General features: G+C 38.5%; 1 protein-coding gene across 1 annotated transcript; it reads right to left on the bottom strand.

Moving 5' to 3' along the window:
* Positions 1–39094: 39094 nt before the first annotated feature.
* Positions 39095–48173, bottom strand: LOC107781961 (uncharacterized). The gene is made up of 8 exons (XM_016602779.2): positions 47870–48173; positions 47656–47748; positions 46626–46704; positions 46041–46119; positions 44698–44737; positions 44478–44612; positions 44192–44329; positions 39095–43865 (listed from the first exon to the last, which is right to left on the bottom strand). Exons 1-8 carry the CDS (start codon positions 48091–48093, stop codon positions 43586–43588), a joined length of 1068 nt encoding a protein of 355 aa, XP_016458265.1. The 5' UTR covers positions 48094–48173; the 3' UTR covers positions 39095–43585.
* Positions 48174–72089: the final 23916 nt, after the last annotated feature.

Below are 72089 nucleotides of genomic sequence, written 5' to 3'. Positions count from 1 at the left end.
ACCGGGGTGGACCAACTTAATTACTGCTCCTTTTGTCTTTAGGGGAAAAACAAGCCTAACCAACTAAGTTTTACATGAGTCCGAAACTGAAATGATGGATTTTTGGACATAAAATACGTTCATACAATTAAAAAAAAGTTATTTTTCTACATAAAATGCAGTATAATACTACATTTTATTTTAACGAAAAATTAGCCGTTAAAGTAAAACGCAGTATTATACTACGTTTTACTAAAAAATTAATTTTTTTATAGGAAAACGCAGTATAGTACTACGTTTAAGGAAAACGTAGTATTATACTGCGTTTTCCTATAAAAAAAATATAACTCCTCCTTCTTCCCCACGACATAACCAGTCGACATTTAAAAAAAAATAACCCCACCATTTCTGTTGGTCCCCCCTTTCGATTAAAAAAATTTCTTGGGCCCCACCCGTCACACAAAAAGTGAAGAGCGTAGGTCCCGCATACAACCCAAGCCTTGGATTCCTTCTTTCGGAGTCAAAATTTCAAATTTTCGATATTTCAAAAAACATAAATCTAGGTATTCCGATTTAGATTATGTCGAAGCTCGTAGAGCATATGCATATTTGTTTTCTTGAATGTGTTTTCACGTTGATCTGTGTTATGTTTGCGATTAAATTTGTATGTAATTTTTATCCGGATTAAATTATTAGTGTTTTAATAAAATAGTTAAAACTTGAGAAATTATTTTTATTGTTAATGAATTGTTCACAAATATCTTTTACTGTTTTATATGTAATTTCGTGAATGTTATGTTCATATGTTTGTTGTTTTTATTTAGTTTAGATTATTTATTTGCTTAAAGAATAGTGGCCTTTTAGCGGAGCTTTTTAGCGTAGTAAAATATAGAGCCTTACAGCGTAGTAAAATATAGAGCCTTTTAGCGTAGTAAAATATAGAGCCTTTTAGCGTAAATAGAGCCTTTTAGCGTAGAGTCTCTGTAGTTTAAGTATGTATTAACTACAAACTCTATCCAATTACACTTTACAAAATTAATTATTTAATTTATAAAATAAACTTACAAAACTAACAAATTAATATATGTTGTCAAATTAAATATCGAGCATGGAACTCATAGTTGTATATCCTGTCCAATTAAAAATTAATTATTTAATTTATAAAACTAACAAAATTCTAAAAATATTGAAATTGACACACAAAAAATTAAGGAAGGCTTGGTGCTACTGAGCCTCAAATATCGAGTCTGGAACCCATAGATAATTACTCTATCCAATTAAAAATTAATTATTTAATTTATTAAACTAACAAAATTTTAAAAATATTAAAATTGACACACATAATAATTAAGGATATCTTGGTGCTACTGGGCCTCAAATATCGAGCCTAGAACCCATAGATAATTACTCTATCCAATTAAATAATTAATTATTTAATTTATTAAACTAACAAAATTTTAAAAATATTGAAATTGACACACATAATAATTAAGGATAGCTTGGTACTATTGGGCCTCAAATATCGAGACTGAAACCCATAGATAATTATTCTATCTAATTAAATAATTAATTTTATTTATTATAACACAAATACATAATTAATATTGTTTAAATTACAGTAGACGACATGGACTTGCCGCATGTGCATCCTGGACTAGCCACAGATCAGATATTAGTATTACAGGGTGACCATAGGTCTGCCTATGTATGTGAGGGACATCTATTGGATCAGACTCTCCGCCCCAGGAGACCGGACGACTTATGGGACTTTTTGAGGGAGAGAGATTTACATCCCTGCGTAGTCCATCGCCTGCGTGCTACGGGCTTCCTTAGGATTTTTGAGATTGGGTGGATGCAGCTCGACTGGTCTCTCATCACGGCGTTGATAGAGCGGTGGCGACCAGAGACGTACATTTTTCACCTACCCACTGGAGAGACCACCATCACGCTTCAGGATGTTCAGATTTTATATGGGCTGCATGTTGATGGACTGGCCGATGTACTGCCCCAATATATGAGAGCTATGATGCATCCCCAGTATTTGGATTTGCTGGGGCAGTATACTGGTTTCAGACCACAGGGTGAGGCTGCAGTTAGAGGGGGCAGTCGCATTTCTGTGACAGCTATCAGACAACATATGGAGGTATTGCACCCCGACATTACCTGCGAGACAGAGGATCTCCATATCCACTGGTATATGAGGTTGGCGTTGTTCCTTCTTTTTGGGGGTGTCTTATTCCCGAACACTTTAGGAAATCTAGTGAGTCTGCGCTTTCTGCATCATCTGCAGCAACTAGATGAGTTACTCCAGTACAGCTGGGGTGCTGCTGTTCTAGCATACCTATACATGAGTATGTGTCGGGCTAGCATGGGCACCCAGGTGTACATATGTGATTTTCTGCCGCTTATATAGGTGACAACATTTTCGAATACTCTATTCATTACTTCGAATTCTATATAGTCAAAATGACTCTTAAATTTTACATCAATGTTTTATCTTAGGTTTGGGCCTGGGAGCGGATCCTGCCGTTACAGCCACCTCTACCACCACTAGAGCCGGGTGTAGCACCTCCATTTCTCCCTCTAGCTACGAGGTGGGTTCTCTGGCGTGGGAACTACCGAGGCAGTGATGCTCATCATAATCTCCCCATTGTCAAGGATGTGTTAGATATATTGGAGGCCGGACAGGTAAATATGTGCCTAAACTTACTTGTTATAAATTCACTTGTGTTGCGCATACTCACTTTTATGTTATTATTTGATAGTTCATCTGGACGACATACAGCAACGAGTTGCTAACTGATCTGCCCGATTATTGCTCGGTCGACTGACTACTTTGGAGCACTTCCGTCTCGATGATGTGCCTCGATGTAGTGGAGCATCATGCCATAGAGCGTGTACTTTGCCAGTTGACCGTCCCTAGACTATACCGAGGGAGCCTGCATGGGTGGCTACACACTATCAGTGGGATGGTCGTTCTAGGGTGGACGCCGAATTTGTAGGATGGCTAGAGGCGCAGGTCCATATTTGGGACCAGCGAGAGGACTTGATTCTGCCACCACCTTCACAGATCTAGGGGCGACTATTGAGCTCTATACGTCATGGTACCGCCATCACACTCGACTAATGATCGGGAGCCCCGTTCATGTACCTAGCGATCGGTTCAGACCATACGCTGGGAGGCACGAGGCACTGGTATGTTTTTTGTGGGATAAGTCTTATAATTGTGATATAGCAATATTTAATTAATATTTTAAATGTTGTGTAGGATATTGGGCATCACATGTTCTACCAGTTGGGATAGAAGATGCAGCAGCATGGCGACAATGCTGTAGTCATTGAGTATGGCCGGCGGGTGGAAGAGTTGGCTCTCCGGACCATGCAGCGAGCCAGAGAGGGCGCGAGGTTGGATCATGAGGCTGAGTATGTGGCGCCGAAGGAGCACCATCGGGGTAGGCCTGTCCTATAAGGCAGGGGTCGGGCACAAGCCAGGGCTTCCCCACGAGGTAAGGGTACCCCACGGGGTCGTGAGGGACGGCGAGGAGGTGGTCCCCAGCAAGGGGGCGTTGAGGCACCTATCGACCCACCTGTTGAGGAACCTAATGAGGATCTTGGAGATGAGGATCTTAGAGATGATTAGCTGGGTTATTTCCCTCAGCTAGACGAGCCTTCCAGCAGCATGCCGTCGCACAACCTTCAACTGTCTCTGCCAACATCGCATGTCACCCCATATCCATTGTTGATCACGGGTACATTCGATGGAGATGTAGACCAGTTCTTTTCAGGCCCATCTACCGCAGTTGAGGATCGGCTGACCCGAGATATGGATGGCGGGCTCATGTTGATTTATGCCACATTCCCGGCAGTTGATGCGGATCTACCACAGGCGCATGTATGTTTGTATTACTGTAAAATTTCAATTTGTTTTCTTTTCCTTAATGATTTGCCATAAATTAATTTTTTATTTTCTTATTAAGGCTTCGTCTCAGCCCATCACGGAGGCCACTGTATGCGATGATTAGGACACCACAGATGCTTATACTCAGGAGGCCGACGAGACCATGGTGAGAAAATATTTTTGACTTAACACGTACATTACTAATAGACATTTTCATATGCTTAGCTTAGTAATCGTTTTGTAGTTTGCTGATGGATCGACGACCCCTTCAACCGATCCTGCTAGTTGTACTGTCGATGCTGCTGCGCATCCTCACATAAAGAGGCGACTTGATGATGATCCTGATAGTATACCCGGGCGATAGGGGATGCGACTCAGGCCAGCGGCTGCATTGAATCACACAGGCTGCGGGGCTCATTGATTTATTTTTGTTTGTATTTTGTGTAAATACTATATTATGTAAATAATGGCAACAATTGTATTTTAACAACAATTTTATTTTAACAGAATTTGAACAATAATTTTATTTTAACAATACAACACAAACACAAACATAGCAAACCTAAAGATACACATAAAAAACACAAACAGTACACTAATGAAAACACATGACAAGGGAAACATAAAGATACACTACTACGCTCAATACGTACATGTCATTGTTTAGTCACGACCGCTGTAACGACCCGACCTGTCGTTTTGAGCTTTTGCGCTTTGATCGCCAGTTCTCGGGCATGACTTGCCCTGTGTTATGTATTATGACTGATGTAGATCGTTGGTTTTAGTTTTCAGGAAAAATCGGAATGAATTTGAAAGAATAGTCTCAGTTGAAAGCTTTGAATTTGAAAGGTTTGACCAAGAGTTGACTTATGTGTAAATGATCTTGGATCGGAATTTTTATGATTTATCTAGCTCCATTAGGTGATTTATGACTTAGGAGCGCGATCAAAATTGGTTTTGGAGGTCCGATGTAGAATTTGGCTTGAATTGGCGAAAGTAGTATTTTAGCGATTTCTGGTTGATAGGTGAGATTTTGATTCAAGGGTCGGAATGGAATTCCGAAAGTTTCTATAGCTTCATTATGTGATTTTGGATGTGTGTACAAAATTTCATTTCATTCGAAGGTGATTTGGCCGGGTTTTTGATCAAATGCGTGTTTCGGAAGTTTTTGGAAAACTTAGGCTTGAATTCGATGTGAATTGATGGTTTTGATGTTGTTTGAGGTGTTGTGTTGATTGAAAAAAGTTTTAATGATGTTATTGGGTGTGTTGGCATGTTTGGTCGGGGTCACATGAGGCTCGGATAAGTTTTGGAAGAGTTTTTGAAAGATTTTTGTCGTTTTGAGCATAAACACGTAATGATCCAAAGGTCCATTTTAGTTCTATAGATTGAAATTTGATTTCGAGACTTCAGGAATTTTGATAATGAATTATAGGACTGATCTGGAAAGTTTGGTCTAATTTCATCAAGGCGCGATTGAGTTTTTGACTCGAAACATATGTTAAATGTTTAACGAGCGAAATGGATATCGCACTGAGCAAACAAGCTCCGAATTGAGTTTCGATTGAAGTACTATGTTTGTATCATTATTTATGACTCATAGGAACAAGAATCATCGAATTCAGAGTTCGTATGGTGGAGTTAGAGCCTTTTTAGTGAAAATAAATATTGCTGGTGCAGAAGGTTCTGGTGTGCACCTTTAGCGACCAGATTTGGCACTTTTAGCGACCGGAAAGGTCTTTTAGCGACCAGAATGGGCTTTATTAGTGTTGTTCTGTTTTTAGCTCATTTTCACGTTTTTCTTGTGAAAGAACACGGCTTGGGGCGATTTTTGAGCAAGAAATCATGGGAAATCTTGAGGTAAGTCACTTGTTATCATTTCTACTCCATAATATTGAATTATCATCGAATAATCCGACTAGATTACATGTTTTTGAGGAGTAAATTGGGGATTTAGGCCCAGGGATTTGAAAATAAAATTTGAAGATTTGAGGGTCGAGTTGATGTCCGATTTTGGTAAATTTTATATTTATAGACTCGTGGCGAGATAAGGAATCCGTTGATGTTAATTTTTTTGAATTTTGAGAAGTGGGCCCGAGGCTCGGGTTTTGCCAAATTTCGGGATTTTGATGTTTTTCAGTTATTTTCGATTGGGTATTGTTCCTACAGCATAATGTGACATATTCGTTCCGATTTTGGATAGATTCGACGCACGAAGAGGCCAATTCGAGAGGCAAGGGCATAGCGAGCTAGACTTTTGGCCGTCTTGAGGTGAGTAATTGATGTAAATGATATCCTGAGGGTTTGAAACCCCGGAATTTCACATCGTAACGCTATATTGAGGTGATTTGAACGCCGGATAACGGGCGTGGGGTAGAGCACCATTGGGGATTGTGACTTGGTTCGTCCCGAGAGATGTTTTTACCGTATTTTCTACTTGAACTAAATTGAGAATCATCCTTACTTAGATTTGATTGTTACATTTGGGCTTCTTGCCAATTATTTGAATCCTTCAGGGATTGATATCACTGTTTTCACATATTTTGCATATCATTTGATCTCAATCCAAGGTTTTAAATACTGTTTTGCAAACTCAGCCATCTTTCTAAGATTTGAAAACTTAAATGATATTTTTAAATGATATTTCGGGCTGAGAACTATTGTTTTACGAATGCCCAAGGGCCTTATGATGATTTTTGGACTGAGCATGGATCGGGCTGCGCGCCGCAGCAGTGTTACATTGATATTGAGGCCGAGAGCCTGGTTGATTACATTGATATTGAGGCCGAGAGCCTGGTTGATTACATTGATATTGAGGCCGAGAGCCTGATACTGATATTGATATGAGGCCGAGGGCCTAGATTTGATGTCACGAGATGACTTGATATTGCACTTGGGCTGTAGGAGCCCCTCCGGAGTCTGTATACACCCCTAGTGAGCGCCGTCGACGATAAATAAATATGGATGGCTCGGGCTGCACGCCGTAGTGGGTACCAGAGGGTACTGTCATATGCATTGCATTGCACTCATGCATTTATTCCTTATCTGCATTATCTGCCATAATAATTATGTGCTCTTATTTCATTGACTGGTTGCTTCGTACTGTTCTGAGCCTGAGGGGCTGATACTGTTCTGAGATACTGAGCCCGAGGGGCAGATTTCTACTTATTATTTTGATATTGAGCCCGAAGGGCAGATTTCTAATTATTATTTTGATACTGAGCCCGAGGGGCAGATTTCTACTTGTTATTTTGATACTGAGCACGAGGGGCAGATTTCTACTTGTTGTTTTGATATTGAGCCCGAGGGGCAGATTTCTACTTGTCATTTTACTGCCAAATTACGTGTTTTACTGGTTTAAAAGAAATTTCACATGAAATTTCACTGAGTTGTTATTTTAAATGATTTCACTGCTTCTGTATAGAATGTTGTGTGCCTTAACGTGTTTTCTTACCTTCAGTCATTATTTATATTTATTACTCACTGGATCGGAGTACTCACATTACTCCTTGCACCATGTGTGCAGGTACAGGTATTCCTGAGGCATAGAGCGAGTTTTCTGCTATTCAGTTTTCATCGGAGTTATCGAGGTAGCTGTATGGCGTTCGCAGACCCGTTTTCTCCCTTATCTTCTGTTATTTATGATATCTTCAGACTTTGTTCCTAATTCCATACTTTGTAGAATTTTAGTAAAATCTGTAGTAGCTCATGACTTGTGACACCCCGGTTAGGGCTGAGTTGGGTTGGATTTCCGTATTTTATCTATACTTTCCGCTATTGGATATTATTAAACCATCTTTATACTATAATGGTGTTAATTAATTGTCTTAAAAGGATGAATTGGGTTGAATGACTGGCCTAGTCTTCATGAAAGGCACCATCACGACCAGGTTCGGGAATTGGGTCATGACAACCGCCTAGTATTCTCTGCTTCAACCACTTGAGTTGGTTTTCCAGTTTTTTTTTCTTCTTCCACCTCCTTGAGTTTCGCCTTTAACTCTGAAACTTCTTTTTTGGATTTTCGCTCTCTTTCCCACTACTTCAAACACAAATTATGAAGATCTTGGAGCTTGTCTTTGTAGTATTCCTGCTGACAGGGTTCGTCAACCCATACCTCAAAATTGCATGTAAGTTCGTCGGGTTGCATATAAAACTTGTTCATACACGTCCAGTAGCGGCATCCAGCTTCTTCCCAACAATCGTGCATCATGCATTTTTTGTCGTACTCGCACCTTGGGACATAAAAGAGTTGTTGAGACATTTGTTAAAGAGAAGCCTTGGTTTTATGAAAATATTTGCTATTGGTTATTGTTAAGCGCAGAAAATAACTAGAATACGCCTGTTATTTATAGACAAGATTTCACACAAAACGTAGTATTATACCACGCTTTACATAAATTTTTCTGAAATAAAACAACTTTATCCCAGTCAGTTCAGCTTTTTTCAAAACGATAAGACAACACACAAAACGTAGTATTATACCACGCTTTACATATTAAATTTTTCTGAAATAAAACAACTTTTTCGCAGTAGGTTCAATTTATTTTCAGAACGACAAGACAACACACAAAACGTAGTATTATACCACGCTTTACTTATTAAATTTTTCTGAAACAAAACAGCTTTTTCGCAGTCAGTTCAACTTTTTTCAGAACGACAAGACAACACACAAAACGTAATATTATACCACGCTTTACATATTAAATATTTCTGAAACAAAACAGCTTTTCCGCAGTCGGTTCAACTTTTTTCAGCACACAAAGCGTAGTATTATATCACGCTTTACATATTAAATTTTAAGAAGGATAATAAAGGATGTCTTAATTTTATAGTTTTTTTTTAATTTTTAGATTCGTCTTCTTTACTGACACAAATAAGTTGAATATTTGAACAACTATATCAGCATCCCAATTCAAAAGGTCATGTTAAAAAATAAGATGTAATAAAATTGTGGAACATAATTTTATTTGATAGATATTGCAACATACACAAGTACAGACACGTATTACAAAAAAAAATATAAAAGCAAAAGACTAGGTGTATCCTTGATAGTTGGATACATTGGACGAACTTGCACCAGGAGCTGGATTACCACCGCCACGCACACAACCTGAAGGACATTTACGATGGTCGTGTCCTGTTTGCGAGCATATGCTACATTTACGCGCATAAACAATGTCACCAACATCCATTTGGTTCCGTATACACGTTCTCTTTTGCACTTGCAGCTTGCGCAAATAGTCCTTGTTACACATCATTTTAAAAGGTTCCGGCGGCCAATAATGCTCAGCACGCAACGGCTGCAACTGCCCACTATACGTGTCTACGTATGCAGCAACACTCTATTGCCTATCAATATAGTTGGTTGCCCCTAAACCAACTTGTTGAAGGCATGTGCGCAAGGCATGTGGTAGATGGTCCATTTCCCACATGAACACAACCTGCTAGCTTCATTCACCGTCTATAGATTATTCCTTCGGTGTCCGCGTATAGCGGTCTTAACTTCAAAAATACCCCGGTCGTGATCGTACTGTAAAAATGAACGCCAATGTGCTCGCTTCCTGTACCTTTCAAATCTTCTCATCGGTATTGGCATAAATTGAACACCCCTGTCCATCATTTCCGATGCTACTCTATGCCTTTCAACAAACCTCTCCTCAATTTGTTTGAATGTCATGCGGACCATGGCAGTGACAGGCAATCCACGGGCAGACTTCAACAAGCCGTTGAATGACTCCGACACATTTGTAGTTAGGGCTTCCCATCGTCTACTGCCATTAGCATGCAATGTCTACATGTGAAGCTCATGTCCCATCAGTCAAGTATAGGCTCGTAGATCTAACTGCCGGATTTCTTCTATGCGCCTCGTGAATTTGCACTGCTAATGCTCAGTTACAGCCATCCACATTAAATCATGCAAGGCCTTGTCGTGATATTTCTTCTGGAAATTGGCCTTCAGGTGCCTCACACAGTAACGGTGGTATGCATAGGGTTCGTGTCATTCAGGCAAGTGTCGTACAGAACTTAAAATACCACCATGTCGATCAGATATTAGACAAATACCTGAACGCTGTTTGATAACGTGCTGCTTCAAGTGGTTCAAAAAAAAGCATCCACGTCTCTTCGCTTTCGTTGGCACAAATGGCAAAAGCTAGTGAAAATATTTGTCTGTTGGCATCTACTGCAACTGCAATCAAAAGCTTAATATCATACTTTCCATAGACATGAGTACCGTCTATGAAAATTATAGGACGACAATGCACAAAACCATCAATTGCTGGTTTAAATGACCAGAACACATAGTTGAAAATATATTCGGGTCTGTCGGACTCCGCTCACGCCTCCATTCAACAACAGTCCCGGGATTAAAGTGTTGGAGTGCGGCCATGTACCTGGGAAAAGATGAAAAAGACTTATCCCAGTTAGGGGTGTTCATGGTTCGGTTTGAATCAATTTTTCCCTAAAAAGAAACCAAACCAAGTAAGTCGGTTTTTCAAATATTAGAACCAATCCAAACCAATTAAGTCGGTTTTTTCTTGATTCGATTTATGTCAATTTTTCTATTTTTTCTATTATTTGTCGGGTTTTTCTTAAATATAAGACATACACTACCAAACACATATTTCGCCGACCACATTTTCAACGTAACACTATCAAATCAATTGCCCTTTGAGAAATCTATTATTTACCAAGATATATTGATGATAATTGAATCAAATAATGATGAATAATTTAAGGACTCAATTAAAAATATATTATTTTTAACATGAAATAGATTCTTACACTTAACAAAAGAAAACTACCAATCAAACTAGAATGTAAAGGTAAAGACCTATACTAAAAGTGCAAACGATTAACATTTACTATAAAATTATTGAAACTTTGTATAAAAGTATACATATATATAGATGTAATAATAAATTTAAAATAGCTACTCCTATATTCGGTTTGGTTCGTTTTTTTTATTAAAACCAAAACCAAGTTTTTTAATTAAAACCAAAACCAAACCAAATTTGATCGATTTTTAAATTTCAAAACCAAAACTAAACCAAACCAAACCTAAAAGTATCAATTTTTTTGGTCGGGTTGGTTTGGTTTTCGATTTGGTTCGAATTTTCGGATTTTTATGAACACCCCTAATCCCAGTCGTCATAAATAAGTTCAAAGGCACGTTTGCGACCGAGATATGCCTTTCTTTTGGTTATAGTACAACCATACTCCTGGTGCGACTGTAATACACTCTTTAATATTGAATCTAATGGACACTTCCAAAAATGGAATCAAGACAAGAGAAATCAAGTCTATATCCAAGTTGAAGTGATTCTCATTGAATGTGTCCATTTCACATCTGTGGGTGCTAATAGATTTACCCACTTTTCACAACCCTGATTTCTTCTTGCTGGCACGCAACATCTAGTGACAACCCATAAAGTCTCTACGGCATACAACCTTGTATACCTCCGTAGTTGACTCCCTTACCGTCATCTCACAGCACTCTCTTACACTGTAGATTTTTACAGCCCTGATTAGGCAAGCTTTATCGGGAAAATACATGCCCGTTGCCAACACCGCTAGTCTAGACTCATCCCACATTGTTGACCGAATTTCATCATCATCCCTTGTGAGGGCATCCACGTCCGGCATACTTGGCAGATTATCAAGGTACGAAATATTCTGCTCATGAAACGGCACGTGAGACTCGTACACTCTTGGTCTAACGGGAGGTGGAGGAGCATGCTCCCCCGTCAGCTCAGGTTCGACATCCATTTCCTCCTCGTCATCACCCTCATCATGAAATGGTGTGTCATCTACAGACTCATCGGCATTGTTGTCATAATCACTATCATCTTCCTGACTCTACACATCTGCCAAATCACGAGTCAATACATCGTCTATGTGCAACTGTGTGAGGTCAGGAACATCAAGTTGCTCGTTTTCACTGCACAAAAAGAAAAAAAAAATGATAAGCTACTCAACTAGATAAATACTTTACATATAGCTATATCACTTTACTTACAAGTCGTACTGTGTTGACGTTCCACGAAGGATATTTTCTTGTTGGTGATGACTCCCGGATGGACCACCGTGGTCCAACACGCCAGAACTACGCATATTCCAACTAGGAGCAGGGTGATAACTTGTAAACTTCATATCCGGATAGTACCCCCTATGAAAAATATGAGTGTTAATACAAATCCAATTCAAACATAAAATAAACATCGCTAAAGTGTAGAAAAATTGAAGTTTACCAATCATCTTGTGGATTATATAAAGTCGAAAAATTATTTTGTGGCTGCTCATTCGCTGGTGGTGACAAGTTTAAATCAAGGCAAGCTCTTTCATCAGGAATTTGTCCGGCAAAAACTGCTCCAGAATAACCACCCGATGACTAGGGGTTATCCCTACTATGCACACCCTCATTATTGGGAACGTCTTCAACCTTGACGTACATTTCCAATAATTTTGTTACAATAAATTTTCTGCATTCATTCGGAATCCGCAAAAAATCTCTAAGAGTTTCTGTTAAACTCAGAATAATAAGCAAACCCCGGCGGAGTCACAGAATACGAAAATCTACCGGTTACTTTAAGGTTCACCGAACGTTTCCTCATACTCATTTTTCTTTACATAACAACGATACCAATTTATCGTACTTCATTGTAAGCGGCAATTTAACATGACACAGTGGAGATGAACTATACCTCACAGAGTTATTTTTCATTTCAACCTCACCCCCCCCCAATATAATAAAACCCTTATTTTTGGCTCTTCAGACATTATAAAAAGAAGAAGAGAAGTATGAACGGAAGTTTGAAGGAAAGTTTTGAATGGATTTTCATAAAATTCTAAAGCCTTTAAATAAGGCAAGTCCTAGCTTGGGGTGCAATTTTTTTTTATGTAAACACAATATAATATTATGTTTTATGTATTTGAATTATTGTTATGTCAGTTATCCGCAGAACACTTATTGGTGAGCCCAAAAATAGTGTAAAACGCAGTATAATACTACGTTTCAGTAAAATGTAGTATTATAATACGTTTTACCCTAAAAAATAAATTATTTATGTTAGTCCTGCAGAACACTTATTTGGTGGGCCCAAATTGAAGTAAAACACGGTATTATAATGCGTTCTACATAAAACGCAGTATAATACTATGTTTTACTTTAACGGCTAACTTTCCGCTAAAGTAAAACACAATATTATACTGTATTTTATGTAAAATTATAACTTTTTTCTTTTTAACTGTATAAACGTATTTTTTGTCCAAAAAAGCCATCATTTTAGTTTCAGACTCGTTTTACATCACGTACCATGCGACACTGTACTCTTTTGGAGTTCCTTTCCATGAGATATTTCTGAAGAATAATCATAAACGCTCTTTAATTTAAGAAAAGACAGGACAGAATTTTAAATGCCTATTTTGATTCAATAAAATGTAACTTGCTCAACTGGTCAAATCTGAAATGAGAGATTAGATTATGACCTATTACGTCTTAATTCATTATGATCTAATTAACAAACTTTGAGAGCGATGAACCATGAATAGTGGTTGTCCAATACTCAAAGCATTATAATTAGTTTATATTTGATTCAATCTGGCTATTTGAACCTTAGGAGTGACAGATATGACGTAGTATTAAACAGTAACTTGCTTATTTGAGTTAACTGGTTGAGTTATAAACAAACTTTCAAACGACTAGGGTCAGACGATTTATTATTGGCAAAATACCTTAAATCATCCCTAAATTTGACTCAGATTATAAATATCCTCCCCGAACTATGTTCGGTTTTAATTACCCCATCAAATTGGCCTTTTGAGAGCCATTACCCCACAGACGCTGATGTGGCAAAAAGTGTGGGTGCACTCACCTGCCACGTGAATTTTTCTGTCTATGTGGCATTTTTTTGAAAAATAACTTTTTTTTTAAAAAAGAATATTACTTTTTAGATAATTTTTTCCGAATACAATTTATAATAAAACTTGGATAGAACTACATTATTTAGGCTAAATATTTTTATTTGTCCAAAAATAATAAAGTTTTAGTTAATCTTTTTTTTGAATTTGACCTGAAATAAAGATTTATACAATTGAAATAAATAGTCCGGGCATCTAAAAGTTATAAAAAATACATAGTTTGAAATTAATTATTTTGGCTGTAATTTTTTATATAGCTCTAAATTACGGTACTCTAATTTTTTTTTATAGATTTTACCTAAAAAGTAAAAATACATAGTTGAAATAAATAGTCATTGCATCAATAGAAGAAATAAAAAAAAGTGTACAATTGCAAGAAATTACAAGTGCAATTGTATACTCTTTTTATTCTTCTTTTGATGCAATGACAATTTATTTTAACTATATATTTTTTATAACTTTTTAGATGTCTTGACTATTTATTTCAATTGTATAAACCTTTATTTTCAGGTCAAATTCAAAAAAAAAGAAAAAGATTAACAAAAACTTTATTAGTTTTGGCCAAATAAAAATATTTAACCTAAATAATGTAGTTATATCCATGTTTTATTGTAAATTTTATTCGAAAAAAATTAATATTCTTAAAAAGGTAAAACAATATTTTATTTAAAAAAAAAATGTCACATAGATAGAAAAATTCACATGACAACTCATATTTTTTGTCACATCAGCGTCTAGGGGGTAATGACCCTCAAAAGGTCAAGTTAAGAGGCTAATAAGACCGAACATAATTCGAAGATAATGTGAGCCAAATTTGAGGGTGGTTTAAGGTATTTTGCCTTTATTATTCAACTGGACGTTGGATGAAGCGATGGAGGAATGGGAACAGTAGCGACAGCACGCAAGACAGAAGAGAAGAGTCGAATGGGGCAATTCATCATTATCCTTTAAACAACTTGACCTGCAAAACAGACTCAGGATAGTATAGCGACAAAGGAGCTTTCATATATGCGGCGAACAGGCGCTGCAGCTGCGGGATCAGATGACTTTGACACGTATCCTTAGTCACTTACACTTGTTCCATATCTACATGGAGTACTATTATCACATTTGACAAACAACAATGATGGTTATCCTCCATTCTTCCCAGAAAGCTGTGATACTTTCCTTTAATTTTTGAGATATCCAAGACTCACAACCTTAACCACTACTATATCGATATGGAATATTAATAGAATTGATTTTAGATTTAATTAATTTTAAAAGCTAGCTCATAAAATAGAATTATGTAAAACGTTAGAAGTAAACGGTTGTTCCATTTTTTCAATTAACGTGGCACTTCACGAGACAGGAAAGTATAGGGATGGGCGTCGATAGATTCGGTCGATTATTATAAAAGTACGATTCGATTTATCGATTTTTGATTTTGTAATATTAATAATCAAATCAAATCAAAGTATTTATGGTGTGGTGCAATTTTTTCAAAGTTCCATTTCGATTATTTTCGATTTGAAACGGTTTAGGGGCATCAATAAACAAGGCTGGAATTTATTTGATGTTCGTCCCAGCAAAGTGTCATTTTGACTTTTGAGATACAGTTCTCATAGAGGAGGCAACAGAGAAAGACATCGGCATTCTAACACAATTTCGGTATTGAGTAATTAACCCCAGAATTTATGAATTTGGTTTTATTTCCTTGTGCATGCACATAATTCATTGGCTTGTCTAGTTAAGTCACAACCAGCAGACATGATAGGGAAAGCAGTGAGCTGTTAGTGACAATTACAGGCGATGTTATTAGTGATAATGAGCTGCTAATTTTTCTTGTTCCGAGTACTTCATCAGACAACCAAGAAAATTTAGGGAAGCAGTCATTTACCATCACCAGCACCTATGCCAGCTGATGAACAGGGTCAGATAATTGTTACTTCCTCTAATTGTTAAGATGGAAGTAACTATAGTGGACGAGAGGAACAAAAACTAACACCTCCCTCACTTCCATAAAATCTAGTTATGGAAGAGTAATAACTAATACCCAAAATTTCGGTCTTTCGGTTAAATAAAAAATCGAAACACCAAAATCGTAAACCGCACCGAAAAACCAAAAATTAATAATTTAAAAATTGTGCATCGACCGAAAAACTAATTAAACCGAAATCGAAAAATCAAAATTTACGGTTCGACCGATTTTTTCGTTCGGTCTGTATTATGCCCAACCCTAGAAAAGTATATGTCATCAAAAGGTTATATCCCAAAATGAATCTAGAAATTCTCTTGTGCTCTTGTTTGATGTTTACACGTAGCTGTATTCTTTTTCAACATACAATACAATTTCATCTTAAATTTCCAACTCCAAAACCTTGATTGTTCAAATTTCAGAAAGAAAAGACTCCACTGTGTAAAATGAAGAAGTTATGGGTAGTAACTTCGGCTTGGACCCTCTATATGTGTTAAAATCCAACTAAATAATGTTGAGATTAGTAATGATTGTGGTGGTTAAGCTTTATTAGTTAGTTAGATTAGTTGTAACTAACTTACCTTAGAATAGAGTTAATGTAACTCAAGTTAGCTTTAGTTTTAACTCTAGTTAAGGATTAGAGTTGATTTTATATATTTGCATGTATAGATACTAAAAACAGTTGAATCAATACAACTTCTTCTTCTTCTTCCTCTGAAATATCGAATCACATTTCTTTTCCCTAACCTAGATCTACAACTTCTCATCCATGGAAGATCTCCATGGTTAGTTGATTTCTTCATGGTATCAGGGCCACACGACCATTACTGTGGTCTTAATTTCATCCTCAATTCAGATTTCACGAAGCTCATTTGAAGTATCAACAATGGCAAATCTAGATAACACTGAACCAGAGAAATTAGGTCATAATCATCTACTTTTCCGGAATTCAAATGATAATTCAGGAGTTGTTTTGATTTCATTACAATTGAGAGGCCAGAAAATTACTCTGTGTGGAGTCGGAAAATGCGAATTGCAATTCTAGGTCAAAACAAGCTAGGTTTCATCGACGGGACATGCAAAAAGGAGAATTACGGTACGAATCTCATTAATCTCTGGGAACGATGTAATGCGATTATTTTATCCTGGTTGATGAACTATGTTTCGCCGGAGTTGTTGAGTGGATTGATATATTCCTCGAATGCTAGTGAAGTTTGGGATGATTTGAAGGAGCGTTTTGACAAAGTTGATTATTCTAGGATTTTTTAGATCCATACAGAAATTGCTACAGCTAGGAAAGTCACTAGCTCAATTTTCACTTATTTCTCAAAATTGAGAGTACTTTGGGAAGAGTTTGATAGTTTGGCACCCATTCCTGGTCGTGATGCTACAAATTCTCGTGATTTTGTTCAGTTTATGGAGCTTCAAAAGCTTCTACAATTCCTGATGGGACTTAATGAGTCTTATGAACAAGCTTGCAGTCAACTCTTGATGATGGTGCCAATGCCATCAGTGAACAAGGCATATTCTATGCTAATGGAACGTGAAAGCCAAAGGACTATGGCAAGTGTTTTTGCTAACATGGATAATGCTGAAATGACAGCATTGATAACTAATAGGGCTGGAAATCAGCAGAAAATGAGGAAGAATTACAACCTCTTCTGTGATTTTTGCAAGATGAAGAGCCATACTAAGGAAGTTTGTTATAAAATAGTAGGGTATCCAAATGATAACAAGTTCGGGAAGAAGTACAACACATAGTCAGCAACTAACATAGCAGTTGAACAGACTGCACCTGCAGGATGCATTCCAACTCCTACTGCACAAACTTTCACTCTAGAGCAGTACCAACAGATTTTGCAACTTCTAAATAGCAAGCCTACAAAGGTCACAGCTACTGCAACAGATCTTGAGTTAGGTAATATCACATGTCTAATGATTTTTTGAACTAGGGAAACTGAATTGTAGACAGGTGGAGCCTCCAATCACATGACCTCAAAGATTGACTTATTGAATAATACAGTTCCATTAGATAATAGTAGCTCAGTTCACTTACCAAATGAAAATCTAGCTAAAATCACTCACAGAGGATCAACTAATATTTTCAAGGATTGCAAGATTAGTGATGTACTTCATGTTCCACATTTCAAGTATAACCTACTATCAGTTTCAAAGCTTACTAAGGAGTTGCAATGCTTGGTTGCATTCTTTCCTGATCTATGTGTGTTTAAGGACCTCTACACTGGCAAGGTGTTGGGGATTGGTAGTGAAGCTAATGGGATATACATTCTTAGAAGCTGTCTTCATGAGAAACAACCATCTATACCAACTGTAAATACCACAGCTATGCAGATTTCAACACAGAATAAGCAGAGCTTAATAAACCTGGAAGTCTGGCATCAAAGACTTGGATTGTTCTGTTTGTCCATTAGCCAGGCAAACTAGGTTGCCATTTCGTGCCAGTATTAATAGAGCAAAGAGTCCATTTGTTCTTTTACATGCAGATGCATGGGGGCCTTACAGGGTGCCTATATATGACAATAAAAGATTTTTTTTCTTACAGTTATTGGTGACTTCTCTAGAACCACTTGATTGTTTCTGATGAATGCCAAAGATGAAACCTATTTGTTGATGAAAGGACTGATTTGCATGATTCACACACAGTTTAATTATTCTGTTAGAGCTATAAGAATAGACAATTGACCAGAATTTGTCAATTCAGATGATAAACACTTCTTAGTGTCACAGGGAATTTTTCATCAAACAACATGTGTGTATACTCCACAACAGAATGGTTTTATGGAGAGGAGACATAGATATATTCTAGAAGTGGCAAGAGCATTAAGGTTCCAGGCTGCTATTCCTCTAAGATTTTGGGGTGAGTGTGTTCTTATAGCAGTACCTATCATAAATAGGTTACCCTCTATAGTTTTAAAAGGTAAATCTCCATATGAAAAGTTGTTTAATACTGAACCTTCTTTAGACCATATGAGAGTGTTTGACTGTTTATGTTACGCTGTGAATGTTAGGAGGTAGGATAAGTTCTCAGTTAGAGCTTTACCTGCAGTGTTTATCGGGTATTCTCCAACTAAAAAGGTGTCACGACCCAAAATCTACTAAGGGTCATGATGGCGCCGGATACCATTGTCAGTCAAGCCATCACTAAATAACTAGTAATTTATCGTTTTAGATATTTCTGAATTCACTTCTTTTATACATTTAAACAATAAAGAATAAATTCCACTGAATAAATAATTATATCTTTGACAATTTTAAAATACTGACTACTCTCATAGACATCCTAGAACCCGGTATCACAATTGCATGAGCAATTACTAAGGAATCGAATAAAGTACAATAACTGTCCGGAATACAAATTGGACAGAAAGTATTCACGCTGAAAGAGACTATACTGGTTGCGGGTTGCCTCGAGAAATGCAGCTCACCTAATCCCCGTATCATCCATGCTGCTACGCCCAGTAGGCCACTAGGAATACATGTGCATGTGCAATAAAAATGCATAACAAGTGTAGCATGAGTATGAAAACAACGTGTACCCAGTAAGTATCCCGTCTAATCTCGAAGAAGTAGAGATTGGAGGTCGACTTCGACACTTACTAGTGGTCCAATAATGATACGTCCATAATACAATAAATCGAGGACTTTTATAACATGATTGTAATTCAATAGAATGAAGCAAGTAAACAATTCTTTCTTTTATAGGAAATTCCCAAATTCCTTTTCATCATTTATAAATTTATTCTCAAGTTAGGGAGAGCAAATATCAACATATATAAATCCCAAGGCAAGCAATACAAGCATGCATAAATCATGCTGAGGACGTACGATCCGATCCAACAATATTTAAACTGTGCACTACCAGAGGGCCGAATGGCGCGAATCATAGATGCATCTATTACCTCGGTCGCGAATCATACATGCGACACGGTCAAATATAAATAAACACAACAATCAATTAATCAAAAATTCATTAGGGAACAATTATCCAAAGAAAAATCAATTCTCTTTTAACAATTCAAGAAAATAAAGTTTAATCTTTTTAGAAATTCATTTACTAATTAGATGTGATTTAAGCAATTCAAACTGTCAATTAGATTACAAATATTCCAAGTATAGCATGTTTTTGGGTCCTAGACTACCCGGTCTTAAACATAATAGTAGAAATGCACGGACTCTCATCACCTCGTGCGCTTGTATCCCCCACAAATAGGAGCACAAATCCAATTAGTTTACCTATAAGGACAATTCCCTTTTACAAGGTTAGAAAGGAGACTCACCTTGCTCCGAAGTCCAATGACCGGCTTCCAAGCCCTTCCAACGACTCAAACCGATGCCCCAACGCTCCAAAACTAGCTAAATAACGGGCAAACAAATGAAAATACACCCTAATATTCATAAAAATTCAGTTTATATAAAATCCCAACTCCGCTCGAAAAAGTTGACAAAATCGCCCTCGAATCCATGTGCCCGAATTCTGAAATTTTTCGAAGATAAAGTTTACCCATAACCTCACGAACTCAAATATGCAATTTACTCTCAATTTCATGTCTAAAATCGTGGTCAAAATTCAAGAATACTAATTTTCTAGGTTTTCCATCAAACCCCAAGTTTCTACCAATTTTCATGCTAAAAACCATACATAATCAATGTATTTAACTCAAGATAGGTATGGATAGCTTACCTTACTGTTGATGATGAAAAATCCCACTTGAAACTCTCCAAAAATCGTCCAAACAAGAGAAAAATGGAAGGAAATGAACCAAATCTCCGTTCAAATTCCGCTTCTGCGGAAAACCTCCTGCTGCCCATGTCCGCTTCTGCGCCGCCCAGACCACATCTGCGATCTCGCAGGTGCGGAAATACCTTCGCATCTGCGGCCTCTGACCCCTTCACTTCTAGCCGCTTCTGCGGTGAAACCTCCACAGGAGCGGTTACACCAGCAACCAGACCCCCTTCAGCTCCTACTTTAAGTCCAAATCGATCCATTAACCATCCGAAATCCAGCCGAGGCCCCCGGGACCCCGTCCTATCACACCAACCAATCCCAGAATATAATGCGGACTTGCTCGAGGCCTCATATCACCTCAAATAACGCTAATATCACGGATTGATCATAGTCTAAAAACTCGTATTTTAGTCATTGTAACAACACTTTAATTATTGCATTTTACAAAGATTTAAGCTTAAATAATAATGAATTGTACTAAATTCATGCTTTATGCCTTGCAAGAAGCTAATCCGACTTAAGAAATAAATTTGGGATGAATTTGACTGATTTGGGGCATTGAAGTCTGAGTAAAAGCTAAATAAATCAAGTCGAGATCGTGTTCGGGAGTCGCAAAGCAAGCCTGGATAGCAAAACAAATGAAAAAATGCAACAACACAAAATATTGCACTGCCGCGCCACGGGACGCGCCGCGGCAGTGCAAATATTTTCGCTGCATTGTTTTGCTCCGTTAGAATGCATTCTGCCTCTGTCCAATCCATGTACGCGTCGCACGGAGCACCACGGGGCGCGCTGCAGGTGTGTAAAAATCACAAAATTATTCTATTTCGGACTAAAAAGGGCATACTTGTCAAAAGCCCGTCCGACACGATTAAAAAGGCAAAAGCAGTGCCATTATTGGAAGGGAGACTGTTTTTGAGAGAGAAAAAGAAGAGGAGATCCATCTTGGAGGATCAAAATCAAGAGGAGACAACACTTTGGAGCAAGGATTGAAAGAGTTTTTCTAAACCTTCCTCTAGTATCTATTTATTTTATGTTTAAGATGTATATTGTTGATGTTTGTACGATTGTGAGTAGCTAAAAACCCAAATATTCTGGGGTTATGGGTGTTATATGATTATGTTGTTTGAAGCTTAAATTGATGATCTTGAAATTATCGTTAAGGGTTGTTTATTTGATTCTGCTGTTAATTATTTTACTGCGTAGCTAACAGTGAAATACTATTTACGAACCTTGAGTTAAACTTGAAAAAGGAAATTCTTGATTGCATATAGAATCAAATAGAGCAAGATCTGGATCCTGGACATCGGGTGAAAGATTCGCGATTAAGATATAACTATACTTAATTGCCTTGTTTGGTTGAGAAATAGGATTTGTAAATGCATTTGAGTTAATATTAATACCATAGAAATATAGGTATTAATTTAACTTGAATAGGCACATATGAAATCGACAGATTCTTATGGGTATTATTAACCCTATAATCAATAACCCAGATAATTCAATAAATCATTTTTAAGCTAAAAACGTAGCATGATCTCTAGCAATCCCATAACCCCGGGATATCTCTTTTATTAATTGTTAAAAGAAAAATTCATAAGTGGTCGGCGTAGTAACTTTGCGTTGTATTATTGTTTGTCTACTAGTTAAATTGTAAATTGGTTATTTAGGTATTTTGTGATGAATTAGCTTGAATCGATAATTGTTTGAGTTTGCATCAGTCTATAAGTTGATCACAAGTCCTCGTGGGAACGATATTTTATTATTACTATATTACTTGAAGATCGCGTACACTTGCGTAAGTGTTTTGGTCGCAAAAGGTTTTTGGCGCCGTTGTCGGGGACTTGGAAATTAGCTACTTGACTAAGTTAAGCTTTTATCAGCTATTGGTTTAAGTATTAATTTTCAGTTCACTTTGTTTGTGTCACGCAGGCTCTTCTCTTGAATGCGGAGGAGTAGAAGCACAAGCAATCTCTTCCCTCTTGATCCTGAAATTGAAAGAACACTTCATAGAGCGAGGAAGGAGTTGGAAGCTAGATACAAAACAGAAAGAGAGTTGGACATTTTAGTTCAACCACAGCCAACAGTGATGGCAGGTAATGGAGGGCGTCCAGTGATAGAAGCTGCAAGGCCAAATCTTGCTAATATGACCCAGGCTATTGTCAAGCCTGACATCACAGGTCACTTTGAGCTTAAACAGTACATGGTACAACTGATTCAGTCCACTGGGCAATATGTAGGTCTATCTCATGAAGACCCGCAGAGGAACATTTAGAATTTTTTGGAAATCACAGATACTTACAACTATCCAAATGTTTTCAAGGACTATGTCAGGCTAACTTTGTTTCCTTTTTCATTGTTGAGGGAAGCTAAAGAATGGTTGCAAAAGGAGCCTGCTAATTCAATCCATACTTGGGATGATTTAGCAAAAAAAAATTTAATCAAGTTTTTCCCCACTAAAAAGACAAAGTCTTTGCGGAGCGAGATTCTTGGGTTTCAACAACGAGATGATGAGACTCTTCACCAAGCTTGGGAAAGATACAAGAAACTACTCCGAGACTATCCACATCATTGTCAAACTGATGAGGTATTGGGCCATAATTTTGTTGATGGATTAGATGAGACTTCAAAGATGAATCTTGATTCAGCTTGTGGAGGTAGTTGCATGGCGAGACCATATAGTGAAATACAACTTCTGCTAAACAACTTTACTGCTAATGATCATAATTGGCAAGGTGAGGGAGAACCAAGGAGAGCAATGAAACAGAAAGCAGCAGGGGTACTTGAACTTGATGATTTTTCAGCCATGAGAGCAGATATAGCAAAATTGGCAAATCAAATGAATAGAATGACAATGAACCAGACACAACAATTGCAACATGTTCAACAAATGTCGATTTGTTGTGAAATGTGTGGTGACAATCACACAAGTGACATGTGCCTAATGAATCCGGAATATATTTATTATGTGGGACAACAAAACAGAGGTCCGATGAACCAACAGGCACAATATGGGAACACTTACAATGCAAATTGGAGAAATCATCCTAATTTCTCTTGGGGTGGAAATCAATCAAATCACAATCAATATAGACCCCAAGAAAATTTTAATCAACCACAAAGGCTATCCCAACAGGTAGAAGAAAGTACAAATGATTTGTTGAAGAAATTATTGCATGACAATCAACAACTCAGAACTGATTTCAGAAATCTTGAAAGGCAAATGGGACAACTAGCTGCAAATCAAAACACTAGACCTACAGGTACTCTTCCAAGTGATACAGAAAAAAATCCGCAAGTTAGTGCAATTACACTTAGAACTGGAAGAGAATTAGAAGAAGTTCCAAAGAAGAGAAAAGACAAGCCTATACCTGAGGGTGAATTGATTCCCAAAGCAACACAGGAAGCAAAGAAAGATGATACAGTTTCAGTGCCTGTGAATGTTCCAAGGCCACCACCACCTTTTCCACAAAGATTGCAGAAAAAGAATGATGATCGCATGTTCAACAAATTTCTCTCTATGTTGAGTCAGATTCAATTGAATATTCCGTTAGTAGATGCAATTCGTGATATTCCAAAGTATGCCAAGTACATAAAAGATATTGTGGCTAACAAGAGGAGATTGACTGAATTTGAAACAGTTGCACTTACTGAGGAGTGCACTTAAAGGGTCCAAAATAAGCTTCCTCAAAAGCTTAAGGATCCTGACAGCTTTACTATCCCTGTGAAAATAGGCAATGTTGATGTAGGCCATGCACTTTGTAATTTGCGAGCAAGCATAAATTTGATGCCATTGTCCTTGTATAAAAAATTGGGTTTGGGAGCTCCAAAACCCACCACTGTGATGTTACAACTAGCAGACATGTCCATAGCTTACCCGGAAAGGGTGATTGAAGATGTGCTACTAAAAATTGGAAAATTCATTTTCCCGGCTGATTTCATTATCTTAGATTTTGAAGCAGATGAAAAAGTTCCTATTATATTGGGAAGACCTCTCTTGGCTACAGGTGATGCTATAATTAAAGTAAGAGAGGGAAAAATGATCATGAGAGTTGACAACGAGGAAGCTGTTTTTAATGTATACAAAGCAATTCAACTTCCTCGCCATTATGAAGAATTGTCTATGATATCTGTCATGGAGATGGATGAGCAACTTATTGCCCCAAGTGTATATTTGAAGGATTCTTTAGAGAAAGCAATTGTGTTGTTCGAGAGTTTGGAGATTAATGATGAGGTTGAAGAGATGAAGCATATTTTGAATGCATCATGTGAATATATGAAAGGTTTAAATCCCTTTGAACCTTTGAATAGACCAAATGGTCCTCCTCCGAAGCCATCAATTGAAGAAGCTCCAAAATTGGAACTAAAGCCTTTACCTTCTCACCTTCATTATGCTTATTTGGGTAGTTCTGATACGTTACCTGTTATTATTTCTTTTTGACTTGTATGAATTGCAGGAGGAAAAATTGTTGAGAGTACTACGTGCGCATAAAAGAGCAATTGGGTGGACAATGTCTGACATAAGAGGTATTAGTCCAGTTTTTTGCATGCATAAAATTCTCATGGAGGAAGGACACAAGCCGAACATAGAACAACAATGCCGTCTAAATCCCAACATGAAAGAGGTGGTAAGAAAAGAAGTGATTAAATGGCTTGATGCAGGTATTGTATTTCCAATCTCTGATAGCAAATGGGTAAGTCCAGTTCAATGTGTTCCAAAGAAAGGAGGAATGACCGTAGTGACAAATAAAAACAATGATTTGATTCTCATTCGAACTATTACTGGGTGGAGGATTTGCATAGATTATAGAAAATTGAATAATGCCACCCGAAAAGACCATTTTCCTCTTCCCTTTATTGACCAAATACTTGATAGATTAGCTGTGCAAGAATACTACTATTTTTTGGATGGTTACTCGGGATATAATCAGATTGTTATAGCCCAAGAGGACCAAGAGAAGACCACATTTACATGTCCCTATGGGAAATATGCATTTAAAAGAATGCCATTTGGTCTTTGCAATGCACCTGCGACTTTTCAAAGGTGTATGATGGCTATTTTTACTGATATGGTTGAAAGATTTGTAGAAGTATTTATGGATGATTTTTCTGTATTTGGATGTTCTTTTAATGAATGTTTAATGAATCTTGACAAGGTACTTTCTAGGTGCAAAGAAACAAATTTGGTACTAAATTGGGAAAAATGTCATTTCATGGTAAGAGAAAGCATAGTCCTAGGGCATAAAGTGTCCAAGAATGGATTGCAGTAGATACAACAAAGGTGGAAGCAATTGAATAATTACCTCCACCGACATCAGTTAGAGGCATTCGCAGTTTCTTGGGCCATGCAGGTTTTTATCGTCGTTTCATTAAAGATTTTTCAAAAATTCCATCTCCTTTGTGCAGGCTTCTTGAGAAAGATACATCCTTCAAGTTTGATGATGCTTGTCTGAAAGCATTTGATGAGCTGAAAAGAATATTAGTTACTGCACCAATTATCATTGCTCCAGATTGGAAACTTCCATTTGAGTTGATGTGTGATGCAAATGATATAGCCATTGGAGCTGTTTTGGGGCAGCGAAAGGAGAAAATCTTTTACTCCATTCATTATGCGAGCAGAACTCTTAATCCAGCTCAAATGAATTACACTGTTACTAAAAAAGAGTTGCTCGCAGTAGTATGGGCATTTGATAAGTTCAGGTCCTACCTAGCGGGAACCAAAGTCATAGTTTACACAGATCACTCAGCTATCAGGTATTTATTTGCAAAGAAAGATGCCAAGCCAAGGTTAATCCGATGGGTTCTTCTTTTGCAGGAATTTGATTTGGAGATTCGAGATCGAAAAGTGATAGAGAATCAGGTTGCAGATCACTTATCCAGTCTGGAACATCGAGGCCATGTCACTGAAGGAGAATCAGTCAAAGAAACATTTCCTGACGAACATTTGCTAGCCATCACTTCAGATGAAACCCCGTGGTATACTGATTATGTGAATTTCATTGCAAGTGGGGTGACTCTACCAGAATTCACAGCTGATCATAGAAGAAGATTCTTACATGACATGAGATTCTACATGTGGGACGAGCCTTTTCTATACAAGCAATGCGCAGATCAATTGGTAAGAAGGTGTGTACCTGAGGAGGAGATGAATACAATATTGCATGATTGTCATACTTCTCTTTATGGAGGTTATCATGGTGGAGACAGAACTACACAAAACGTTCTACAATCAGGTTTTTACTGGACAAAATTGTTTAAAGATGCACGCTTTTGTTAAAAATTGTGACAGGTGTCAAAGAACAGGTACAATCACAAAGAGGAACAAAATGCCTTTGCAAAATATTTTGGTAGTAGAGCTCTTTGATGTCTGGGGAATTGATTTCATGGGACCATTTCCATATTTTAATGGGCACAAATATATTTTGGTTGCAGTCGATTATGGGTCTAAGTGGGTTGAGGCCATTGCTCTCCCTACTAATGATGCAAAGGTAGTGGTAAGTTTCGTAAAGAAGAACATTTTCACACGCTTTGGAACTCTAAGGGTGTTGATAAGTGATGGAGGAACACACTTTTGCAACAAATTGTTGAAAAATGTTCTAGCAAAATATGGGGTAAGACACAAGGTTGCTACTGCATACCACCCTCAAATGAGTGGTCAAGTTGAAGTGTCAAACAGGGAGGTAAAACATATTTTGGAGAAAATAGTGAGTGTAAATAGGAAAGATTGGTCTGGTAAGTTAGAAGATGCATTGTGGGTTTACCGAACTGCATACAAGACTCCAATAGGTACTTCTCCGTACAGGTTGGTTTATGGAAAGGCATGTCATTTACCTATTGAGCTAGAACACAAAGCTTATTGGGCAATCAAAAAGCTAAATATGGATATGGAGTTAGCCGGTGAAAAAAGACTGCTACAACTCAATGAACTTGATGAGTTCCGGTTGCATGCTTATGAAAATGCCAAGTTGTATAAAGAAAAGACCAAGAGGTGGCATGACAAGCACATCCAACATCGTAAGTTTGAGCCGGGTCGAAAAGTTCTCTTGTTTAATTCAAGGCTAAAGCTTTTTCCTGGAAAGCTTAAGTCTCGTCGGGCAGGCCCTTTCGTTGTGGTAAGTGTGACTCCTCATGGAACAGTTGAATTGCGGGACATAAATTCAAATGGTACATTCTTGGTGAATGGGCAGCGAGTAAAACACTATTGGGGTGGTGATATTAAACGTCACAAGACCTTGATAGATTTGGTTGGTGCATAATGACGTGTTGAGTCGTGCCGCGACGTTAAATTAGGCGCTTGTTGGGAAGCAACCCAATGACTAACATCACTAACTTTTAATTGTAGTTTAGAATTATTAGATTTTATATGTATAGTGTTTTTAGTTAGGTGCAAGCATGAATTTAGCAGAAAATCAGTGTACAATGATGTGGGGGTGAATGGTGAGCTAAAATATTCGAAAAATATGCTAACTCTTTGAAAAATTGGCCTACCGCGTCGCATGGGGCGTCGTGCCACACACCGCGCAAGGCAAAATTGCACAGATAAGGTAGAATACAAAATTGTCGGAGCAGCTTGGATTTTTGGCCTACCGCGCCGCGGGGTGCGCCGCATGGGGCGCCGCGGCAGGCCAGTTTTATAAAAAGAATTTTTTTTTGCTTAAATACGAACCCCCTCCCTTTATTTCATTATTTCACTCCCCAAACTCTATTCTTCTCTATCACTAAACTCAAGCACCCCAACCAAATAAATTCATTCAAAGATTCACCCACAAATCCTTCTTCTGCAAGGTAAGTATTCTCTTCTCTCTTTTCCTTCAAACTAGTAGTATTTCATTTTGTATTTCTTTCTTATTTTCAAGTGTATTTGTATAAACCCTAGCAAGAATTGTGTTCATAATCTTCTTTTAGTTTCTTTTGTTAATATTGTTAAAAATAGTATTAGAAACTTAGCTTGTATATTCTTTTGGGGGTTATGGAGGATTTGAAGGTGGGTTGGGGTGAAATGAGTTGAGTTTCTTGTTGAAGATTGTTAAGGAGTGTACTAATCCGAAAATGCATATAAGAAAGTAAAAAATTGTGTATTGAATATTATTGTGAAGATGTGGTGATGTTATAGTTGTGATGAGAGGCATATTGGAGTTGTTGGTATGATGATTATGCCTCTTTTGAAGTTGAAATTTTAAGAATAAAAGACATGCTTACAATGTGTTTGTTAAAATGTCTAAGTGACATAAAATTGAGAAATGTTGCAAATTGAGAAATAAATTGCATTGTGAGATGTTATTATTGATAACAACTATAACATTAGGCCAAGCCATGATTTTTTCGCTTTCTTTATGTAAAAATGAGATGTAAGATTCATGCTAATGTGCCTATGTAGTATATTTTGTATATAAATTTTGAATTTTGTAAAATAGATAAATTTCTTTTTATGTTTATGTTTAATATTAATTTAGCTTGTAAAATCTAGCTTAGTTTTTGATTTTTATTTTATTTTTAATTGTTGCAAGTCTCTTTAATGATTGGGTAGGCCGATAAACATTATATCATTCTAATTGAAGAACAGGGTAGTCTGAATCCCTGTTATACATGCTAAGTGTCAATATAATATAACATAAGTGTGGGGTAATTACTCCACTTGCTCTTAAAATAATTTTGTGTATCTTTAACTAATATATCATGTTGTGTAGGTATAATGTATCGACGCCCAAGCAAAAGATCAAACGCTGGCCTATCTGAGGCTGCATCTACTAGCCGACGTGGAGGTAGAAGGGCACCACCTCCGGCACCAGTGGAGGAGGAAGAGGAACACTTTGACCCTGATGCAGATGAGGTGCCAGAGTGTAAATATGGCATCAGGGCTATTCCAGCCCATACAATACAATGGTTCCAATCCTTCGTCCCTGCTGTGCCACCAACCCCAGAAGTTGCCATAGATGAAGCAAAGCTTGCCCGTAAGTATAATGCCATATATACTAACATTCGAGCTTTGGGTTTTGAAGGGTTGTTTCGCCAAGGTGATAGTGTGAACATCAACTTGGTAAAAGAATTTTATGCCAATTGGCAACCAGGCGGTGATTTAGATGCCGTCTATCAAGTGAGGGTCAGAAATAGAGTGATCCCATTTTCGTTAAAGGTCATAAATCAAATAATGGGTTTCACTGAACATTCACATAAGTTGTTCCATAGGTTCGTGCGTAGACCAGATTACCAAGACATCCGCAGATAGCTATGTGGTGAAGATTCCTTTGCCTTGTGGATTAGAGATACAAATGAGTGTCACAAGGAAATGAAAAAGGAACATTCCAGCGTCCTGCACGAGTCATTTTGAAGATAATAAATGCCAAAATCATGCCAACACAAAGTGATACAGACGTATCAAAACTAAAGGTTTGCTTGATTTATGCATTTTTAACAGAAATGCAGGTGGACCTTGGGAAAATTATGCTGGAACACATGTCAAAGGTGAGACCTTTTCGAGGACGCCGCCTACACTATCCGAGTATAATTACTCGGTTATTGCAGACGCACTTCATTGAAGAAGAGTATCACTATGATCGGCGGATAGAAGTAACATATCCTATCAGGGCGCTTGATGTCACGACTGTGATAGATCCGCCTGCAGCTGCACTTAACCCCGATCAAAGGTTTGTCCGAGTGGAAGAGACTTTGTAGATATTATTTGCTGACCTGCGCCTTCGCGCTTCTAGAGGGGAAGTGAACTTGGAAGAGTTGAAACAAAATCACCCTTTATCTCCTTTCACACAACAGTGGTTAGGAATGGATCGGCATGGATAAATCCCACCGGATGAAGATGTGAACTCTATTCCCTTAGATTACGAAGAATATTTGCGCACCTTTGAGGATGACGATGCTTAGGCCAATGGCCTCAGGAAGTCTTTTCTGATCTAGTTTTGATCTTTTCGCATTAGGGACAATGCAAATTTTTTAAGTGTGGGGTGGTTGGCCCCTATTGTAATGTACTTACTTTTATATTTTTCGTATTTTATTTGATTGGGTTTAGTTATTTTGTTTGATTTTGTTTAGTTTGTTAAAATTACTTTTAGTTTGTTTTGTTAGATTATAGTGTTGATAGATAGTAAGTAATCCTAATTTCGGTATAGATCCCTACTGGATTTTCTTGTTGAAAAATAAAGTCAAAATTTGAAAAAAAAAAAATATATCCATCAGAAAAATTTAATTTTTTTGAGTTTGCAGTTTTTGTTTTGTTTTATTTTCAGTTTAGTGTATGCTAATTTTGATTTAAATTAAAACTTTCCCCTTGATTTTTCTTTACACTACTGTTCTTTTCCAAGGGTGTAATTGAACCGGCTATATTGTAATTTTTAGTTCAATTGAATAAAAAGTTCCTAACTACAGAGTTAATCTCCTCAAATGCACATGTGTTAGAAGTTATATGTACCTTATTTGTGATGCTCAATCTCAGTTCTTGATTCTAAAGTAAGTGCCTTAAATTGTGTATTTATAACTATGCTTAACTGCTTTGACTAGAGAGTCGAGAAAGATCCAAGTTTGAATGAGTTGTGTGCCAATGTGTGAGTGAGGTTGTTGAAATATTCTGTGTATAATAGTTGATATCTAGAACTTGCCCCAAGTGTTTGCAAAGCGAAATAGTAGCATTATTCAGTTTAGCAGATGATATAGGCATTTCTTTGTTGAACCAATTTTATAATTGTTCCCACCTAGTTGTATATATCTTAGTCAAACCTTTTGAGCCGTTAATCCTATTTTTTTGGCATCCGCATTATAAACCTTACCAATTTATGTAAATATTTCAGTTATTTGAACCTCTATCTCTCATGAGCACTTAGTGTTGTTTTAATGTTGTTAAAGTTGAGAAGAGATTTGTTGGTTTATATAAAATAAATACATATATAGTAGAGTATGGTGCTTAAAGAGAATGGAATTTGTTGTTATTATGTAAAACCTCAAAAAGGTTGGAGATGGTTTAACATAAGAGTAATGCTGAAATTATGAAATGAATTGGTGTATGTATGGAAGTGCTCTAAGAGATGTAGCTGCTACATTCTATATGTGCTCAAAGAGATGTAGCTATTACATTATATATTTATCACACCCTTCCTAAGCATGCATTAACACCAATTAAAGTCCTATTTGATCCTTGATTGAATAAGCTCAATTAGTATGGTATTACACTAGGGGCAAGCATATGGTATGTCATCTGTTGCACATGAATTTCAATCTGAGAGTGATTTAGTTCTTCCTATTTTGAGTTCCTAAATATTTGTGAATAATATGCTGAGAGGAACTAGTCTATATTAGTTGTGGGAGGGCACATGATTTGTGAAAGCAAGGAAACGTTTTGACCTTTGTGTTAGAGTAAGTGAGCAAGTTATGAAAATGCGTGGCACTTGTGAGTCATGTCTTGAGGTTGAACTATTATGAATTGGTACTTAAGTGTCGGCATGTGTTGTTAGAGAAATTGTTTGATAAAAAGATCGTCCTTATGTGAAATGTAGGTCAATTGCTCGAGGACGAGCAATAGTCTAAGTATGGGGTGTTGATCATAGGCTAAACCTCGTGTTTTAATCATTGTAACAACACTTTAATTATTGCATTTTACAAAGGTTTGAGCTTAAATAATAATGAATTGTACTAAATTCATGCTTTATGCCTTGCAGGAAGCTAATCTGACTTAAGAAATAAATTTGGAATGAATTTGACTGATTTGGGGCTTTGAAGTCTGAGTAAAAGCTAAATAAATCAAGTCGAGATCGTGTTCAGGGGTCGCAAAGCAAGCCCGGATAGCAAAACAAATGAAAAAACGAAACAACACAAAAAATTGCACTGTCGCGCCGCGGCAGTGCAAATATTTTCGTTGCACTGTTTTACTCCATTATAATGCATTATGCCTCTGTCCAATCCATGTACGCGTCGCACGGAGCACCGCGGGGCGCGCCGCGGGTGTGTAAAAATCACAAAATTATTCTATTTCGGACTAAAAAGGGCATACTTGTCAAAACCCATTCCGACACGATTAAAAAGGCAAAAGCAGTGCCATTATTGGAAGGGAGACTGTTTTTGTGAGAGAAAAAGAAGAGGAGATCCATCTTGGAGGATCAAAATCAAGAGGAGACAACACTTTGGGGCAAGGATTGAAAGAGTTTTTCTAAACCTTCCTCTAGTATCTATTTATTTTATGTTTAAGATGTATATTGTTGATGTTTGTACGATTATGAGTAGCTAAAAATCCAAATATACTGGGGTTATGGGTGTTAGATGATTATGTTGTTTGAAGCTTAAATTGATGATCTTGAAATTATCGTTAAGGGTTGTTTATTTGATTCTGCTGTTAATTATTTTACTGTGTAGCTAACAGTGAAATACTATTTACGAACCTTGAGTTAAACTTGAAAAAGGAAATTCTTGATTGCATATAGAATCAAATAGAGCAAGATCTGGATCCTAGGCATCGGGTGAAAGATTCGCAATTAAGATAGAACTATACTTAATTGCCTTGTTTGGTTGAGAAATAGGATTTGTAAATGCATTTGAGTTAATATTAATACCATAGAAATATAGGTATTAATTTAACTTGAATAGGCACATATGAAATCGACAGATTCTTATGGGTATTATTAACCTTATAATCAATAACCCAGATAATTCAATAAATCATTTTTAAGCTAAAAACGTAGCATGATCTCTAGCAAGCCCATAACCCCGGGATATCTCTTTTATTAATTGTTAAAAGAAAAATTCATAAGTGGTCGGCGTAGTAACTTTGCGTTGTATTATTGTTTGTCTACTAGTTAAATTGTAAATTGGTTATTTAGGTATTTTGTGATGAATTAGCTTGAATCGATAATTGTTTGAGTTTGCATCAGTCTATAAGTTGATCACAAGTCCTCGTGGGAACGATACTTTACTTATTACTATATTACTTGAAGATCGCGTACACTTGCGTAAGTGTTTTAGTCACAACACGGATCACACTCCATTTCAAACTTGAAGAACTTTAGAATTTCAAACTTCAACATTCGATGCCGAAACCCATCAAATCACGTCCGATTGACGTCAAATTTTGCACATAAGTCATAGTTGACGTTGCGGACCTACTCCAACTTCCGAAATCGGAATCCGACCCCGATATCAAAAAGTCCACTCCCGGTCAAACTTCTCAAAAACCTTCAAATTCCTATCTTTAGCTAAATGACCCACGAACCTCCGAATTCACTTCCGATCGTGCTCCCAACACCAGAATCACCATACAGAGCTATTCCCAGACTCGGAATCCCAAACGGACATTGATAACACTGAAATACACTTCAACCCAAACTTATGAAATTCTTCCAAAAATGCTAACTTCCACAATAGGTGCCGAAACGTTTCCCGGTCTTCCAAAACCCGATCCGGACATACGCCCAAGTCCGAAATCATCATACAAACCTGTTGGAACCTTCGAATCCCAATTCCGAGGTCGTTTACTCAAAAATCCAATCTTGGTCAATTCTTTCAATTTAAAGCTTCTGAAATGAGAATTCTCTTTTCAAATCAACTCTGAACTTCCCGAAATTCAATTCCGACCATGCGTACAAGCGATAATATCTGAAATGAAGCTGCTCATGGCCTCAAACTGTTGAACGACTCGCTAGAGCTCAAAACAACCGGTCGGGTCGTTACATTCTCTCCCACTTAAACATACGTTCGGTCTTGAACGTGCTAAGAACTGCGCTGGAGCTGTCAGAAATCACTATTTAGCACCTTGAGCACTTACCCATGCTACCAGAATTCAGTTGAGCGCATTAGCCTGAGCAAATCTGAAGATGTTCTCTTTCATTCAAGCAAATACGCTTGGAACCCAATTCCAACATCTGAAATTCTCTGCCAGGCCTGTTTCCAACATACGAACATTGCACCAATCACTACACATTGTACCAAAACATAACTACATACCTTCGCTAAATTCACACCTTGCACCACTTTACTCACAGGACACCATAGCATTCGTTGATCATAATAGCCTAAATTCCATGAATCTAATACTCCTGATGCACCTCATGACATATCTAAGTCCTGTTCTAACCCTTTGCAATACTGCCATGACGGAAGAGATGTGTGGAAGTTCATAACCAACTGCCGAGTCGACAAATCATTGGGTCTATACTCCTGACAAGAACCATTACCTCATTCTGAACCAAATAATGGTCTTTGCTCCTTAATATACTTCATATAATCAGATTGCACTGATCCTAAATCCAATGATCTCGTCTCACCCAATACGAACTGCTCAGGAAATAAGCCACCCCGGACATAATCAAAAGTCTCATATGATGCCACAATGCCAATAGGCTACCAACTCGAACGTAATACAAAAGGTAAACAAACTCTGGAAGGGACTACTCAACTCACGCACTAATATGAACTTTCCTCAGAAAAATAGGAAACAAAACACATAAAAATAGATATAAGGAATTGTACACAATATCACACTGTTGCGGCGTGCAACCCGATCCAATCAACATACCCATGGCGGCGTGCCACCCGATCCACACATAAAATTCACATAAGGAGATACACTCCGTGCTAAATTACTCATTAAAATGAAAATACTGAATATCGATCACAAGCACGCTAAGTGCATAATACCATCCATAGACTTTAAGCCGATTCTGATCGCATTACACTAGGCTAACAACCTTTCATGGGTCCATAATGACCCCCTTTTCCTCACAACACACAAGAACAACTATCATAGTTGGAGCAAACCTCCAGAGTCCATAACCAAATAAACCGAGTGCCTTCCAGGCATAAATTCTCAAATCAGCAGTATTACCACAACCTTCACACTTGGTTTAAATTTCCAATCAATTAAATGACTACATGTCACACTAATGTCGTAAGCATATCAAGGATCCATAACAAGGATGCAAAGCCTCCGGCACAAAATGTCGACCTCAGGTGATGCTGAAGACAATACCAACTTACTCCAAATATCCAAATCCCCTTCCTGCTCATCCAAGCTCGTGACATCCTCGTCAAACATCGAACCGCAACCTTGATCCTCACCTTCAAATTTCATATCGTTCACTGCACCTAACAAGCCATGTCATAGTACAAGAATTTCATCATAACTCTTGCACCACTATTAGGGTAAACACTTCATCACATAGAATTTTTTTACTTAACTCATTCCAAGAGAACCATAGCGATATGCGAGTGAATTCTCATAACCGCAGATTATTCAAATCCTCAAGTAGTGGTCTAAACCACCATAACCCTTCTGGGATCCGCCTACACAAAACAAGGCCATAATACTTGAATACTTCCAAATAAAATCAATTACGGTGGTCGTCGAGCCTCGCCCGCACAGCCATCACTATGCCAATTCAACCATGGCTAACCAATCTATCTTCTTCTAATCAATCCTTAACTTACTTTAGAGATAATAATACCTCAATTCCTTACATCACCAACCTGAATCTGCACTCATCTTGAGCAACTCCATTCCTTGAGACCACATTGTCTCCAAGCCCATGAACCGTTTCATACCCTCCTTGCTCGCACATTCGCATCTTCAACTGATACACCCATTCTGATAATTCCTCTACAAATCCGAAGTCTTTTTCTCATTTTCCTCCTAATGCTACACTACAAGACAAAAATATCATAGAACACTCCGAGCCTCTTATCATAATCTTCTACAAAAGCTCGATTCTTAAGCATACTTATAGGCTCGAAATCATTAGGCACCACACTTTAACTTTTGAATCCACTAGGACCATGGTTGAGATCCACCCACTCTGACTTGATCCCGAATATAATCAACTCCATGAATCTTCTAGCACATGAATACCCTCTCGACGAAGCACCCGGCTGAATCACTTTCCGTGAAACCCATATTTATACAAGGCATAAATCCTGAATCCTTCTCCAACTCCGAACATAAGCCAATGAGGCCAGCCCTAGCACACCCTTAACAATTCCTTTGCTCAATTACCTCTTATGTTCTTTTTCCCTTAGCTGAAATAACCCATCAATATGCTAATAACCGAAAATCTCATAAATAGACGACCATGCAATCCAATTATAGGCAGTGGGGATCTCCCACTTAGCTTGAAGCCACTATTACACAACTTTGGAACCCACTAAGATTCTTTATCTCTTATTGACATAACCTTGCGCAATTAAACTGCCAGATTTCTCGAAATCTTTCGTTAGAATTTCATGAACACTCTGAATCTCAAGCAATATTAACATATTAGACCTATTACCGGATAGCCAGTAAAATCCTTCGCAGGAGCTTCACCAACCATGTGACTGCTGACCTACTTACAGGATATAACCCGCTTAAGCCCGTGCTCATTCACCAGTTGCACAAGTCCATTCACTCCTCGTGGACATCAACTAAATGTGTAACAATATCTTCCAATTCAAAGTTATGTTGTATCCTCCTTCGTATCAAGCAGCTCCTTTCCGTCATATCAAATCTCCCGTCGAATAATAGCCGATATTTTAAATTAAGTCCGTAGACCCAGCCATTGTCCACTAAAACTCCCGAAATCACTCTAAACTTTCCTCAAGGGTATAGTTATCCTGCCACTGAATCCACATACTACTCTGCCACTCTCCCACTTTGGGCAGACTCACCTCTTTAAGAAACTACTCAACCTCCACTTCTTACATCTGGCCTTCTAGAAGTTTAACCACTGCGTGACACTTCTCAGACGTCCTTCCTCATCCTTTGCTGCTCAGTTAATGCCTTGGATCAAAATCTATCTCGATAGCACTTGAACAAATAGACTCCTACTAGCATTTAAACCTTTCCGTCTCTCTCTAGCCATCAGCATTAGAAATATGCATTCAATCCTGAACCACCGCACCCCGCGATCTCTGACAGTCGCTTCTCCAATATTATCTTACAATATCCTGCCCTAAAGGCGAATTGTTGAAGGTCTTAACACCGGCAAACTTAGTACATTCAACAAGGACAACGACACCTCATCACAGATGAAAATTCCACCACGCTCGCAAATACCAAGCCTTATTACTCCATCAACCCAAATCTGAACATCCTTAGCCCGATTGCCTTTCCTCCGCCGGAAATAAAATACTGAATCTCTACATTATGCACTGAGCAAACCTCCCTTCAAATCATTTACTGTCCCAACACGTAGGCAAGCATCCTACCATCACGTCAATACTACGCGACAATTGTTCATAAGCATCATGGCAACTTGTGCCTAGCCTCAGAGCTCTCAGAAGTACAGCTACTGAGCTGAAACGACAGAATATCCTTCCACAAGGCGACGACCATAGTCAAATCAACTACGCTGGGAGACGCATCCCGTACCACCTCTGTAGTACCTTTAAAATTTCTCAATTCCTGATTTATAATAAGCGCTCCACGTCGCATAAGATTGAATAGGAAGGAAATAAAGGCATAAGCCTCAAAGGAATCAAATCGCACGATGAGAAATCAAGAAGGGAAGTACTCCTAACAGCCCTGTAGCCTCCCGAAGATAAGTACAGATGTCTCTGTACTGATCCGCGAGACTCTACTAGACTTGCTCATGACTCATGAGACCTAAGGGAACCTAGTGCTCTGATACCATGTTGTCACGACCCAAAATCCATTAAGGGTCGTGATGGCGCTGGACACCATTGTCAGGCAAGCCAACACTAAATAACTAGTAATTTCTCGTTTTAGATATTTCTGAATTCACTTCTTTTATACATTTAAACAATAAAGAATAAATTCCACTGAATAAATAATGATATCTTTAACAATTTCAAAATACCGACTACTCCCATAGACATCCCAGAACCCGGTGTCACAAGTGCATGAGCAATTACTAAGGAATCGAATAAAGTACAATAACTGTCCGGAATACAAATTGGACAGAAAGTAAATACAATAGGCTGAAAGAGACTATACTGGCTGCGGGTAGCCTCGAGAAATGCAGCTCACCTAGTCCCCCTATCATCCATACTGCTACGCCTAGTAGGCCACTAGGAATACATGTGCTTGTGCAACAAAAATGCACAGCAAGTGTAGCATGCGTACGAAAATGTGTGCCCAGTAAGTATCCCGTCTAATCTCAAAGAAGTAGAGATGAGAGGTCGATTTCGACACTAACTAGTGGTCCAATAATGATACGTCCATAATACAATAAATCGAGGATTTTTATAACAGGATTGTAATTTAATAGAATGAAGCAAGTAAACAATTCTTTCTTTTATAGGAAATTATCAAATTCCTTTTCATCATTTATACATTTATTCTCAAGTCAGGGAGAGCAAATATCAACATCTATAAATCCCAAGGTAAGCAATACAAGCATGCGCAAATCATGCCGAGGACGTACGACCCGATCCAACAATATTTAAGTTGTACACTGCCAGAGGGTCTAATGGTGCGAACCATAGATGCATCTCTTACCCCGTTCGTGAATCATACATGCGACATGGTCAAATATAAATAAACACAACAATTAGTCAATCAAGAATTCATCAGGGAACAATTATGCAAAGAAAACCCAATTCTCTTTTAACAATTCAAGAAAATGAAGTTTAATCTTTTTAGAAATTTATTTACTAATTAGATGTGATTTAAGCAATGCAAACTGTCAATAAGATTACAAATATTCCAAGTATAGCATGCTTTTGGGTCCTAGACTACCCGGACTTAAACATAATAGTAGCTACGCACGGACTTTCATCACCTCGTGCGTACGTAGCCCCCACAAATAGGAGCACAAATCAAATTAATTCACCTATGGGGAGAATTTCCTCTTACAAGGTTAGAAAGGAGACTCACCTCGCTCTGAAATCCAATGACCGGCTTCCAAACCCTTCCAACGACTCAAACCGATGCTCCAAAACTAGCTAAATAACGGGCAAACAAATGAAAATACACCCTAATATTCATTACAATTCAGTTTATATAAAATGTCAACTCCGCTCGAAAAGTTGACAAAATCACCTTCGGGACCACGTGCTCGGATTCCGAAATTTTTCGAAGATAAAGTTTACCCATAACCTCACGAACTTAAATATGCAATTTACTCTTAATTTCATGTCCAGAATCGTGGTCAGAATCCAAGAATACTAATTTTCTAGGTTTTCCCTCAAACTCCAAGTTTCTACCAATTTTCATGCTAAAAACCATACATAATCAATATATTTAACTAAAGATAGGTGGAGATAGCTTACCTTGCTGTTGATTATGAAAACTCCCACTTGAAGCTCTCCAAAAATCGTCCAAACAAGAGAAAAATGGAAGGAAATGAACCAAATCTCCGTTTTTATAAAATCCTCTTCTGCCCAGCGACCTTTGCACCTACGGTCACTTAACCACTTCTACAGTTCCGCAGGTGCGGTTCAAATTCCGCTTCTGCAGAAAACCTCCAACTGCCCCTTGTCTGCTTCTGCGCCGCCCAGACCGCATCTGCAATCTCGCAGGTGCAAAAATTCCTTCGCACCTACGGCCTCTTACCCCTTCACTTCTAGCCGCTTCTGCGGTTCCCTTCCTCACTTCTGCGGTGAAGTCTCCGCATGAGCGGTTACACCAGCAACCAGACCCCCTTCAGCTCCTCATTTAAGTCCCAATCAATCCGTTAACCACTCGGAATCCACCTGAGGCCTTCAGGACACCGTCCAATCACACCAACCAATCCCATAATATAATGCGGACTTGCTCGAGGTCTCAAATCACCTGAAATAACGGTAAAATCACGGATCACACTCCATTTCAAACTTGAAGAACTTTAGAATTTCAAAGTTCAACATTCGATGCCGAAACCCGTCAAATCACGTCCGATTGACCTCAAATTTTGCACATAAATCATAGTTGACGTTGCGGACCTACTCCAACTTCCGGAATCGGAATCTGACCCCGATATCAAAAAGTCCACTCGCGGTCAAACTTCTCAAAAACCTTCAAATTCCTATTTTTAGCCAAATGACTCCAAAATGACCCACGGACCTCCAAATTCATTTCCGATCGCGCTCCCAACACCAGAATCACCATACGGAGCTATTCCCAGACTCGGAATCCCAAACAGACATTGATAACACTAAAATACACTTCAACCCAACCTTATGAAATTCTTCCAAAAATGCTAACTTCCACAATAGGTGCCAAAACGTTCCCGGGTCTTCCAAAACCCGATCCGGACATACGCCCAAGTCCGAAATCATCATACGAACTTGCTGGAACCTTCGAATCCCGATTCCGAGGTCATTTACTCAAAAATCCAATCTTGGTCAATTCTTTCAATTTAAAGCTTCCGAAATGAGAATTCTCTTTCCAAATCAACTCTGAACTTCCCGAAATTCAATTCCAACCATGCGTACAAGTCATAATACCTGAAGTGAAGCTGCTCATGGCCTCAAACTGCTGAACGACTCTCTAGAGCTCAAAACGACCGGTTGGGTTGTTACAAAAGGGCTACAAATTGTATGATCTGCAATCTAAACAGTTTATTGTTAGCAGGGATGTAGTCTTTAAGGAACATATATTTCCTTTCAGAAAAATGAAGCTATCACCTGTTCCACTATTTCTAGTACTTGAGCCAGTCGATGTACCAAATACTTCAGAGGTATTGTATGAAGATTTAGCAGATGATCATACTGCAGACCATGATAATGGTGCTGAACAAAGGAATGAAGTAGACACTGAAGAGCCAGACACTCCACTTAGTACTCATCATGTACCAGTTGTTACCAGTGTTGCTCCTGATGTTGTACCACAATTACAAACTGAGTCTTTATCCAGAAGTCTGAAGTTCCGTCTATAGAAGGTCTAATTCTGAGCCGAAGCTCTATTTATTACCTTATTCCTTCGCCCCTCCAGTAGCCTTTTGCGTGGGTCCTGCTCCTGCGCTTCCTGACCTCAATGAGATCCCGTCTCTGAAATTTTTTCATATTTGCAAGATGTGGATGATGCACTACCAATTGCAGTCAGAAAGCATCCCAGAACTGCAGGATCACCAAAATGGTTGCAGGACTTTGTGTCCACCTCCTGTGCATATCCCATGTCAGACTACCTGAGTTATGATAGGTTATCCCTTTCTTATGTTAGATGTTTGTCAGCTCAATCCTCTATAGTTGAACCCAGGCATTATCATGAAGCTTCAAAAAATGAAAGATGGGTAGCTGCTATGCAACAGGAAGTCACAACATTATAAGAAAACAACACATGGGATGTTTTTGATCTGCTTGCACATAAAGTTCCTATAGGATGTAAATGGGTATACAAAGTGAAGTGCCAAGCTGATGGTAAGGTGGAGAGACTCAAAGCTAGACTTGTAGCCAAAGGTTTCAGTCAAAAAGGAAGGCCTAGACTACAAGGAAATATTCTCATCAGTGGCCAAGATGGTCACTGTTAGATCAGTCATAGTAGTAACAGCCTCTAGACATTGGCACATTTATCAAATGAATGTGCACAATGCATTCTTGCAAGGTGACTTATTTGAAGAAGTGTACAAGCATCTACCACAAGGGTACAACATTAATGGGGAGTCCAAGAACAAGGTGTGCATGCTAAAGAAGTCACTCTATGGCTTGAAACATGCTTCAAGATAATGGAACTTGAAGTTGACAGAAGACTTAGAGATTTGGGATTTGTTCAAGTCATTTTGACTACTCTTTGTTTACACAACATAGAGGCTCAACTTTGGTTGTCATTCTAGTCTATGTAGATGACCTCCTAGTTACAAGAAATGATCCTAACCAAATTCAGTCTGCTAGGGAAAATCTGCAGAAGAAGTTCAAAATGAAAGATTTAGGGGAGCTTAGATTCTTTTTGGGCATAGAATTTGCTCGCATCAAGGCTAGCATTCTAATGAATCAGAGGAAATATGCACTTGACTTGATAGCTAATTCTGGGCTAGGGGAGCTAAGCCAGCATCCACTCCATTAGAGTGCAATCAAAGGCTAACTACAGCAGAATTTGATGAAGTTGTCTTGGGCTCTAGGATGCCACAAGTGCAGGAGTGAAGGACAATGTGTTACCTAATCCTGAACCTTATCAAAGCTTAGTGGGCAGGTGGCTATACTTAACCATGACAAGGCCTGATATAGCCTATGTTGTTCAGGTTCTAAGTCAATTCATGGATAAACCTAAGAGATCGCTTATGGATGCAACATTGAGGGTAATCAGGTATGTCAAAAATGCACCAGGATTAGGCTTATTGATGTCTTCATAAAGCTTATTGATGTCTTCATAGCAATCTAAGAGCTTGGTTGCATTTTGTGACTCAGACTGGGCTTCTTGTCCTCAGTCCAGGAAATCGGTCATTGGGTATCTAGTCAAATTTGGCAATTCCTTGATATCATGGAAGTCTAAGAAACAAAACACAGTCTCCAGAAGTTCAGCAAAAGCAGAGTTCAGAAGTATGGCCTCCACAGTGGCAGAAGTGTCATGGTTAGTAAGATTGTTCAAAGAGTTGGGAATCCAGATTCAACTGCCTATTCCCTTGCATTGTGACAGTAAAACAACTATTCAGATAGCTGCAAATCCCATTTTTCATGAGCGGACAAAACACATTTACATTGATTGTCATTTTGTGCTAGAAAAGCTACAGCAAGGCCTTATCCAGACTCATCACATTAACACCAAGTTGCAATTGACAGATATACTCACTAAAGGTCTAGGGAAGGTCCAGCACTATTCTTTGTTTAGCAAGCTGGGGTTGAAAATTTGTTCATACCCATCAGCTTGAGGGGGAGTGTTGAGATTAGCAATAATTGTGGTGGTTAAGCTTCATCAATTAGTTAGATTAGTTGTAACTAACTTACCTTAGAATAGAGTTAGTGTAACTCAAGTTAGCTTTAGTTTTAACTCTAGTTAAGGATTAGAGTTGATTTTATATATTTGCATGTACAGATACTGAAAACCAACTTCTTCTTCTTCCTCTGAAATATCGAATCACATTTCTTCTCCCTAACCTAGATCTACAGCTTCTCATCCATAGCAGATCTCCCTGGTTAGCTGATTTCTTCAAATAAGTGCAAAAAACAGACTTTGAACCCAATAAATTAGATGCATGACAGAATTCTGAATTTGAACCCATAAAGTTCAAATCCTAAATCAGCCTTTGGTTCAACTTTGGCGAAATGGATTCTCCATGTGCTCAATGATGCTACGCAATCCAGATTCATACGTAGGGTAAAGCAGTCTCACTCCCAGTTCTGATTTAATGCGTTTATTAGAGACTCGCTTCTCTCCCCTTGATGCTTCCTGTGGATTTAGAGACGCCGCGTCTTCAGAAGACTTGTTTAAAGTTAAGTGGCCTGGCCATTTCTTCTCAGCCAAGTTCCTAGCAAACGTAAATACCTGCTCTCTAGGAGCAGGGTCATCATCAACTACGTTGTATATCTTCCTGAAATGCCAAACCAGACAATCAATTGATTAAAGATGAAATTAAGAAGCTAATTACATAGAATTCGAAAAGTTCAATCATCAAAATGACCTAGAAGTTATTGCACATAGAAACCACGAGCAGAAGCAAATACACAAGTGAGCTAAAAGCGTCTACACCAGTTTCATGCCAGTCAAACTATTACCAACTTCAGAGGCATAATTTAATTGATCAACACAGCAGTAGACAAGAATTAACTTGGAAAAATAAAAGGGAGAAGGAAGCTTCATTAACATAATCGTGTAATTTTACCATTTGAGACAATCTAATTGGGTGAGCAAACGTACCGAGGAGATGGCCTCTGAATGCTCGCCTTAAGTGTCTGGCAGATATCAGCAACGTGAATACGCGATGTATAATGCCTAGAAAATCTCATCATCTGACCTTTTGACAGAGACTCCTGCTTGAGAATGGTGTCAATAGCACTGCATAACATGGCATCTAAAGGATCAGCGAGCAATTAAATCAAAAGTGTTCCTCATACAAAGTGCTAGCTTGTAATATACTTTGAGGAAATACAATTGCAATGTCCAAATAGAGTAACCAATCATAGCTATTTATACACTTCACAACCTTCTACCAGGACCATATATGCCACCCAGTCGAAATATTTGGACAGTGACTCCCACATCACAAGCCAAATGTAACCACCCTTCCTCAGCAGCTATCCTTGCTTTTGCCGATTCAGTTATCGACCTCGGTGGAAACCTGCCATATGATAATATGCATAAATCTAGGATGACTAATCTGAATGCACCAAAGAGATTTAAGAGCTTGATTCATGTAAACTTACTCTTCATCAACCCATGCACCACCAGAGTCGCCATAAACACCTATTAGTCCAAAAGAAAAAACGTTCAACATACTTTGCGCATAAAGTCTGTTTAAAGAATCTTTTACCATGTAGCAATGTAAATACCTATGAGTTTATCCAAGGAAAGAAGCTAGCATGTCACATGGGATATATGTTCTTTTGAGAATATATAACCAGAAATATACTGGTACTCCCTCCATCTCAATATAAGCCGACCTCCTTCATTTTTAGCTTCCCAAAAACTTGAGCTCTTTCTTCAATAGAAAAGTTTTTGGCACAATACGACATTGGCTGATCGACCTTAACTAGTTGCATTCGCTAGCCAAAAAAATGTATAAAATATGTATATTATATGTATGTAATACACACGTGTACAAAAAATACACATTTTATCGGATATTATTTTAGGGAGCAGCTAAAAATATACATTTTTCAAAAGTTTTTTCCCTCGAGTAATTTAGATCAATATAAGCTTAATACTAATTCATATATTGTTTCTAACTTGATTTGACACCACTCCTACAAATTGTTCCATTTGTTCACATCTCAAATGATTTATTAAACTACTTCTACTATACCAACCTCAATATAATAGTCCACCAAAATATTTTATTATAATAAAGCTGGGGACAAATCAGGTTTAGCTTTTCAGAAAGGGGATGGTATATTTCAACATTCCTTACTTTTGGAAACTTTAGAGAAATAGGTGTGGGTAACCTTATCCAAAGATTTAAAATAGAAATAGGTAGATATACTTCTCAAAATGTAAAAGGTAAACACATTGAGCCATATAAGTCATTTTTTATTTTTTAGCCATTCATTTGATAAGTGACTACAAACCAAAGAAGTATAATTCAATGGACTTGAGCAAAGAAGCAATAAGAACTCAGCTGGCATTTAATTTCAATGAAAGCCAAGAAAAACAATTAAGGTTGCTCTTTTATGTTGTTTTTGTTTTCAAATGTTGCTGTAACACCTGAATTGAGAAACTAATCTCTCCAAGGGAAAAAGAAAATGAAGTACATGAACATCTTCATTCAACCAATGGCTTGAAAGAGATCCATTTTTTCTCCGATATAGTTGTTATTTCCTTAGAGAAAGTAAAGTCACATTTACGTAATTTCCTACTTGTCAAAACAATTTTTTCCTTTCTATAAGGAGAAAAAAAGATGAAGAAAAAGAATGAACCAAGTACTTTTGGAGAGGAGATCTTGAAGAAAAACGGATTTTCAGTTCACCTTAATAATATTGTTAGGTCAAAATCAGACTTTTGAATAATACAAATGCACATAGCTTCCAGCATTAGTGACAGAATAACGTACTCGTTGATGACAAGTAACCAAGCCACTGGAGGTTACCATCCTTCAGTCTTTCTTTTAGCAGCTCTTTATGCTGAAGCATCTGCAGTACACACAACTATTAATGGACATAAAAGCAAGTAGAAAGGTAAGTAAAAAACTTCATAAGCTTTTCATGGTATCTTACAGCTCGCTTCCGGATTCAACAGTTTTTTGAAGGTCCCAAGTTTTATGGCTTCTGTGCATGAACTTACCTTATTGTTAGATTCAAAAGTGTTTTTTATAAGGTATTGTTACATTCAAAAATTAACAATGTTTGATTTAACGATGTTCCTAACTGTTGAACATAATATCGAGACTGTCCCTAACAAGAACTCTAACACCTAAAGAAGCAGAATTTTATTTTTACCATAATTAACTTCCCTATTTTAGATTTTATTTTTAACGCATAGTTCATATTCATATCATGACAGAGAAAAGGTCATTGAGGAACATTTATGATTAACATCCATCAACAAATATGGTGACATGGGAGGTCTCTACAATTAACACTGCCTATGCCTGTCATATTGCTTACTAAAACTGTAGCATAATATTGAGCAAATTTACCGGATCACCAACACCCAAAACTGGAGGGATGGAGATTAGAAGGTGTGAGTGGCATTTCACGATATCAAGGACCTCAAGTCTGAAAGATAGAGCAGAAATACTAATTAGAACAGAGGGAAAGATAGGAACAGGGTTTCTTCTAAAAACCTACCTACAAACATGGAAGTTTAAATATGTGACCGCTAACACTCACGCGTAGACCCAAAATTTATCGACACATTAGTCAAGATATACGAAAAAGGACCAAACTTTGACCTCATTAGGATGAAAGTAACTGTTACAGAAAAAGTGAGAGAAGAACTGCCAAAGAGGCATAATTTGATCTATAACAAAGAAATTTATCATTCACTTCCCTCAGCTAAGTAATCAGTAAAGGGGTAAACTCAAAAGGGACGACCAGTGATCAGTTTCGGAGTTCTTGGCTATTAAAGTCTTTATTTCAAATCTTCTGATTCTCCACCAATTCAAAGTTTAAGAATTATTGCATTTATAATTAAGATTTCACTTACCTAGTTAAGTATAGCCACGTGATTTCCCTCTTTTCATTAGCTTCTTAGATTTCAACGTTTCTACTGTTGTTTTCATTATATTATAGTAGGTCCTTAGATGAGAACAAGCCTGTCTTTTTTCTGGCCATTTTAGCCTTTGACCAGGAATCGGTAGTATCATGCATAATAAAATCCCAAGGCAGTCACTCATCCCTAAACTGATACATGAGGAATTCAGGAAATGACCACCTGCAACCAGATGGGTTGGTTCATTCATATTCAGCTTTTGACAAAATTTGCGGCGACAAACTACCTTTATATGTTATTATGATAAAGTTGAGGGCTCCTTTGGTGACACATAGATCACACAAGTTCAAGGGGAAAGCTACCTACACTAGCCATGGAGCAGTAATAGAAGCCCCAGCGTCCCCTCCGCCCTCCCATTCCCATTACTTAAAGAGGAATGTATATGACTTCATTTTGACCAATGGATATTCATGAGGGGAGTTGGTTTGGGGGGGGGGGGGGTCAGGAAAACTCACTGTGGTTCATTGGCGTCAAATATATGAGCATGGAACCCCATTTCCTCTAATTTCTGTTTCCGGGCAGTAGTAGTACAACTTCCTGTAACTTCCCTACACAATTCACATATGTTATATAAATGGTCAATCTCCAATATATATTAACAGCTCGCTTTTTTCACGACTTCAACTAGTACGAAAAGAGGAAAAGAGATAAAGTAGAAGGTATATTTACCATCCGTCGCGATTCAAATCTGCGGCCAAGAATTGTCCTACGAAACCCATTCCCAGGATGAACATTTCATTTTTGGAATCTGATTTCTTAGTGTTCGATTCGTAACCTAGACTGCACCTGATATAGGGGCAAAACGATGGCGTTTTAATTAAGGGAACACCGGCAGTTTGACCCTGCCGGAGTTGAATTAACGCCGGCTGGCTTGGTAGCCGGCAAATCTCCATTAAAATGGCTCTACTCTGAAACTTTCAGGAAGCGGTTAATCAGAGGTACTGGTCTCTCAGTTAAGTGGAAAGCCGAAAGCTCCAAGCCCATCCCGAAGCGCTTTGGGCTCAATAATATAAGGCCCGTATTAGGTAAAAATTGCACGGGGCGCCCTATTTGGTCGTCCCCATTTAACCTATAATCTGGGATGATAGATTAAGGGCATGTCCTCGGGTGGGACAGAGTAGGGGGCCGGGGTCAGGGTGTGGGACGGGAGGTAGGGGAGGTAGAGGGGGCAAGGGAGCCTATAGGTTGAGAATCGGGTCATGGAACATAGGTTCGCTAACGAGTAAGTCTATAGAGTTGGCGAAGATACTTCAGAAGAGGAAGATTAATATAGCGTGTGTCCAGGAGACTAGGTGGGTTGGATCGAGGGCGAAAAACGTGGATGGGTATAAGTTATGGTACTCTGGAGTCCTGAGGGGTAAGAATGAAGTGGGTATCCTGGTAGATAACCATCTTAGAGAGTCGGTGGTAGAGGTCAGTCGGGTGAATGATAGACTAATGACTATTAAATTGATGGTCACTTTAAATGTCGTTAGCGCGTACGCGCCGCAAGTAGGCTTGGATGAGGAGATTAAAAGGCGTTTTTGGGAGGGGTTGGATGGCATCGTTCGTAGTATTCCACCTTCGGAGAGGTTATTCATAGGAGGAGATTTCAATGGTCATATTGGGTCGTCTGCAGTTGGTTATACTGAGGTGCATGGTAGCTTTGGTGTCAAGGAGCGGAACGGAGGGGGCACTTCGTTGTTGGACTTTGCCAAGGCATTCGATCTAGTGATTGCGAACTCAAGTTTTCCGAAGCGGGATGAGCATTTGATTACTTACAAAAGTTTGGTGGCGAAGACTCAGATTGACTATCTCCTCCTCAGGAGATGCGACATAAGGTTGTGCGAGGATTGCAAAGTTATCCCAGGTGAGACCCTAGCAACGCAACATAGGCTTTTGGTGATGGACATTGGTATTAGGATAAGGAGGAAGAAGAGGTCAGTACGAGGCTGTCCGAGGATTAGGTGGGGTGCTTTGACTAAGGATAAAGCTCAGGAGTTGGAAAGAAGGTTATCGGCAATGGGAGCTTGGAGAAGTAGTGGGGACGCAAATACTATGTGGTCGACGACGGCTGATTGTATAAGGAAGGTGGCGAGAGAGGTGTTAGGGATATCTTCAGGACGCACCGGTGGCCACAAAGGAGATTGGTAGTGGAATGCAGTTGTCCAAGATAAAGTGGAAGCGAAGAAGGCGGCGTACCTGCGGTTCGTAGGGAGCTCTGGAGAGGAGGAGAAGAGAGCGAACAATGAGAGATATAAGGTAGCTAGGAAGGAGGCGAATATGGCAGTAATGGAGGCTAAGACGATAACTTTTGCTCGTTTGTATGAGGAACTAGGGAACAAAGGAGGGGAGAAGAAGTTATTCCGACTCGCTAAGGTGAGAGAGAAGACGACTCGGGATCTGGACCAAGTGAGGTGCATAAAAAATGATGACGACAAAGTTTTAATGGGGGATGACCAGATTAAGAGGAGATGTCAGACCTACTTTCATCTTCTAAATGAAGAAGGGGATCAGGATATTATGCTAGGTGAATTGAGGAATGCCAACAGCCCCCATGAATTAAGTTATTGTAGGGACATTGAGATCGATCAGGTCATGGAGGCAATGCGTACGATGAGGAGGGGCAGAACTACCGGGCCAGACGAAATTCCGGTTGAACTTTGGAGGTGTGTGGGTAGAGCAGGCTTTGAATGGCTTACTGGGTTGTTTAATGTTATACTCAAAACTAATAAGATACCTGAAGAGTGGAGGTGGAGTACAATGGTTCCGCTGTATAAGAATAAAGGCGATGTTCAGAGCTGTAACAACTATAGTGGTATTAAATTACTGAGTCATACCATCAAAATCTTTGAGAGAGTGGTAGAAATGAGAGTGCGAAGGACGGTGTCTATTTTAGATAACTAGTTCGGGTTCATGCCGGGGCGATCTACCACAGAAGCTATCCACCTTATTAGGAGGATGATGGAACAATATAGGGATAAGAAGAAGGATCTCCACATGGTGTTTATCGATCTAGAGAAAGCGTACGACAGGGTTCCTAGGGAGGTCCTATGGAGATGCCTAGAGGTTAAAGGGGTCCCGGTTGACTACATTAGGGTGATTAAAGACATGTATGATGGAGCTAAGACTCGGGTTAGGAGAGTAGGAGGCGACTCCGACCATTTTCCGGTTGTTACGGGGTTGCACCAAGGGTCTGCGTTCAGCCCTTTCCTATTTGCCCTGGTGATGGATGCCATAACGCATCATATTCAAGGGGAGGTGCCATGGTGCATGCTATTCGCTGATGACATATTCCTAATTGACGAAACACGACGCGGCGTCAACGAGAGGATAGAGGTTTGGAGACATGCCCTTGAGTCTAAAGGTTTCAAGCTGAGCAGGACGAATACAGAATACCTCGAGTGCAAATTTGGGGCCGAGCCGACGGAAGCAGGAGTGGAAGTGAGGCTCGACTCTCAAGTTATCCCTAAGAGGGGTAGTTTCAAGTACCTTGGGTCAGTTATTCAGGGGACTGGGGAGATCGACGAGGATGTCACACATTGTATAGGGGTGGGATGGATGAAGTGGAGGTTAGCAACGTGAGTCTTGTGTGACAAGAAAGTACCACCGTTACTAAAAGGTAAGTTTTATAGAGTAGTGGTTAGGCCTGCTATATTGTATGGGACCGAGTGTTGGCCGGTTAAAAATTCACACATCCAGAAGATGAAAGTAGCAGAGATGAAGATGCTGAGGTAGATGTGTGGGCATACAAGGATGGACAAGATTAGGAATGAAGATATTCGAGAGAAGGTGGGTGTGGCCCCCATAGAGGACAAGATGCGAGAAGCAAGATTCAGATGGTTCGGGCACATTCAGAGGAGGAGCACTGATGCACTAGTGAAGAGGTGTGAGCGACTGGCTGTGGTGGGTATGAGGAGAGGTAGAGGGAGACCTAAGAAGTATTGGGGGGAGGTGATCAGGCAGGACATGGCACGACTTAGGATTTCTGAGGACATGGCCCTTGATAGGGAATTGTGGAGGTCGAGCATTAAGGTTGTAGGTTAGAGGGTAGTTTGTGAATATTACTACAGCGCACTAGAGTGAGACTAGCCATTTAGGAGTTAGTCTTAGGATGTTACTGATCAGCTACTGATGTAGGGTTGTATCTGTTGGATATTAGTATACCTTACATCCTTTTCTCCATCCTTTTCGTATTTCCTATATTTTGTATATTGTTGTTATTTTTTATTTTATGTTATTTATTATGAGTCTATTGATAGTACTAATATATTGTCTCTTGTTGCTCTCTTGAGCCGAGGGTCTCCTGGAAACAACCTCTCTGCCCCTCGGGGTAGGGGTAAGGTTTGCGTACATATTACCCTCCCCAGACCCCACTTGTGGAATTATACTGGGATGTTGTTGTTGTTGTAACTTGTACCCACTTTTTAAATAACTTCAGCCCTCTTTCTCCTTCTCCTTCTCCTCCTTCGTTTTCTTCTTTTTCTTCTTTCTTCTGCTGCTATTGGTCCTGCTATGAAACTTCAGTTATTAAAATTTTGTGTAGACATATCTGGTTCAATAATAAGATGAAAATTTTCTTACACTACTATATTCCAGTCAAGAAACACGAATGGATCTGCAAGTGGTCATTGTTTGGCACCATGTCCTTTTTCACCCTTAACTTCAGGCTGAAGTGAAAGCAATTCATCACAAATTTAGCATATTTCCGATGACAAGGAAATACCAAGTTACTTGTATAGTTGTATGCAATAAGAAATAAAATGTCCATTGCTTATATAGTGCTGAAGTTTTTACAAATGAACTAAATAACTTCAGCTCTAGAGCTGAAGTTCGCCAGTTACAAAACAAAAACTTCAGCTCTAGAACTGAAGTTTGCCAGTTACAAAAACAAAAACTTCAGCTCTAGAGCTGAAGTTCGCCAGTTACAAAACAAAAACTTAAAACAAAAGCTCCAGCTCTAGAGCTGAAGTTTGTTAGTTACAAAATAAAAACTTCAACTCTACAGCTGAAGTTCGTCAGTTAAAAAACAAAAACTTCAGCTCTAGAGCTAAAATTCGCCAGTTACAAAACAAAACATCAGCTCTAGAGCTGAAGTTTGTCACACCTCCTTTTTTACCTACACCCGCAAGAGCGTAAAAGAGTTTTTCCACTTAAAGGATAATCAGAACGGGATTTATTATTATTTGTTCAGAGTCGCCACTTGGGATATTAATGGTGTCCCAAGTCATCGGTTGAATCCCGAACCGAGGAACATATGACTCTGTTAACAGTTCGCAAACCAAAAATCCGAGTAAGGAATTCTGTTAACCCGGGAGAAGGTGTTAGGCATTCCTGGGTTCTGTGGTCCTAGCACGGTCGCTCAACTGTCGTGTTTAGCTTTTTATCTGATTTTAATACATGTTGAACTTATATGCCAATTTTAAAGATCATTTACTGCTTTAATTAAAAAATTTAAGAAAGTGAACGTCGTTTAACAAACGTGTTTTCGGATCACGTCACATGAAATGCACCCGGATCCTTGACACATTTTTATATAACGTTTTAGGATTTGGATTTGGGTCGCATGAAATGCACACCCGAATTTAAGAATGTAATTTTATTAAAATCGCGCCTAAAGAGTCTAACGCGTTATTATCTTTGGGGAAGGCCTTGAAATTCGCTAAATGGCTCGTCCCTAAATCTAAGTATTTTAAAACAAATATTTATTGAAGGCCCCGCAATTTTGCATTTTTATTCGGCGAGGCTCATCTCATTTTTATTTAAAGGCCAATCCTAAAGAGACTATGATTTTCTACCTTTATTGTCTCTACAGATAAAAGCAAGGTCCTAATTAATTTGTTGTTGGACTAAGGCAAACCACATAATAAATCTGCACCAAAGCCATCGGGCTCTAAGACAAGCCCAACGAAGAGAGTGTTACGCTCATGCCCACGCCAATGATGGGCTATGCGCTGATTTCAGCCTGGACCCAAATATACACGGCCATCAGAGATGGGCCTGGGCTGCTCATTCAAGGACTGAAAACTATATTGGGTCAAAAGCCCAGACGCAACAATTCGAATTGAGCAATTACTCCTGGGTTGTCTCAAGTTTATTCACTTAATTCAAGCTAGTATTGATTGTTTTGATTGTAGCTTCATACTCAGGCATGCAAATAACTGAAGGTATTTATTTGAAGGTGTTGATCAAATAAAGGGAGGTTATTAACTAAAGCAAACTACTAAACTCAGTGAACCAATTCCATGAATCTGAATACTCACAAATCCTAACGTTAATTCAACGATAACAATTCAAATACACATATTAACTAAGTCCAGAACACTTATTCTTATGTATATGTTAAAACGGTGAACAGCCATATTACTGACCTAGTCTAGTTAAACTATTATCACATCTGAGCTGACCTCAACATTAAATCATGACTGGGCTCAAATCAATTTTCAGTTTGTAGTTAAACTTCTACTTTGAATTCAGTAGCTTTAATTAACATTCAATAATATCAACTAGAAGTTTAAATCAGATCCAATTATCACCTAATGACTACAAAATTCGCATCAGAAGACCTTGAATCAGCTAACAGTCCATGAATAAAAATAAATCCAAAGTTTATGTACAACAAATCACTACTCAACTATGCTTAACAATTCTAACATCCATTTAAATCCAACAGCCAGCAACAGTTCTCAGAACCAAGTAAGTGTGCAATTTATTCCATGTTCAAGCTCATAATTACATCAGAATTTTGAATGTGTACCTGGATATGAAATGTAAGAAGAAGAAGAGAATATCAGCAGCAGTTTTTACAGCAAACCACAACAACAAAATCAGTATTCAATTAGCCCAGGAATCAGTTAGAGATGATTAAAACCAATAGTGAACCAAATACACTTGCAAAACTCAAGTAGACCCAGCACCAATCCCGGAACTAACTTGTTAATTTTTCATTAGAACAATACTTCCTGATTATTTTTGGTTTTTCTAGAGGTTTTCTATCTTTTTTTGGGGGTTTTGAATGCTTAAATTTCAAAATTAGATCTGAGATTAGGGAGAGTTTTGGGGGAATTTTTTTTGGTTGCCACCTCTTTGTTAAGGCAAAGAGGCATGCCTTTTATAGACAAAGATGAGGGCAGCCCCTTAATTTCTGTTTATAATTCAGTCCCTTATTTATTTTCAGATTAGTCCTTTAGTCATTGACTTGTTCCTCAAGTAAGTGCAATTACTTTCTGAATTCTCACCCTAAAACCCCTTCGAGAATGCTCTAGGAATTTCAAGTAACAACTACAAGATTCTTTACCCTATCATTCCTAAACTACCCTTGCAATGCCCTGTTATTTACCCCAAACTGACCAACCCTTCACCTCAGTTAAAACTATGGTTTAATTAAACTAACTCTAAATCAAATGTTCATAAGCAGATAATCACCTAAAATCAAACTAGCTAGACATATTAAGCTAAATACGAAGTTAAACCTATTAATGAACTATTCTTAGCAACTAAATCAAAGTGAAGAAATTAACTAACTAAAACGAGAATTAAACCTATCATCACAGACTCCAATTGTACATGAAATTCAAATCAACTTGAAAAAAATGAAACATCAAAATTTAAACTAAACTAAACACTGAACAAGAACTAATTCTTATACTAATGACAAAATTAATATTTAACAGAACTCGAACAACAATCAAATAAGAAAAACTTCAATTACTAACCCTAGATAGATAACACCGAATCCAGATCAATTAATGAAGCAAAATCGTCAAGAAGAGAGGACAATTCGAAAATACAATGAAGAGAGAAACTCACTGATTTCAAACCTTCGACTCAACTGACTTCTCACTTGGTTTCCAAACAATATTATGTTCTTGTTCTTTCCAAGAACGCTCACATAATACAACTTGAAACCATATGGGCCCTTGGCTAACCCGAGAAATTCCAGAAACGTCGACAGAAACCCTAGATCCAAAATTCGCGGCAATCCAGTGGGATTCGAAGGAAATTAGTCAAAGGTTTAGGAAAAGGGTGGTGAGAGGAGTATGTGGTGTGATTTTGGGGAGGTTTAGACGAATTTGGGTTTTGGCCGGAAAACTTCGCTTCAAGATTCGAATCGTTCGGCTATGATTCGAGGAATGCTATGGCCAGATTCGAGATGAGGGAGAAGAGGAGATTCTAGGGTGTTATTTTGGTCTGGATTGGAGTGGTTACCGTTGTCGCCGCCGGCGAGCTTGACGGAGCGTATAGAGGCGGCGTCTCTAGGGTTTGTGTAGGGGTGAGTTCTGAGAGACGAGATAGGGGGTGAAGGGGTTCGGACAGTCTTATACTAATAAGATCCCACTTCTCCACCGTTGGATTGATTAACCTTGACGGCCTGGATTGATCGACGCCAAATGACGTCGTTTTAGTTATGCAAATGGGCAGATCGGGTAGAGGATACTGGGTTGGGTCATTTCGGGTGTGTATTTGGGCTGAAGAAACGAATTAAACGGCCCACTTCATTGTACCTGTCCACTTCTCCCTTTTTATTTGTATTCTCTTTATTTCTTTTATCTATTTTTGTATTTCATTATGTTTTTTTGTATTTTTTCAGATTTTATAAAAATGCAAAAAGTAAAATAGAGTCCTAATATATCTCAAAGTTAAACTAATTAACTCCTAAAATTATTTAAAATCTATTTCGTGACAAATTCAACAATTAACAATTAAAAATGCAAAAGTGGACTATTTTTTCTATTTTCTTTATATTTTGTTCTAAAACAAATTAACCCCCAATTAATCCTAAAATATGAAGTTAAATCCTAAATGCAAATGCCAATATTTTTTTTTTGTATTTTCATATGAATTAAAATGCACAAAAATGCAAACAATTAACAGAAAATGACACAAAATTTACAAAATTGTAAAATAATGAAAAAGCTCATTTTGTTTGAATTTTGGGAATAATTCATATATAGGGCAAAAATCACGTGCTCACAGCTTCCCCTCTTTGCTCGGAAACATAAAAAGTTTTCGTGCAAAGATAAGTGAGCAAATACGAGCGATGTTTGCCCTGTTTGAAGATTTCGTGTGAAGTATTTTTTTGGAAAAATTGACCGCACCCTACTTCAGAGGTTGCCTACATATTCTGGGCTAAACAGGAATCAGGTTAGTGTAGTTCGGGAGTGTCTGGTAGCTGGGACTACCAGGAGCTGTGATTTCACTGCGATTGCTGCTGCTGCTGCTCGCTGACCTTCCTTATTACACTATGTCAAAAATAAAAGAAGCTAAACTAAGCTATGACCTATGAATTACGAAATCCTATCTCAATTCCTCAAACTTGTTCTTGTACTTCCTTGTTGCTTTGTTGTCTTGTGTTCTTTTGGTAAAATCCCTTGTTGCCATTGCAAACTACAAACTGAGGTGTTGTTCCTTTCTTCAAATTGCTGAACTTAAATGTATTCCCTTGTTGTACGGGTGGGCTCCCGACTTCTGGACTTGGACTTGAAAGTATTCCCTTGTTGTACGGATGGGCTCCCGACTTCCAAACTTGAAGGTATTCCCACGTTATCCGGGCGGGCTCCTGACTCCTGAACTTGAAATGTATTCCTTGCTCTCCAGGCGGGCTCCTGACTTCTGAACTTGAAATGTATTCCCTGCTCTCCAGGCGGGCTCCTGACTTCTGAACTTGAAATGTATTCCCTGCTCTCCAGGCGGGCTCCTGACTTCTGAACTTGAAATGTATTCCCTGCTATCCAGGCGGGCTCCTGACTTCTGAACTTGAAATGTATTCCCTGCTCTCCAGGCGGGCTCCTGACTTCTGAACTTGAAATGTATTCCCTGCTATCCAGGCGGGCTCCTGACTTTTGAACTTGAAATGTATTCTCTGCTCTCCAGGCGGACTCCTGACTCCTGAACTTGAAATGTATTCCCTGCTATCCAGGCGGGCTCCTGACTTCACAAAATAGACAAAACAAAGAATTTTGAAAGCTAAAACTTTAAATTGTACTTCCTTGTTCTCCAGGTGGGCTCCTGACTGCTGCGATTGAATGTATTCCCTGCTCTCCAAGCGGGATCCTGACTTCAACAAAACATACAAAAACAAAGAAAATTTTCTGCCCCAGCTTAGTAACTGGGCCCATGGGTGAGTGTTACTAAATCATTTACCAACTATTACGAAGAATTTGAAAACTAAGTCCTATTATCTGGGGAGGTCCTGACAATTCCTAACAATTATGAACTTAATTTATATTTTCTAAAGGCATTACTCCCACTACATTATGCCATTTACAAGGGGTTTTAAACTACATCCTATTATCCAGGAAGGTCCTGACCACTCCTAACAATTACAAGCCTAAGGTATTACTCTCGCTATATCATGTTATCTACAAGGGTTTTTGAACTGCATCTTATTATCCAGGAAGGTCCTAACAACCTCTACTTGAATTTTATCCTAAACATACGAACTTTGCAACCAACTTACATTCCCATATGCTATACATGATTATTTTATATTTAATCAAACCACACTTTACGGTCAAACCTGATTACTGTTTGTTTTTCACTCCTGGAGGGTCTCTCCAATACAATCGACTTTTCTGCCCCTGTTTCAATCAAAGAAAATTTCGTCAGTTTAAAATGGTGGTTAGATGATGGCATTCTTGCTGAAAATCCTTCCACTGTACTGCTTTATTTTGACCAGCCTCCCCGAACTGACCCAGAATCGCTTGCCTTCTTCTTGTCTTTCAAATCCCTGACTCTGACAAACTGAGTGTTCTGTACCCATGTTGTTGTTTCACACCTCTGAACCTTTTATTGGAACCTTTGCACTTCCCACGACATTTCCCAATCATCCCACCGATGACACTTCCGGTGATTCCCCATACTCCACTTTACATCAGGTTGTTGCTGACATGCTCTGGCCACGTTGTGCTTTACCAATTTCGGAAGCTGGTAGTGAGCTTTGAAATCCCTTCCCGCTTGTTTTGCACAGAACTAACATAGAACATCTTAGACAGATAAAAACCCCAAAAGAAATGAAATGCAATGATTTTACGAGTTAAGGATAGGGATAATCCAAAACCGAATGACTACTGAAAAGAAAAGGGAAAGAAACTTATCTGACCGGAAAAGCTGGTACCAATGGTCATGACATGCATTTCGGACTAATCGGCCCAATCTGTCCAACTACCCAGCTCTTGGTCGCCACACTTTGTTGCCCCAGAATTTCCATCACTTGATTACTTTACCCAAACCTTAACCTTGTTCATCTTGCGGCGCCTTGAAAGATTTTCACTAGCATACCTCTTTCATTCATTCATCTCTCAACTCACATCGCCTTACGGTGCCCGTAAGGGTTTTTAACGATAAGACTCTCTCATTTTAATTTCTCTCAACTCCCATTGCCTTACGGTGCCCGTGAGGGTTTTCACCAATAAGACTCTCTCATTTTAATTTCTCTCAACTCCCATCGCCTTACGGTGCCCGTGAGGGGTTTCACCAATAAGACTCTCTCATTTTAATTTCTCTCCTTGCTTGTACCAGAGTGTTGCCCCTGACGGGAATTACTTTTACTTGCTTGACTTAGCATTTCTCAAAAACTGATCAGAAGGTCTTTCTTTGGACCGTAATGTGGGCTTTGGATGGGGTTAGAAAGAAAGGGTATGAAAGGCTCAAAACAATTTCAAAATGGGTTAAAATTACAACATTCGGAATCCAATTTCTTTCACAACAACCAGAACTTCTGCCCCAGTTTCTTGCTTGGGGACTTTTAGATTTTTATTTTGGTATGACTGAACCTCAGCGAGGCTGCCTACGTACCCTTTCGGGATCAAGTCAAACGTAGTTCACATCATAGAGACTACGTTGTTGTGTTTTTTTCTTTTCTGTTCTTCTTTTCCTTTCTTTTCTTCATTTTCTTTTCTTTTCTTTTCTTTTCTTTCTTCTTTTCACTTTCAATTTTCTTCTTCTTTTCTTTTCTTTCTTTTCTTCCTTTCTTTTCACTTTTCTTTCTTTTTCTTTTTCTTTTTCTTTTCATTTTCTTTTCTTCCGCACCCGCGTTTCTTAATGGTGCCATTGATTCTGAAAGAGGGATATGAAAGAAAATAAGTAAGGCTCAAAGGAGATGACAAGGGGTAAAAGTGTTTAGATAGCAGAACAAAACGCCTTCGTCATTTCAATCTTTAAAATATGCCAAATACAAACAAGTACAATCAAAATAAAGAAATCATACATAGTATCTCTTGACCGCATCGGAATTGATGGCCATTTCTACACATTTTCCTTCCACATCTGTCAGATATAATGCACCATTAGACAACACTCTGGTTACGACAAATGGTCCCTGCCAATTTGGAGCGAACTTTCCTTTTGCTTCGGCCCAATGAGGCAAAATACGTCTCAACACTAACTGTCCCACTTCAAACTTCCTCGGACGCACTTTCTTGTTGTACGCTCTTGCCATTCTTTGCTGGTACAACTAACCATGACACACTGATGCCAATCTCTTCTCGTCAATCAAACTCAACTGCTCAAGGAGGCTTTTCACCCATTCATCATCATCGATCTCAACCTCCGCAATGATTCGAAGAGACAGGATTTCCACTTCTGCGGGTATCATTGCTTCTATACCATACACCAAAGAGTACGGAGTCGCCCCCACCGAAGTACGAACAGTGGTGCGGTATCCCAACAATGCAAAAGGCAGCTTTTCATGCTACTGTCTAGATCCTTCCACCATTTTCCGAAGTATTTTCTTTATATTCTTATTGGCCGCCTCAACCGCACCATTTGCCTTAGGGCGGTATGGAGTAGAATGACGATGAGTAATCTTGAACTGCTTACATGTCTCCTTCATCAAATGGCTATTGAGATTAGCTCCATTGTCTGTAATGATCACTTTGGGTATCCCAAACCGACAGATAATGTTCGAATGCACAAAATCCACTACAGCTTTCTTGGTCACGAACTTGAATGTTTTAGCCTCTACCCACTTGGTAAAATAATCTATAGCCACCAAAATGAATCTGTGCACATTTGACGCTGCTGGCTCAATTGACCCAATAACATCCATGCCCCATGCAACAAAAGGCCACGGTGCAGACATCGTGTGTAACTCCGAGGGTGGAGAATGAATCAAATCTCCATGCACCTGACACCGATGACATTTTCGTACATAGCCGATGCAATCCCGCTCCATCGTGAGCCAATAATATCCTGCTCGGAGAATCTTCTTTGCTAAAACATACCCGCTCATATGAGGTCCACAAACTCCGGCATGTACCTCAGTCATGATAGATGTGGCCTGTCTCGCATCAATGCATCTCAACAACCCGAGGTCTGGAGTTCTTTTGTACAACACTCCTCCGCTAAGGAAAAACCCGCTTGCCAACCGTCGAATTGTTTGTTTCTGATCACCTGTGGCCTGTACCGGATACACACCCATCCTAATATATTCCTTGATGTCATGAAACCATGACTCACCATCAAGTTCCTCTTCCACCACATTACAATAAGCGTGCTGATCGCGGACCTGAATATGCAAAGGGTCCACGTAAGCCTTATCCGGATGGTGTAACATCGACGCCAAAGTAGCCAACACATCAACCATTTCATTATGAATCCTTGGAATGTGCTTGAACTCTATTGACTGAAACTGCTGACAAAGCTCATGCAAACATTGTTGGTACGGTATAAGCTTTAAGTCCCGTGTTTCCCATTCTCCTTGAATTTGGTGTACCAGTAGGTCCGAGTCACCCATGACCAAGACTTCCTGGACACCCATAACTACAGCTAATCTCAAACCCAAGATACATGCCTCATATTCTGCCATGTTGTTCGTACAATAGAAACGAAGCTGAGCTGTAACAGGGTAGTGTTGCCCTGTTTCAGAAATAAGTACCGCTCCTATTCCCACACCCTTCATGTTTGCAACCCCATCAAAGAAGAGTTTCCATCCCGGCTTCTCAACTTGTTCCCACTCATCGGCATGCATTACCTCTTCGTCAGGGAAATAAGTTTTCAAAGGTTCATAATTGTCATCAACCGGTTTCTCGGCCAAATGTTCCGCCAAGGCCTGTGCTTTCATTGCAGTCCGAGTCACATAGACAATGTCAAACTCTGTGAGCAGGATCTGCCACTTTACAAGCCTCCCTGTGGGCATAGGCTTCTGAAAGATATACTTCAATGGATCCAAGCGAGATATGAGGTAAGTAGTATAAGATGACAAATAGTATTTCAGCTTCTGTGCCACCCAAGTTAGGGCGCAACATGTCCTTTCAAGATGAGTATACTTAACCTCGTAGGGTGTGAAATTCTTGCTGAGGTAATAGATGGCTTTCTCCTTCCTGCCGGTGATATCATATTGACCCAATACACAGCCGAATAAATTGTCCAATATCGTTAAGTATAGAATCAAAGGTCGCCCTGGTTCTGGCGGGACCAACACGGGTGGATTTGACAAATACCCCTTTATCTTATCAAATGCCTCCTGATATTCATTTGTCCACTTGACCGCAAAGTCTTTCTTTAATAGCTTGAAGATAGGCTCACAAGTTGTCGTGAGCTGAGCGATGAACCTGCTGATATAATTCAATCTCCCCAACAAACTCATCACCTCGGTCTTGTTCCTCGGAGGTGGCAATTCCTGGATGGCCTTGACTTTCGATGGATCTAGTTCAATATCCCCGGTGGCTGACTACGAACCCCAACAATTTTCTAGACGGCACCCCGAACGCACATTTTGCAGGATTAAGCTTGAGATTGTACCTGCGAAGCCTTTGGAAGAACTTTCTCAGATCCCTGACATGGTCAGATGGCTTTCTAGACTTCACTATCACATCATCCATGTACACGTTCGATTTCCTGGTGTATCATATCATGTCATATTGTTGTCATTACCCTCATATAGGTTGCCCCAGCATTCTTCAAACCAAATGGCATGACCCGATAGCAGTAGGTTCCCCACAGAGTGATGAATTCCGTCTTTTCTGCGTCTTCCTCGTCCATTAAAATCTGATGATAACCCGCATAACAATCCACAAAAGAACCAATCGCATGCTTGGCACAATTATCAATCAAGATATGGATGTTTGGCAATGGGAAATTGTCTTTTGGGCTTGCCTTGTTGAGATCCCGATAGTCAACACACACCCTGGTCTTGCCATCCTTCTTTGGCACAGGCACAACATTGGCTAACCAGGTGGGATACCGGGTGACCCAAATGACTTTTGCATCGAACAGCTTGGTAACCTCCTCTTTGATTTTTACACTCATATCTGTTTTGAACTTTCTCAGCTTCTGTTTGACAGGAGGGAATGCCGGGTCTGTGGGCAATTTGTGAACCACTAAATCAGTGCTTAGACCCGGCATGTCGTCATAGGACCATGCAAAAACATCTTTGTATTCAAATAGTGCCTTAATTATCTCCTCCCTGAGTTGAGGTTCCAGATGGACACTTATTTTAGTTTCACGGACATTATCTTGGTCTCCTATATTAACTGCTTCTGTATCGTTCAAATTAGGTTTGGGCTTTTCCTCAAAATGACTTAGTTCCTTTCTAATTTCTTCACAGGCTTCATCATCATCAAATTCCAACTCGTCATCACACTCAATTTCTTGTATTATTATTTCAGAGTTAGATTGGCTTTTAAAACCGGGCCGGAGATTCCTCATGCAGGTCATGTCATTGATATCAACATAAAAAGGACTGTACAAAAGAAGAAAACAAAATAAAATTAGAAGAAATGAAGGAAAAAGGACAACTGCATTTCATTAAATTTAAAGATAACAGGGTTTTAACACATCCAACTGGACGGAACATAGTATCTGAATTACAGACCCTGGAATAATCCAGACAACTAAAAGAAAATCAAAACTCACTACCAAGACTCCCTCCGGATAGGAAGAGGAGTGGCTTCCCAGTTGTTGACTTTTGCACGTGATCCCACGAATTGCATATCTGCCTTGCTCGACCCTTCCCCAACCTCAACCACGTTAACCTCAGCGAACAACCTTTTGAATCCGTTCTCCAAGTCTCCATCAGCACTAATCAACGATCCAGGAACCTTTGACAATAATTGCTTTCTGACACCCGGCCTGACGAACGATCTGTATAGACGCGGGATTGGCTTTGGCAGTGCCCATGCTTTCTGTTTCATTTTGCGAGCTCGTCTCACATATGCAACTATGGGCTTGAACCCCAGACCAAATGTATCCAGATTCTTTGGAAAAGAAACTGGTTGCACAATACCTTGCAGTGATGCACCCAAACCCTTGCCTGGTACAAAACCGTTTTTCAACGGCTACCATGACTGATGTCGTAGCCATTTTTGGAGTTGGAACGTGCTTGTCGCACCTCCTTTTTCCGCCCCCGCAAGGGTGCGTGGGAGTTTTTTCCAATTAAAGGACAGTCGAAACGGGATTTATTTCTTTATTTCAGAGTCGCCACTTAGGAGATTTAGGGTGTCCCAAGTCACCTATTTTAATCCCGAATCGAGGAAAAGAATATGACTCTGTCTATTTAACAGTCTGTGCACCAGAAATCCGGATAAGGAATTCTGTTAACCCGGGAGAAGGTGTTAGGCATTCCCGAGTTCCGTGGTTCTAGCACGGTCGCTCAACTGTTATATTCGGCTTGATTATTTTGATTTGTTAAATACATTTTTTATTGCATGATTTTATTGTTACCGCTTCTATTTAGATTTAAAGTCCCTTCTTTGAATCGAATCACGCGTACGTATATTCGTGTTATAAATTATATATTTTTTTAAAACATGCGGAGTTGTGTCACGCGCACGTGTACACAATAATATAGATAATATTTTTATTAAAATAATTATTTTCGAAATTATGCTTTAAATAAAATCAAGAATATTCGCCCTTTTTGTATAATTAAGTAGTGAACCTCACATCTTGGGTTTTTATGAAATTAATAATGATATTTTCCGAGAAATCCCTTTTATTAAATATTCGATCGAAGTTGCACGAACGCATAATCCGAATTGCCTTTAGAAATATAATTAGGTTACGCGAACGTGTCCCTAATCACAAAAATATTCTTGATGGTAGTATAAATTTGTTTACAAATTGTTTATTATATCCACTTATTTTTATATGAAAGCCATAGAGAAACATTGATTTAGACGTCTCTATATTTCTTGAAAAAAGCATTCAAAAGTTATTATGTGTTCACCGCAAATCTTATTTTACTCATATGAATTATATTCCTCCAAGCCATTCAAATTTTAAAGAATTAATGATATGAAAAAGAAACAAACAACAGGTAACTAAAAAATACTATCATTTTTTATCGTGGATACAACATTAATATATCCAAAAATCGAATCGCATATAAAAATGGAAAAAGAATTAATTTGATAAACAAATTAATAGTTTCTGAAGAGTTTTCATTGTTTCATTTAAGGCGAACTCTTCTTCTATATATCTTTTACATAAAATGCCACGATTCGTTTATAATTCCTATGTCCTTCTTATGTATTTGTTTTAGTCCAAAGTTGCAATGGTTTGGTTAATGTTTGCAATGGAAGATAAGAGTCAAGTTGATAAGAAAGAGAACTATTATACAAATTGATTCAATAAAATTACATCACATGCAATATAGTTATACGTTTGAACCATTCCTAATATTGTATCAACTCACCTTCCACATATGATTATATATATACTCATCATCATGCTATATATGAACATACAACTTATATCAATTTAAAAAATCAGATTTTTTACAAGATATACTAATAATGTAATTTATTGATACTTCCATTCTACTTTGCATTTAGCTAACAATATTACAGGATGTAATTAATGGCCCATTTTATGCCATGTTCGCTACCTTGATATTTTAATCATGACTTCACTTAATGAAAATTCCGAAATAGATGATATTATTACAACACTTAAACGAATTTTAAGAGGTAACAATTATCTTATATTCATTACGCCAAACGTACTACTATATTAATCAACTGAAACAAAAACCAAATTTTTAACTACTGAACTTGAATGAATGGAAAACAGAATTATAATTCCCGAACTTCATTAATTTGTCATGTTGAAGCTTTTCGTGACATGAATTTACAGATATGTACCTGATATTGGAAGCAAAAGAAAATGATGATGAGAATCAGCAGCAATAATAACAGTACAATAGCAACAACTGCCCAGCAATAGTAACAACCCAGTAACAGACCGGTGGAGTAGTAATCCCAAAAACAAAAGCTTTAAGCTTTAAATGAAACAACAACCATTAATACTAATTTCAAACAAAGAAAGAAAGCAGTAGATTTTTTAGCTTTTATTTTTATTTTGAAAACTTAAATATTTTTCGGAATTTTTCTCTCTTCTATTCTCTGTCCGTTTTTTTTTTCTCTATCTGTATTCTTGTCCTCTCTCATTTGTCTTCAAGACTTCACATATATAACACATCCCATAAACCTTTTAATTAATTAAAATCAATACTTTTTCTCTACCCAACCCATTATCTTTCCACTCATCCCCATTACATTAAATAAACATATCACACCACCCCATTATATTTTGTCCCCCATGCTTTATTTAAAATAATGCAAGATTCCCCTTTAATTTAAATCTTGTCCCCCCTTTATATTAAATAATCATATCACAACCTACCCCATTTCATTTTGTCCCCCATGCTTCAAATAAACAATTTCAAAATGTACAATTCCTAAACTACCCCTTCCGACCTTACTGAAATTACCAAACTACCCCTGAATGTACTACAAATTTACCAAACTACCCATCAGCTATAACACATCAATTAATCAAACTTAACCAAAATATAGACAATATGATCAATTTCTAACAATGTTCAAACAACAATATGAACATGGATGAACATCATAACAACAATATCACATGAACACGATTTTAACAACATTTCAACAACAAATCACATGAACACGAATTGAACAACAAAGAACAACTAAAATTTGATTGAACAATATTTTAGCAACAAACAATCCTATTTTCGGATTCAACAACAACAACAATCAAAGTATGAAGATTTCTAAATTCAATCATATTGAACTTAAAATCAACTCTAACAACATTACAACAAACAATTCTTATATTAAACTTAAAACAAGATTATGAGAACAATTCAAACAATAATCATAAATGGTAAACAAGAAATCAAACTATACAAAATTCGGATTCAAGATCATCCAAACAAAGTATGAACATGAATGAATCTATTTTAAGACAACAAACATGACGGATTAAACGATTAAAACAATATATTCCTTTAATACAACTAAATTCTTTAAACAAATAACAAGATCGACGAAGAAACAATTATGAACTTAAACTTGAACTTAACAATATTAACAATTTCTAACAATACATAAACACATGAAACAAATTGAAGAAATAGTTGATTAAATTTCAATTTGAATCTAACAAACATCAAACTAACAAATATTCACTTAAACAATAATACAAACATGACATGAATATGAAAACAACTAATTAAACTTCCATTTTAAAATCTGAAAATTAATTTAACAAATAACACATGAACATGAACTAAAAATTAATTCAAACGATAAACAAAACAAACATTTGTTGATTTTAGATTCGAAAATATCAAAACAAAATACGGACAAAATAAAACTCAAAAACTACTAACCGGATCGAAAGACAAACAACGACCAAACAAACAACGAACTTGACGTTGAACTCACGACGTATAGGATCTTCACTTGACGAAAAACCCTCGACCTTTGCCGGACTTTAACCGGACTGCCTTGCGTCGTCAACAACAGTACGAAGCGGCGAGCAGCAGCACGGCGCGGACAGCCATGGACGACGACATGGTCGACGTCGAAACTCGTCCATGGCTGGACGTATTAGATGGCAGAAGAAGATGGAACGCAGCAACGACGAGCAGCAGCAGCTGTCTGTCTAACACCTGCTGCGACGAGCAGCAGCAGCACGACGTCGAGAAGAAGAAGCAGCGGCGGAGGAAGGAGGAGCAGCGACAACTGTTGGCAGCATCGGCGGCGATAGGCAGCAGCAGTGGCGGCTTGTTTGGACGACGCAGCAGTAGGGGAAGCCATGGACGACGCAACATCCAAGTGACGATGAAGCTCGCCCATGGCTGGACGTAACAGAAGGAGCAAAAGCTAGCTGAACCGCAGCGGGGAAACAACCATAGTCGAGCAAGCTTTGAGCTTGACGAGCTTCAATGGCGGATAGGGCTGGGGTCATTTAGTTGAGCCGGGGTCGTGAAGGTGACGTACGTGTGTGTGTGTGTAGCCATGGCTTCTTGAGGTTGAAGGCAAAGGGAAGCCATGGGAGGTGGAGAAGCTTGAGGAAGAAGAAGAAGATAGGAGGGGTGGGGGCGGATTGGTTTAGTGTTTTTTAGGGTTTTCTTCCTTTAATTTTTGCTTTGTTTTTTTTTTTTGTAAAATGTAAGACAAAAGGGGTTTGGGTCTTTTGGGTTATGGACTGGGTCGACCCAGTTCGAAATGGATTGGGTCGTAGGGAAGATTGGGCCATTTTTTGGGCTTATGTCTTGAAATTGAAGAAGAGGCCTAATTCCGACTTTCTTTATATTTTCGCTCTCTTTTCTTCTTTTATTTTTTCTAAAACTAAATTATAAAAATACTTAAACTATTATTAAGAACTAAATTAAGTTATAAAAGCGCAAATTAACTCCCAATAACAATTAACGCACAATTAAGTATTAATTAAGCATAAAATTGTATATTTGGACATTAAATGCTAAAAATGCAAACGATGCCTATTTTTGTAATTTTTAATTTTTGTAAAACAAATTTAATTACTAACAACTGTAGAATTAAATCCTACATGCAAAATGCGACATATTTTTGTATTTTTTATTAATTATTCAAATAAACACGCACAGACAAATACAAATAATTATTCAAAATATTACAAAATTGCAAAATTGCACACCAAGAAAAATTACTTTATTTTTTTGAATTTTTTGGGAGTAATTCTCATATAGGGCAAAAATCACGTGCTTACAGCTGCCCCTCTTTTCCCGAAGACACGAAGGGTTTTCGTGCAAAGATAAAGCGAGCGATTTTTGCCCATTCGAGTACTCCGTTGAAGCATTTTTTTTTTTGAAAAAGATTTGACCGAACCTTTGCTTCAATGGTTTCCTACATATCCTGGGCTAAACAGGAATCAGGTCAATGTAGTTCGGAAAACTTTGGTAGCTGGGACTACCGTTGGACTGCACTGTTACTGTTGTTGCATGCTATTACTACTGCTTACCGATCTCCTTGTTACAACGTGCTTAAAAGAAAACAAGAAGCTAGGCTAAAGTACAATTTGTTTTTGTTGCCTTGCTTCCTTGTCTGCTTGCATTTCTTCCGATACTTTTCTTCTTTTGACACATGCACTTGAGTTTGTGCTGTGACCTCTTGTTGCAACCTTCTGTTTCCCGGTGCCGGGGAATTTTATTGTTTCCTGCTGGGGATTCCTATTGTAACCCTCTGTTTTATTGTTCTCTGACTTGATCTTGAAATGTATGCCTCTGTTATCTGGGCGGGCTCCCAACTTCAATACTTGAAAATTAAAGACTTGAAATGTATGCCTCTGTTATCTGGGCGGGCTCCCAACTTCAATGCTTGAAATGTAAAGAATGAAATTTATGCCTCTGTTCTATGGGCGGGCTCCCAACTTCAATACTTGAAAATTAAAGACTTGAAATGTATGCCTCTGTTCTATGGGCGGGCTCCCAACTTCAATACTTGAAATTAAAGACTGAATGTATGCCTCTGTTATCTGGGCGGGCTCCCAACTTCAATGCTTGAAATATAAAGACTGAATGTATTCCTCTGTTATTATGGGCGGGCTCCCAACTTCAACACTTGAAATGTAATCGTCATTCCTCTCTTCAGGCGGGCTCCTGACTTCAAACCATACATCGCCATTCCTTTCTTTAGGTTGGCAAGATTTCAACATTTTTTTTAAAACGCCTTTCCTCTCTTCAGGGCGGCTCCTGACAACAACTTTGAAAATAATCGCCATTCCTCTCTTCAGGCGGGCTCCTGACTTCAAACAATACATCGCCATTACTTTCTTTAGGTTGGCAAGATTTCAACAACTTTTAAAAATGCCTTTCCTCTCTTCAGGCGGGCTCCTGACAACAACTTTGAAAATAATTGCCATTCCTCTCTTCAGGCGGACTCCTGACTTCAAACCATACATCGCCATTCCTTTCTTTAGGTTGGCAAGATTTCAACATTTTTTTTTTAAAAACGCCTTTCCTCTCTTCAGGCGGGCTCCTGACAACAACTTTGAAAATAATTGCCATTCCTCTCTTCAGGAGGGCTCCTGACTTCAAACCATACATCGCCATTCCTTTCTTTAGGTTGGCAAGATTTCAACATTTTTTTTAAAACGCCTTTCCTCTCTTCAGGCGGGCTCCTGACAACAACTTTGAAAATAATCGTCATTCCTCTCTTCAGGCGGGCTCCTGACTTCAAACAATACATCGCCATTCCTTTCTTTAGGTTGGCAAGATTTCAACAACTTTTTTAAAACGCCTTTCCTCTCTTCAGGCGGGCTCCTGACAACAACTTTGAAAATAATCGCCATTTCTCTCTTCAGGCGGGCTCCTGACTTCAAACCATACATCGCCATTCCTTTCTTTAGGTTGGCAAGATTTCAACAACTCTTTAAAAATGTCTTTCCTCTCTTCAGGCGGGCTCCTGACTTCAAACCATACATCGCCATTCCTTTCTTTAGGTTGGCAAGATTTCAACAATTTCTTTTTAAAACGCCTTTCCTCTCTTCAGGCGGGCTCCTGACTTCAACAACAACTTTGAAAATAATCGCCATTCCTCTCTTCAGGCGGGCTCCTGACTTCAACCAATATATCGTCATTCTGTTCTTCAGGAGGTCTCCTGACTTCTTCTTAAATTCTTCATCCTCGTTCTCCAGGTGGACGCCTGACTTCTTCTTAAATTCTTCATCCTCGTTCTCCAGGTGGATGCCTGACTTCTTCTTAAATTCTTAATCCTCATTCTCCAGGTGGACGCCTGACTTCTTCTTTTCTTTTCTTTTTCCTTCGCTCTGCTTTGTTCTTGCTTGCTGGGGATAATACCACTGTGGGAGTCTCCTTTGTTCCCCTCCTTCAAATTCATTTTTTTTTATTTTTTTTATTTTTTCTCTCAACACTGCTGGGGATAAAAGTGTTATCTTCTTGGGATAACGTTGTTGAGGATAATGCTGCTGGGGAATTTTATCCCTTCAAATCGATGCTTCATTCTTGTGGAAGCTGCTGGGGATGATAATGGCTTTTTGGTTTTCTGAGCACAAGCGTCATCCCTTTATTCTGTCTGCTGGGGATAACTTCCTCCATTGAAACTTATTATGTTGGGGCAACACTGGTTCAAAGACCACTTCCTTGGTGTTATCTTTATTCTTCCCCATATGGGTACCTAATTTCCAGAAAATTTTCTAATTGAAAAGAAAATTTTCTGCCCCAGTTTGATAATCTTCTTTTTTTTATTTTTTATGGCATGCCTTTCCGTCATCAATGCCATTTCCTTTACCTGTTTCAAATCAAAAATTTGTTAGCTTAAAGCATGGTAGTTGGCTGTGATACTCCACTCGGATGGCTTTTCCCTTTCTCCTTCCTTGCTCTGCATTCCACAACTTGCTGGGGGATGATATTATTTGCTGGGGATAATCTTTTTCTGCTGGGGATATCCCTCTTCTTTCGTGGCATGGCTCGGAGACTTGCATTTTCCCGACCTTTTAGTCTTGCATGAATTTCCCAAATCATGCTTATTGCTCTCCTTGTTTGTCCATGAGCCTTGGCCTTGAGGTTTTAATAACCTCTTATTTTGGCAAGGATATCCCTCTTGACACTCGTTGATTTTTTTGTCAATTCCCTGTTGCTGGGGATATCTTTTTTGATACTAGCCTCGCGCTTGTTCCTTGCTGACTATATCACTTGGATGTATTAGTCAGATCTTATATTGGAAAGCTGATGGCTTATTTTGAAGTCATTTCCCACTGGTTCTGACCAAACAGACTCTACTGGGGAAATTTCTATGAAAGGAAAAAATAAAAGGGAACAGAATAAAAGACAACGGGAAAAGATGACTCTTTAACAAAAGAAACTATAAATAAAAACCTATCAAACGCAAATACCGACTCTAATGGTCATGACATGCACATGTGGCCTATCCTCTGTTGTCAATCATCTTTCAAGATCTTCAATTGGCAATTCCTCATCTGATTTTCAATCCTATTCGACTTGTAGTGCCCGAAGGGTTTTCACTATCAAGTCTCTCTCATTTTTGGTTTGTCTCTCAGCTTTCATCGCCTTATGGTGCCTGTGAAAGTTTTCACCGATAAGACTCTCTCATTTGTATCACTTTCCAGCTGGGGATTTGGAGTGTTGCCGGTATGACTCTCTCTGCTGGAGATTAGAGTCCTTTCTGCTGGGGAATAGAATGTTATGTTCGCCGGTAAGACTCTCATTTGTCTGACTTGGCATCTTTTGTAGACTGGTCAGAAGGTCTTTCTTTGGACCGTAATGTGGGTTTTTTGGATAGGTTTAGAAAGAAAGGGTATTAAAGGCTCAAAAAAAAACAAATAAATTTGGGGTTTAAAAATTACAACCTTCGAAATCATATTTGTTTACAACAAGCGCAACCCTTGCCCCAATTTCTTGCTTGGGGATTATTTATTTATTTAATTTAATTTTTTTTTTAAAAAAAATTTATTACACCATGCATACCATGCACATTATGCACACTATGCACCCTATGACCGAGCCGTGAAGCGCCTACGTATCCTCTTTGAGGAATCAGGTCAAACGTAGTTCCCAATTCCTCTTTTTTCATTAGACTTTCTTTTGTTTTTTTTTCATTTTTTTTTTCTTTTTCATTTTTTTTTGATTTTTTCT

The sequence above is a fragment of the Nicotiana tabacum genome, chromosome 3 (genome assembly GCF_000715075.1).
Source record: "Nicotiana tabacum cultivar K326 chromosome 3, ASM71507v2, whole genome shotgun sequence".
NCBI classification, from domain to species: domain Eukaryota; kingdom Viridiplantae; phylum Streptophyta; class Magnoliopsida; order Solanales; family Solanaceae; genus Nicotiana; species Nicotiana tabacum.
This window is presented reverse-complemented; position numbering and strand designations above follow the sequence as displayed.

Coding starts and splice junctions, on each gene's coding strand:
- LOC107781961 (XM_016602779.2), bottom strand. CDS start 48,093: ATGGAGATTTGCCGGCTACCAAGCCAGCCGGCGTTAATTCAACTCCGG. Junction 44,613..44,697: donor GGTGCATGGGTTGATGAAGA/GTAAGTTTACAT, acceptor ATCATATGGCAG/GTTTCCACCGAGGTCGATAA. Junction 44,330..44,477: donor ATATATGGTCCTGGTAGAAG/GTTGTGAAGTGT, acceptor CATGTTATGCAG/TGCTATTGACACCATTCTCA.